The 72,089-nt window shown below is 35.6% G+C and overlaps 3 protein-coding genes across 7 annotated transcripts in view; 2 read left to right on the forward strand and 1 right to left on the reverse strand.

Annotated features, from left to right (window-relative positions):
- The first annotated feature begins 5,630 nt into the window (after positions 1-5,630).
- On the forward strand, positions 5,631-27,890 carry LOC127933290 (EMILIN-1). The gene is made up of 8 exons (XM_052530152.1): positions 5,631-6,210; positions 19,502-19,624; positions 22,049-22,260; positions 22,502-24,646; positions 25,054-25,170; positions 25,467-25,484; positions 25,825-25,959; positions 26,082-27,890. Exons 1-8 carry the CDS (start codon positions 6,059-6,061, stop codon positions 26,402-26,404), a joined length of 3,225 nt encoding a protein of 1,074 aa, XP_052386112.1. The 5' UTR covers positions 5,631-6,058; the 3' UTR covers positions 26,405-27,890.
- A 2,086-nt stretch (positions 27,891-29,976) lies between these two features.
- On the reverse strand, positions 29,977-34,699 carry LOC127933291 (ketohexokinase-like). 4 transcript variants are annotated; one of them, XM_052530153.1, is made up of 8 exons: positions 34,499-34,696; positions 34,216-34,344; positions 33,367-33,501; positions 31,687-31,759; positions 31,390-31,536; positions 30,682-30,770; positions 30,386-30,543; positions 29,977-30,290 (listed from the first exon to the last, which is right to left on the reverse strand). In XM_052530153.1, exons 1-8 carry the CDS (start codon positions 34,588-34,590, stop codon positions 30,202-30,204), a joined length of 912 nt encoding a protein of 303 aa, XP_052386113.1. In that variant the 5' UTR covers positions 34,591-34,696; the 3' UTR covers positions 29,977-30,201. The 4 variants fall into 4 exon arrangements, with proteins under 4 accessions (XP_052386113.1, XP_052386114.1, XP_052386115.1 ...); XM_052530154.1 differs by having other exon boundaries at positions 34,216-34,332; positions 34,499-34,692; XM_052530155.1 differs by lacking the exon at positions 33,367-33,501 and having other exon boundaries at positions 34,499-34,699.
- Positions 34,700-41,495: 6,796 nt separating this feature from the next.
- LOC128031348 (synaptosomal-associated protein 25-B) overlaps positions 41,496-72,089 on the forward strand; it is a 31,356-nt gene continuing 762 nt past the window's right edge. Inside the window, exons 1-8 of one of the 2 annotated variants that reach the window (XM_052619538.1) lie at positions 41,496-41,635; positions 58,113-58,235; positions 59,571-59,612; positions 61,090-61,138; positions 64,245-64,359; positions 68,710-68,826; positions 70,297-70,441; positions 71,687-72,089. The exon at positions 71,687-72,089 is cut by the window's right edge and continues 762 nt beyond it. In XM_052619538.1, the coding sequence (XP_052475498.1) occupies positions 58,164-58,235; positions 59,571-59,612; positions 61,090-61,138; positions 64,245-64,359; positions 68,710-68,826; positions 70,297-70,441; positions 71,687-71,755 (609 nt within the window). In that variant the 5' untranslated portion in view covers positions 41,496-41,635; positions 58,113-58,163 and the 3' untranslated portion in view covers positions 71,756-72,089. Of the gene's footprint in view, positions 41,636-58,112; positions 58,236-59,570; positions 59,613-61,089; positions 61,139-64,244; positions 64,360-64,557; positions 64,676-68,709; positions 68,827-70,296; positions 70,442-71,686 lie in introns of both variants that reach the window. The other variant, XM_052619537.1, reaches the window with a different exon arrangement.

A 72,089-nucleotide genomic window follows, 5' to 3' on the forward strand; every position in this document is an offset into this window, starting at 1 on the left:
TAAAATCGTACTTTTTACTTGACTACATTTCATAAAACATATCGTTACTCCCTATAATATCACGTGCTCCGACACTCAGAAGCGGTGTCTGATTCATCATGAACGAACTGAGTCTTTTCAAAATAAACTTTTAAATCGGATCGCGAATCATACCAAACGATTCGTTTACGATTTAGAATGATCCGATTGCAGCTGTTCTGGAGTCGACCACTCACTGATTCAAATGAACCATTTAGTGCGAGTCTCCAGAAGTAAGAACCGGGAGATCTTGTGAGCGCGCGTGCGTCTGACGTTGCTAAAAGTAAGTTATTAATGTCGAAATTTTGGATTAATTATTGTAACTGAAAATCATATTTAGGTCAAAACTGTCAGTTGTTTGGAAACTAAATCCGTTGTAAAGAGTGATCTATTTAAGCCCACTCAAATGCTCGAGTGCAGACGATGCAGACACATCAATTCTAGGTAAAAAAAACAACAACAACAAAAAACCCATAAAATAACACAGATTAAATACAATAACTCGTGCACGTTCAAATTCCCCGCTGCCGTAATGTTAACAGTTTTATTAAAATGTCCTATGTTACGTCTGTTTTTATATTGTTTATCGACAGTAACGTTATACATATGTATATTGTTTGGATTAACTAGACGAGTAGACAGACATGAATGTTCATCGTACTGAAAATAAGTAAATATTGTTAGCTGATGCTAACTGTCTAGCTAACAAGCTTGTTGGTGCTAAATTGATGTAATTTTTATAAATAATGTCCAAATATTTTTATTCAGCCACCTATATATATATATATATATATATATATATATATATATAGTTTACACCTGGTTAGAAAAGAAAGGATGTGATGTTCAGAACATGGTAACTACAGTAATTATCAGTGGGAAGAGATGCACCCCGTTTGGCCAGGGGTGTTTTTAAACCACAGACAAGATTTGAGAAGGAAAAAAATCATTATCTTTATTTACATTTTTTTTTTTTTTTTTTTTTCCGTAAAATGTTCTTCCTAACTTCAGGCCTTATTATCATGTCATATATACAGTACAGACCAAAAGTTTGGACACACCTTCTCATTTAAAGAGTTTTCTTTATTTTCATGACTATGAAAATTGTAGATTCACACTGAAGGCATCAAAACTATGATTTAACAAATTTGGAATTATATATGGAATTATATACATTTCAAAAAAGTGTGAAACAACTGAAAATATGTCATATTGCAGGTTCTTCAAAAACTTTTTGCTTTGATTACTGCTTTGCACACTCTTGGCATTCTCTTGATGAGCTTCAAGAGGTAGTCACCTGAAATGGTCTTCCAACAGTCTTGAAGGAGTTCCCCCGAGAGATGCGTAGCACTTGTTGGTTCTTTTGCCTTCAGTCTGCGGTCCAGCTCACCCCTAAACCATCTGGATTGGGTTCAGGTTCGGTGACTGTGGAGGCCAGGTCATCTGGTGCAGCACCCCATCACTCTCCTTCTTGGTCAAATAGCCCTTGATGCCTTGAGTGAGACTCTACAATTTTCATAGTCATGAAAATAAAGAAAACTCTTTGTATGAGAAGATGTGTCCAAACTTTTGGTCTTTACTGTAACTTTGATATTCTGTAAAACAACAAACTTTAAAATACTTTTTTCTTACTGGTGAAAATCAGATGGTCATCTCTGTTTTCTCTCGGGTACATCACAGTGTAAGCTTCACAGTGAACATTACTCTCATCAGCGTAGTCCATATCAACAACAAAAATATCTTGACTCCATATAGTGGTTATTTTGAAAAAATCCAAGGTATTTTGAGCAGTAGGATTATAAAAAGAATATGTGCTAATATAAAATTAAATTAAGTAGCCTATATAAAATTGCAAACATCTGTCTTGCAGTACTTTTTTACTTAAGTACATAAAAACTCGAGTACTTTTGTACTTTCACTTGAGTAAAATTGAAAAAGGAGTACTTTTACTTTTACTGGAGTAATATTTTACCATATGTATCTGTACTTTTACTCAAGTACTTGATTTGTGTACTTCGTCCACCACTGGGAACCAGAGGGGAATGTTAGGGTGCTGGGGATGATGGTGGAGGGGAGGGAGACCCCCTAATTACACTGTAAACACAGCTGTAGGGCAGCGATGGTTTTCCACATGTGCCAGATTGTGTAGCACAGCTGGCAGCAGAACTCAAAAATGTTTTGGTCAAGTGTTTAGATGTGATGAAATTTGGTTGTTGCACAGCCAACTAGAAGTTGAATGAATTCTTGGTAGTTACAGGCATACTTCAGGTTGTTTGTAGCTCAATAGGTTTTGAGGCCATATTGTCAAATGCACTGTATAAAGCTAATTGATTACCTGTAATTAATACACAACTTTCAGTCCTGTTTTATGAGGTTTTTGTCTATTTTTTTTTTTACCTTGTGAGAAATACTAGCTGATGCCTTCCACGTTTCTGCTGCATGAGTTGCGATCAGAGGGATGATAGATGCATATAAGCAGAGCTTGATGTTGAGTGAGATCGATGTAGATGACCAGATTTTGCACATTTGTTGAAAGACTGTTGATGCCTTACCAATCAAGCATTTGACGTCTATCTCTGCATCTCCATCTCATCCAATAGTGCTGCCGAGGTACGTAAACCAATCAACCTCTTCGATGCTGCATCCATCAACCTTAATCCTTGGAATGTCACCTTGAGCATCAGTATGCATGACTTCCTCAGTTGGTGCATAAACCTGAATAACCATTGTCTGTGTATGGCCTGATGGAAAGTGTTGGTACATTCCAAGTTCCCATTCGGCTGATCTTCTTTGCAGTAAACACTGTATCCATCTTCAGATGCTTGAATCCACAATGGGTTTGTTCAAACACTTTCATATTAGGATCTTATAGAAATGATATTTTGTAAAATAATAAAATTATATAATATTATGATATATTATACTATATTATATAAAAATGTGTTTTTATATTAATAAATATTAATAATAATTTTTAATAATAATTTTTTATATTTTATTATTTATTTTTATATGTATATTTATTTACATTATATTTGTATATGAATACTTTAAACATCCCAATAAACTTGCAGGAGGTGGTGACTTTTTTCTTTTCTTTTCTTTTTTTTCTTATGTAAGGTATTTGTTTTTAATTGATCAGCCATGCAACTGTATACTTTTATTGGGAAAAGAAAAGAGCTCAGCAAGTGTAATTTACCCTTTAAGAAATGTGCTTCTGTTTAATGATTACAGTCTTTAACTGCGAGCTATCACCACACACCATCTCTTGCCCACCAGAGCTCCCTAACAGAGGTTAACCGGCTATATCATCAACTGAGCCTGTCCTCCCTGACACTTCAAAGCTCCTCTGCTACGCTGCAGCTCCCCGGCCTCAGGCACAACAGGGCTTTTTTATTGGTGAGAAGCCTGTCAAATTGTTCTGACAGAGGAGGACAAAAGACTGACTGTGGATTTGTGCTGAAACGGATGTAACGCTGGCACAAAGATGGTCAGGACATCCAAAATGCATTTTGAACAATTTATGAATAAGACTCGATCCACTAGCTCTGCATGCCATATTCATAACCCTGTGAATATCTGTTACAGCTGATACCTTGCATATAAACCTCCCGGTGTCGAGTTCTTGTCTGAACATGCATGACTGAGCTGGGAGGTGGTAAATTAGGTGAGTTGGGGGTCTGTTTGGTGCCTGGGGTCAACTCAGGGCACCGTTACAGGTGGTTGTGGTTGAACGGAGAACATTACTGAAATGCTTCACATCTCTGCCTTATCCTGTCTCCACAATCTGTGAGTGACAGCAGAAAGGCTCTACTTACGACTGGCTGCGCTGCCCCTTTTCCTCTATCTGTCTGTCTTATTCTTTCACACATACAGATACAGGCATTGCAGTTCACTCCTCTATGTGGGTGTATTCAGTTTCCTGATTTTGATGCAGTTTTTCACTGTCTTCAAAACCACAGATGTTTGGTTTACATTCCTCTGTCGAAGAACAGCATACTGCATACTGCGTTGCTATTTTCTCTCACTTTTTTTTTTTTTTTTGCCAAAAGCCGTCCCACATTAGGAAAGTGTAACAAATAGTTTTTCACAGCTGTAGGGCTTCAAAGGAGTGGAAAAGATAGATCTTCCAGAGATAAACCATTGAGAAACATTCTTTAAACGTTCATCTGAGATCTGTTTTAAAATAGAGGCCATTTACATTTTTTTTTAAATAGCACAGTTGGCTGCCATTTACGGCAAATGAGAACTATTTTTGAATTGTCTACGCAAATCCTCTAATCAGCATAAACATTACAGATAAGTAAAAAAAAAAAATTGGCAAGAAAGGTGAAACCATACAAATGTCACCTTTCCACATAGTTTGTCTTAAAACTGAGAGGCTTAAAGTTTAGTGAATCTCATCTCCTGTTAATATTTCACCATGAAAAAGTTTTAATTAGCTTATTTCTTTCATTATAACAATTTTATGACAATTAAGCAGATTTTTGCACAAACATATTACATTACGTGTTTATACATTGTGCACACTGTGTAATAAATACATATGTAAACTAAAAGCTAAATAATAATAAAAATAATAAAAAATATTTTAGGAAGTTGTTGTGATTTGTTTTTGTAATACCCATAATTCTCAGTGGCATTAGCATGGAAGCCTGTTCCGCCACAGGATTAAAAAATGAAAAAAGTATTTGCAAAAATTTAGAATTTTGAGGAAAAAGTACTTTTTTTTCTAAAATTTACATTTTAATTTACATTTATATATATATATATATATATATATATATATATATGTAAACGTTTGTATCTCGCAATTCTGAGTTTTATATTTTTATATCTAGCAGTTCTGACTTTTTTCTCTGAATTCAGTTTCCATCTCAATTCTGTATTTTTGTTTCCATGATGAAATAAAAAATGTAAAACGACAATTTTAATCTCACAATTAAAATTTTTCTGAGATTAAATTCTGGCTTTATATCGCAATATCAGCTTTTTCTTATCGCAAGAAAAAAAAAGTATTATGACATGAAAAGTCAGTTACCTCTTTAAAATATTTATTTATTTATTTATTTATTGTCTTGTGGCAGAAATTACATACACATTTCGACATTCTGCAATATTTTACTTATTCAAATTTTTACTCATCTGCATAAATTACAGTACAGAAATTACATATTAATATTGTGCAATTGTATGTATTAATTTAGTTAGTTATTTAGTGACCTGAGATTTGTTTAGATTTACTGAAATAATTTCCGTCTGAGATTTTGTGTAAATGTTTAGATTTCCTGTTTAATCTAACTGAACCTTAACAAAACTAAGAATTATAAAAAAACAAAAAATGCACAAAGAACTCAAACTGGGCTCTCCAAAGCACAAAAGCTGCTCTCTTCGTCTCTATCCTCGGATGTGGGACATCAGCCATTCTACCAAGCGGCCATATGTTTTTAATCACTGCTGCTCACCATTGTATGTCACTAAGATTTCATAATCACCCCTAGTATTCACGCACGTGGTCCTGTTGGTTTTTTAAAAATATAATATGGCTGTGATTCTGTCATCAGTGCACTGGAGGGAGGGTTTCTAGAGGGGAGGGAGCTGAGGAGAGAGAGAGAGAGAGATGTGTGTGTTGGGGACGTTGGAGTGCGTCAGAGCGCACTGGCTCCCCTCGCTCCAAACTCACTGCATCTCCTTTCCAAGAAAACTCCTCCAGATTTTAGGAAGCCTCTGGATTGCTTTGTTTGGATGTACCGACAAATATTACAAACCATTCAAAAGAAGGATAGCGGGAGTTTAGATAGTTTTATCAGCGCAAAAGGAAGGAAAGCGCCGTTACGCGTCGATTTGAGAGATTTATCCGACAATTTTGGAAGCAGCGCTCAGGACGCGCATAATGGATCGATAGTACGAACTGCTGGGAGTGTAAAGAAGCTCCTCTAGACACCGCGTAAGCGCATTTTTTTGGTGGAATAAAGGCTCGTTACAGAGAATTCATTAGTTATATAGTGTTAGACACCGTTTCAGAACGACGTGCGCTGTGATGGATGGAGCAGTCCTCTTGATATCGATGCTGGTGATGGTTTCCTCTGGAGATGTTTGGAGCGCGTCGTATCCTCAGCGGTATAACCTGTACGCAGACTCCCAGACTCAGACTCAGTCTTTAAACGGGGCGAGAGCAGCGAGCAGACACAGGTAATGACACTTTCAGTTCAGCTAATCAGTCTGTGCTCTCATATTCTTCATTTGACGAGAGAAAGAAAGAGGGAGAAAGTCTGTATTGGGAAAGAAGATAGACTTTCCATGTTGCTAATAAATTACCATAACATTGTTTATTACATTGGTTCCACTAATAGATATCTAGTAGATCAGACAAATCAAACTTTGTTCTGCATCTACATTGCACAGAGGGCATGACAGATTACAGACAGACAGATAAATAGATGGAATATTTTATAAGTCCGGGAAGTTACAGACGTTATGCATTTTTCTGTTTTTCCATTTATTGAGGGAACATTACCTGGAGGGCTTTAAAAAGCAAATGTGCTTTTAAATGTGTGGCACAGATGACTACATGAAAGCAAAAACCTCCCTTCATCTGACAGTGAAACGACAGGAGGTGCATTTTCTGTCCATCAGAACAGCTAATTATGGCTTACTGAATGCAAGGTGGTAGTTTTTCTGGGACCCCTGTGATTTCCAAAGCCTTACAGGTCATGGTTATATGTGTCACCACCTTGGTAGTAATTAAACTAAAATCACCTTCCTTTATCTGTCAGTCTGTTGGTTCTTCAGTTCAATGCTCTCTCTCTCTCTCTCTCTCTCTCTCTCTCTCTCTCTCTCTCTCTCTCTCTCTCTCTCTCTCTCTCTCTCTCTCTCTCTCTCAGCCACACACACCCTCTCTGACATTGTTGTTTTGATTATGATTATTGGGGTGTGAATGGGAGAGGTTGTCCCGGTTCTGACGTGCAGACCGGGGCTTCCCCCTTTTTCTGACGCAATGCTTTCTGAAGGGTGGACAGACACGCAGGCCACATGCTAATGGCCACGAATTATGTCCTGGAATCCATCTAAACAATGTGTAAATAAAGATTAGTCATAGAAATTGTTCATATACAGCCAACTGAGTCCGTCTAAACAATTTTGTACTTACAAATAGTTCCCAAAAATAGTCTGTCAGATTTGTGAGGGGGTGAAGGGTGATGTCTATGATGTGAGATCCCTCTGTGCCAGCGGTATGAAGTATGTACTGCCTGCTTGAGAAATCTGAGTCGAGTTACTGGGGATTAGCAGCCTGTTTGAACTTTGAGTTACAGCAGATGTAAAAAGTATTCTGCGTTTTGTGTATTTATTTTATGGAAAGCGAAAGAGCAGGAGGGAGGGAGGGTGAAGAAGTGTGAGATTGAAGTCAAGGGAAGAAGTTGTTCTTTTTCTTTTAATGTGGAGAACACATCTTCTCTCTTGTGGCTTTTTCTCTTCTGGTCTTCTAAAATGAACGGATTGATAAATGTTGACCCGTGTTGCTTGTATCAAATGTGCATTTCCAGGGAAAACCGCAACATTAATCAAATCTATAAAGGAATGTATGCCACAAATTTAGCAGACATTTTATGATAAAGATTCTGAAAGATGAACTGCGAGAACTGGAGCTGCAGCTGCCAAATGTGTAAGCACCTAAATCACCTCTTTCCTCTAAACTGTAGGCATCCGCTGCCAGGTTTTTGTGTGTTGGAATACATCTCCTAATATGATTGTTTTGCGGTGTGTTTATCTACAAAATCCAGCACTTTAAGAGGATACAGCATCTTTGAAAATCTAGCAGAATATGTGGCATTAGTGACTGCCGTATGAAAATGAAATGGAAATGCTGGTTCATATTCATTCATATATATTTATATGCTCCAGTATAAATTAGTACATCTAATTTGATGGAACCTATGGATTAGCTCAGCTCTTCAGATTGAGTTTTGGTCTGGATCTGAGCCTTAAGGGGTCTAGTTTTGGTCTAACATTCTGACGGCACCCATTCACTGCAGAAGATCCCATGGTGAGAAAGTGATAGAATGCTAAATTTCTCCAAATCTGTTGTGAAGAAAAATCTAACTCATCTACATCCTGGATGGAAAATGTTCATTTTTGGGTGAACTTTTTCTTTAAGTAAACTATTATTGAATAAAACATCTTTTTAAGATGCCCACAATATGTCATGTGCAATAAATAATGTCTGTGTGTGTTACGACCATAGACAGAGACATTAAAATGGTTTGGGTTGTGCTGTAGCGTCACAGCATCTTAGAAATGAACCCTTTTTCTGCCAGACCAGAAGTCAAAAGTACACGCCTGAATGTTGTGTGCACTGCTATTCAGGAAATCATGCTGGACAAGCTTTGATGAATGCCCTGAAGACTGGATACCCATGTTAATTTTTGCATCTTTCATACATTTCTTGAAAATATTTATGCTGACAGACAAACAGAGAGTGCTGGAATGCTGACTATTAATCTGGATGGTGTCACAGTAATAAAAATGGTATAGTCTGGGACTGGTTCCATTATGTGACTAACTAGGAATAGTTTGCCTCTATGAAGGTAAGGTCAAGTAAATGGTAACTCCTCAATAGCAGGCCCACACACAATCTGTGCCCACAGAACTTAGCAGAAAACTCCTCAGACTTATGCAAATATGGACCAGCCATCATTGTGTACAAAACGTACTTTCTTAACCTTTTCTCATGAGATTCACCAAAACACGTTGGCACTCTGACATAGAAGTAGCAAGAAGCCGGCCAATTAGATTGTGATTAGTACTGCTGATATTTGACCATGCATTCAACATCAGACAGTCTGCGGGTGTCCAATTTAAAGAAGACAGTCAGTCAGTCAATCAGGTTGTTTCCCAAGCCTAACACCTCTGTAGAGGGGCAGTGTTCAAAGTTCTGTTGGTATCACTATACCCAAAGACCTGATTAGATACTGACAGAGGTAAGAGTTCCTTAATGGGATAACAGCAAAGTGGTTTTCATTTGATCTATTTTTGCATTAAAGCAGACTAAGGGGGCTGTAAATGAGATTGTTTATGAGTCTTTTTCCGAGTTTAAATTAACATTTGGGTTTATTTTTTATATTTTTATCAGCAATCTACTTTTCAAAAGTGTTTCTCCTGTAACCCAACTACCTTAGAATGGGTTGATTGTTTTTAGTCAAAATTCAAACCCATTCAATGCATCTTTGTAGTATGTAAATCTCTTACATGCATCCTTATTAAAGTGTTTCTTTTTGCCTCTTGTGCCGGTATTTAAAGAGGGTTTACGCAAAGCTTAGCCTCTGTGGATGGAAGGTTCCTGGTCCTCGACCTGGGCTTTTTGAAGATGTGGCAGTGGTTGTGAAGCCAAAAGCTGCTTGTGGTGGTGCCTGTTAGTCTCCATCACATGCAGACAGGAAGCCTTTGCTTTAACAGCGGCCTCTTCACACCAATAGGAACTTCCTGTAGAGGATGATCAGGACTCTGGCCTCGTTCTGTAAAAAAAAAAACACCTCTGATATGCAAAGTGCTTCCGGTGAACAAGTTTGTGTTTGACAAGGTAAGCAGTTAGTGAATGTTAATGGTTATTAAAGACATCCCAAAATGTCTGTCATGAATGATTGCTTCTGGATGACAAGCTTGAATGGGATTGTGTCATAGTGGTTAGGTTTAAAGCAGTGATTCCAGTTCAGTTATTTTTGTTAATGTCTTTTTTGAACTATTACGTCATCCCAACAAACTTTCAACCAAAGTTCTTTTAATGTTACTGTAGGACTATTTGTTATAGCTTTGAGAGAACGTTGCCAGAACATTAGCCAATGTTAGCTGGCATGATGAAGCGATACTTGTACAAATGAATATCTAAATATTATTTTAAGATGAATTATAGCTCGATTTGTGATTACAGCAGCTTAACGGAAGCGATACCAAACATGCAGTCTTTTGTAATTAAGATAGGATAGCAGTATTTATCAGATAATCTAGATTTTACATTTCTGAAAAAAAAAAAGTTGGCTCCATGATAGTAGAGTGTTATGGAAATGTATCAGGGTAAATAAATACATAAAAAAATTCAGCTAGGATGCAATAAAATCGGTCAGAAGTGACAGTAAACATATTTATGATTTGTTACAGTATTTCAAATACATTTGATTTAAAATAATAAAAAAGCATACTTTTCTACAAAAATATATGATTTCTAGAGGATCATGTGATGCTGAAGACTGGAGTAAAGGCTGCAGAAAATTCAGCTTTACCATGACATGTATAAATTAAATTTTAAATTATATTAAAATAGAAAACTGTTATTTTTAAGCTTAATAATATTTCTCAATATTAATGTAATAATAAATGAAGCCTTGGCGAGCATAATGCACTTATTTCAAAAACATTGTAAAAATGTTTACTTTGTTTTAAGGACTGTTTTAGAACAAGTTAAAAACAGACTAATTAAAAACTCAAAAATTAATGTATGTGTTCATCAAAAAACCAACCAATACAGCAACGTTAATTTCACTGAGGAGTAAATTCCAGCAGATTTTGAATCGTCTGATATCACCATTTCTGAGAAACCTCGCAAATAATTGTTTTTATGGGAATGGTGTGCAGATGGATGTTAAATGGATGTTTTCCAAAAGTGTCTCATCCACACAGAAACATCAGAAAACATTAAATTTGCTTTCTGTTCATGTGTAAAGCCTCAAAAAAAGCTCATTGGAGATGTATTTATGAAAAGAACTCACCATTCACTGATGCATCCAGGTCACACACACTCACAATTGTATGTCTGATCTACTGTATCTCTCATGTTTTGCCGCAAATTGCAATTGCAAGTAAATTTGCTTTCATCTTTGCAGGACTGTGATATGAAGAGTGTAAAAAGTAATACATCTATTGCAGTGGTGTGGTGCATAGCACAGCGTGCAAAATACCAGGCATGGCCTAAATGCAAAAAGGGCATGAAGCCACATCTGTGGTACTTCTGCTCAAAAGGCATGTTCCTTCTCCTTTTGCTTTAGTGGAGTTCCAAGTTGAGATGCCACAGATGTGCAGCTGCGGTCAAACCCCTGCAGAAACCGCTTTCCTGTAACAGGAGCGAGTTACAGTATAACCACAGGGAAACATTTTTCCCACGAGCTTACCCTTCCAGCATTAAATATGTGGCTTGTTTGGTAAAAGAGCGACCTGACATTTACTGGTGCATTACTTATAAGGGTAATCACAACAGTGTGGCTTATCTGGAAATCAGAATGAGAAATAAAATTGGATGTGAACACCAATAATATCTAAATATTGACTTGAGCTGATAAGAGTGGGGTTAATAGGAGGACATCTGTTAGTGGTGGTCTTGTTGCTTATTCTGGCCCAGTGTGTGACTTTTCCTACCTCTGCTTTATTTAAGGAGGTCATGAAGAAAAGCATTTAGGTTCAGATATTTAATGCATTCCTGAAGGTTTGAGTCACAATGGGAACTTGTAGAAATCAATCTTCATTGTGTACTCAAAAAATAAAACTTGACTTTATCTTTCCGTAGCAAATTATGGCTGTTATAGCTGTTTCTTAAAGCTGAAGAATGCAGAGACAGCTAAGCCATTTCAAAGTTGTTTTCCCCAAAAAGTGGCATTGTCATGCGACCTACAAGCTGCATCAGTGTTTTCAGAAAGAGCTTTATTGCCAAGTATGTTTGCGCATACACACAAGACGTGGTTGGTATCAAATAAATATAAGTGGTATTGCACATATTTTTTTTTTTACGCATTTAACTGTTTATGAGGCTATTTGTGAAGATTATTAAACGTGTCCTTACATTACAGTATATTTAACACACATCTAAATACATAACTTTTATTTGATTTTTACTTTATTATTTTGATGAGAACACTATTGTTCTATCTGCAATTTTATATACATACATATACATACATATATTACTTTAACAGTGGCAATTTTTTTAAATAATAATAATAATTATCAGTATTATTATTTTTGTTAATATATATATATATATATATATATATATATATATATATATATATATATATATATGTATATATTAAGCTCTTAATGAAAACTGTCCAGTTATTTGGTTTCAGTGTTGAATGGCAACACTTGATTGCAAAATCAGTATTGTGCCTGTGGGTGAGTTTTGATGTTTCATCTCTGTATCAGTGTTTTAGTGTGAAGACACAGTTGGAGTGGACAAGTGTTCCAGCCCGGTGCCTTTTCGGAGAGTCAGACGAGCATGTGTCCCCTCCTGGGGAGAGACAAATAAGCAAGGCTGTAAAAACAGGCTGCTCGTTCAGCCACAGCTGCTCTGACCACTTCCTGTTGCAGAGGTCCCAGGCAGCATGCAGGGTCACTCGGAGGATATGTGGGGAGAGACAGGAAAGAAGGAAGAACTGAAGAAAAAGAAAACTGTATGATGATTGAACCTTTGTGTTCAGCACTGGAGTAAAGGAAGTGAAAATCGTCAGGCTATTAAGTAAAACGAGGGAGTTTTATGTCATTGTGTGTTTTTATGGAGTTCGATATCAAAAGAATCCCTTCACTGAGAATAGTATTATCTCTTGATCTCTCTCACTTTCTGTCATCTCTCTGTCACACATTCAATCTTTCTTTATTTGCGTAACTTGATAGTGTGTTTCATAATGCATTCAATCTCAAGTATGCAGAGGCACGATATTGATGGATGTGTAATTGGGTTGTATAATCTCCTGTGCATTCTTAAAGGAGCATTTAACCCACAAATGAAAATTGCCACAATTTACTCACCCTCATGTTGTTCCAAACTCAAATGATAGTTCATAGTGTCTGTTGAGCTCCAAAAAGAACAAAAACAAAATACTATTAAAGTGGATTATATTGTTTGTGTGCTATATTAAGTCTTCTGAAGTCATAGCTTTGTGTGAAAAACAGACAGACTGAAATATAAATCGTTTTTACCAAAACATCTTCCCATCTGTTTTTTATTCGGAATACAGATATATTAGAGCTACAGTGGAAGGGAAGAATGTCAGTGAAAAACTTTTTGGAAAAACGTGACTGGGGCAACATTTCTGCAAAATGGTTTTGAATTGTTTCTTGTAAATTTTCCAAGACTTTCAAAATCCAGTGAAAGTGCATTCAGTCTTATTTGAAACGAGTGAACAGCAATCTTGCAACGTTTTATTACATAAGTTGTTGTAATTATGCCAGCAGTTCAAAAATGAAATGTCCAGGGAGTGCAAATAAAAGTTCTACATTCTATCACATTTGAAATTCAGAAACAGAAATAACATGCTGCCTACACTAAATCTAACCAATAGTGTTAACAACAGTAAATATTGGATGTAAAACACATTTGCTTTAGCAAATATGTCATTTTAGTTTGCTTCTATATGTATTTCATCTACTTTCATCAAACTGTACCAGGTGCGCTAATGAGCAAGTTTACTATGTCAGAAAAGCAACACATGTGGAGCTGATTATGTGATGCAAATGACAAAATGTATTAGTTTAAAAATTGTGCACTGCAGTAAAAAGTTTATTAATTGATAATTGACCCCTAGTAATCATAACTTGTGTGAAAATGTATAAAAGTGTTTTCCTGCCTGTTCACAGCAGTGAAATGTATGTATAGGTATGTTTTTAGAGGTTTGCAAAAATGTAGGTACAGTAGAGGAATATTTTTCCAATCAGCCTGGGTTGGAAACTGTTTCTGTGAGGTCAGATCCTCACACAAAGCCTCTATGCGCTGAAGAAGACATGAAATACGTATGTCATTAGGACTACTTAAAGTTCTCTGTTTTTTGCCGTTTAGAGCCTAACATAAGTGGTCACTGAACTGTTCTAAAAGAAATGTTGCTAAGAGTTGTGTAAAGCTGTGTGTTCTTCAACATTCTTTGCACTTGTGTATTTTCTGTTTTGGGCAAACTGTTCCTTTAAATTTCCAAAATGGTGTCTCTGTCCCATTGTAGACTGTTACTAGAGGCTATAGCTGTTGTGACTTCTCCATGAAGCCAGAAGGTGGTTTGGTGGGCAGATTCCAAGCATGTGAGGACAATCAGAAGCTGAAGTCTGAGGCAGCTAGTTTTGCATGATGTCACTTACTACACCTCACACACCAAAAGAAGAAGAACTGTCCAGCCTCTGTTAGTAGCCTCTACATGTGTTAATCATTGGGACTTTGCTCTATGACTCTGTGTAAACATATCCACATTAATCAGTACAGTACCAGATGGGAGAAGAGGCCTCGTGTGTTTTAAAAGGGTGGGGGACATCGTCTTGGCACTAGCTGCCGGATTACAGTTCATATAAGAAGCGTTAAGACCCTGAATTGAGGAATATCTGAGGTGACACGAGTATATAAGAGTTTCCACAAAACAGGCCAAAACTGAAGGTGATCATATATGGCAGCACTCATAGAGAGTTTGGAAAGTTATTGCATACAACCATTCAAGAGTTTGGGGTCAATGAGATGATTTTATTATTTTTTCACAAGACTGGAGTAATGGCTGCTATAAATTCCGCTTTGCATTACAGGAATAAAATGCATTTCAAAATACATTAAAAACTGAAAAATGTGTATGAATATTTCACAATATTACTGTTTTTACTGTATTTTTGATCAAATAAATGCTTATATCAGTTTATCACAGGCATAAAGTGTCAGTTTTATGAAATGAATACTATGATTTATGATAAGCTTCAACGACAAAGACATGAACAAGATATCCATCAGTGTGAATGATGTAAGATCCGTATGCTAAACATATGGGGATACTGTAGTTAGGTTCTTGTATAGTTAAATTCATTTTAAATGAGTTAAATTAGTTTCTTCCTCATTAAATGGCTCCCTAGATAATAGACCATTTCTGCAGTCCATTCTGCTCTGTTGTTTTAGGTTTGCTGGAGAAGGTCTAGGAAGTGATATCACTGGATTCTGGAGCATGTTACACATGTGTATATTTATGTACTCAATCATTTCAGACACATTAATCAACACGTGAGTGCCATCATGTCCATACTGTGAATCACTTGGGAGGTTCAATGAGTGTGAGTGTAGGAAGGCTGATATTTTTTGACTGAATGTTTCTTCAAAATGCTACATTCTTCTAATGTAATTTCTGTCCTGGGAGCAGCAATTACAGCTTTTATTGAGGGAATGATTGGAAAAAACAGTTTTCAGCAGTGCTGAGGAACAAAGAGATGACTGTATCTTTACACCACATACTCTACATTGGATTAGGTCACTTTTCTGACAGATAATTAGAGAATAGTGTGTGTGTGTGTGTGTGTGTGTGTGTGTGCTCTTGTTTTTGTGAAATATCAGGACACAACTCTGTATAATGACATGGGTATGACACAGGTATTACAAGGAGAGGGTGACTTATGAGGACATAACCCATGTCCCCATTTTTCAAAACGCAAAACAAGTTTTTTTTGAGAAAGTAAAACTGCACCAAGTTTCCTGTGAGGGTTAGGGTTAGGTGTAGGGTTGGTGTATGGCCATAGAATATACAGTTTGTACAGTATAAAAACCATTACTCATATGGGATGTCCCCACTTTCACAAAAAAAACTTATGTGTGCGTGTGTGTGTGTGTGTGTGTGTGTGTGTGTGTGTGTGTGAACAGCGAGACAGTGACTTCCAAATGTAATTTATACACCCTTTAACAGCTCTGCAAGAAGAGAGTGGTTTTTGTAAGGTATTTTACATTGACTTTTATGCATTTGGCAGACACTTTTATTCCAAGTGATTTAAATTGGAATCAAGCTATACATTTCACCAGTTCATGTATTCCTGTGAACTAAACCCATGACCTTGATATTGCTAGCTGCATGCAGTACTGTTTGATCTTCAGCATTATGTTACAGAAAACAGTTTAAAGGTGTCTTTTGCCTTTGGTAATCATGTGATGTGAATTTATTTGAAACCTCATATGGTCCCTACTTATGCTTTTTAAACAAAAATCACACAAAGAGAAAGTAACTCGTTTGAATTAAACAGCAGATATCATCAACTGCAACTTAAACACATGCTAACATCTTTTTTTTTTTATCATTTAGCATTATGTTCTATTTCAACTATTTAGAGTCTTTCACTGCTGCAGTTAGTTTTTAGATCCAAGCAGGTGAAACAATCATAACATCAGGGTAAAATTACGTTATTACTCTGAGATGTGCTTCTGTTTTAGCATATTTCATTTATTTTGCCATGTTTTTAATCTCAGGCGATTATGCAGATGATTTTTAATGCCATGACATTTCTACTTTACTTCACTTTAGCAAACCCATTTATTGGAGTCACTTATGACTATAAAGTCGTTTATTTTTGGATAACAGAAATTATGTAATGGAAAAATATGAAAACATTTTGCATAGCAGGGATTAATATCATTTTTTGTATATTGGAATCAGGTCTCATTGGTTCAAATAGAGGCTGCACAAGTGTAAAGCTGCCAAATGCACTTTATTTTGTCCCCTTTTCCTGTCTTCTCTCATATTTTCCATTCTTTTTGGCGCTGAAAGATGTTGAGAGTCTTAGTAAAGTTATGAGGTGCATGAGTGTTTGATAAAAGCGAGCCCAAAATGAAAATTCTGCATGACAAATCCAGTAAGAATGTGGATCATTCATGGCATGGAAATACTGTGGTCTGGTTCACTCCAATCAACAGCTGAAAAACAAATAGTGATGGACTGAAGCAGCATGACAACTTAGTAAAATCTATAAATCTAGAAAGCTCCTTGCATGAACTGCTAGCATTACACGCGGTATTGTTATGAAGGCTACGTATTGAGTAAGGGATTGTCCACTACTTTACACCATAAGTGAGATCAAAACCTTGTTGTGTTATGATTATGCATGGAAGCAGATTTTACTGGACACAACTGTGGAACGTATTAGTAGTAATAGAGATATAAAAGACAATGGAAAATCATTTGGAAAGCCTTTTAATGCATTACCTGTGGAAACAATAATTTTGTCTGGGAAAAATTGAAAGGATTGTCCCCTTTTATTAAAAAGATCCTATAGGCTTTTAGAATTACTTCCTAGTCGTTTGCAGTTGCTATTTTAGGGGGAGCGACTTTCTCATTTTACAGAGCATTTGATTGGACAAACATCTGTGTTGTTTGACATGAGCGATGAATATGTGTAATCTGTTTTTCCTGCGTATATCCACTAAAAGTAATTTTGTTCAATGTTTAGTAACGCACTAGCATATAGATGAATTCAAAGCTAACAGATATGGACTAAAAGCTACAAAATTCTCTTTTAGTTCTCTGAAATTCAGTTTTTTTTTTACTTGTTGGTCAAAACACTGCATTTTCTTTTGTAATTCGTTATAAACATCCTTTCATTTAGCCAGAATGGATTATGCCATGATGTCATTACTCTGATCTAGCACCATCTGTGTTTAATATTGAAGGCCAAAACATGAAATTGTGCTGACAATACGTGTGAGCATCCCAAGCAGCTGTGGAAGCAGGAAATCCACCGTAGGTTACTGATGAACCGTGAGCAATCAAAGCAGGAGTCAGGTGGTAATGGTCTAGAGAGTGTCCACATGGAAGATGTCTTGGGAAAATTACGTGTTTTTTCCATGACGAGCCATTTGTTGGCTAACTTCCCTCTATTACATAATGCATTTGCAAAAGGAATGGGTCTTCTGTTGGTTACTTCTTAGCAGTGACCTTTTCAGAGGTCACTTTTTATTGCAAATAAATAACTAAGTAAAATTACGATAATATCGATAAAGACCGAATGGGAAAGTCATTATAATGCTCTGGAAATTATCAAGAAGTATGTTATCAGTGAATGAGACCTCTTTAGTCTTAATATTTCTCATTTTGAATTTATACGATAAGATTTGATGTTGAACATATTTTAATGCATTATTATTTTTTATTTATTTAAAGAATAATTTAACGAACTTTTATTAATGTTTCTTTTTTCTATTTATTTTAATCTATTTTTCCTTTTATTTTTTTTCATATATTACACTGTTATTTTAAAAACTAAAACTAAAAACTAAATTTAGTAATTAGTTTACATATAACCTTTTTGTCATTATTATTATTTATAAATTATAAAGAATAATATTATTTATAATATTGTATTTTGTATATTTTATATGTGTGTGTGTGTGAATTAGTTTATTATATAAATATATAAAAATACACACACACACACACACAGTATATACATATATATATATATATATATATATATATATATATATGAATTACCACTCTTTATGAAATGTGCTATATAAACTAAGAGTCATGAGAGGTGGTTTTTGACTAATGAAATTTCACTGTGGGCAGTGCCAGTAGAAAAGAAAAGATGGGGGAAAAAATGTCCCATTGCTTGTTACTTGTTGCAGTCGTGGCTGATTTGGACCAAAAACAATAATGGAGGGTAATACTGTCTATTAAAATGGTTGATGTCATCTCAACACTGATTTATCATCATTTCTGATAAGCTGTCTTCTAGAGAAACCAAAACTTTTGCATGGGGCCACATTTGGTGAATAAAGAGTTTATATTCCCCTAATGGGAATCAATGGTATTCATTGTATTTTTAGCAGCTGCACACGTGGTTGTCTGGTTTAGCATCGTTAGCATGGAAATCACATGTTTAGATGACCTCATAAAAATAATCTATGTGGGTTTATTCTAAAGAGACACAGCATGAGTCAAATGTGCACTGATGGCAATCTTTATTGCAGCGGTCTGAGGTGTAACTTAAGCTTAATTCGTGAGCGAACAACTGCAGAAGACAAATCGCATCTGCGTTACACACAGCAGACAATCATGTAGTTTGTTGCTCTTACTAGTGGACTAAAACAAAACTAGGGCTAAACTTAAAATGAGATACTGCAAGTGATGCATCCAACTTGCTCTAACTGTAGTCAGCATGAACCTCAGCAGATGTTTGAATTCCCAGTGCATGCAGTGAAGAGATTGTAACGGCCTGATCCCAGGGCTTGTTGATGTTGGTGTGAGAGGCAGGGCTTACTAAAAGAATCGAGAGATGTATTTATCTGCAGATTTCTGCTAATTTATGAGGCCAGGGGACATAAGGACTTCTCAGACTGATAGAGAATCACTTTAAATCTAACACAGACACTAGTTTGAGAACACTTACGGGGGATATGTTCTTTAAACTTGTTACTATCTTTGGAGGGCTTTATTTATTCATGTTTTTAAAGCTGTGAATCTCAGTGATGGAATTTCTCATATATAATGTTTAAAAGTTCATTCAAGGTCAAATGAGTGTTAATTTCCTATGAAAGCCATTGTGTATTGTAATAGACAAGTCTTGATATAGCACAAGTTGTAAATTGGAAAAATAATTCTATTAACGTTGGACTTGGCAGACATGTTTACAGTCTTTTGTTATAAAATCTACTATGTTACATTCAATTAGTCCAGCTAATTCCACAAGTATGCTAACTTCTGTACATGCGCATTTCTTTTTACAGAAACTGGTGTGCATATGTGGTGACCAAGACTGTGAGCTGTGTGGTTGAAGATGGAGTGGACACTTACGTGAAGCCTGACTATCAACCGTGTTCCTGGGGTGTTCAGTGTGCCCGTGTTGTAGTGTAAGTGCTTCTTTTTTTATCCGTATTGGACTTTTGTTTTCTCTCTCTGACATGTTTTATCTCTGTTTTATTTGTCATACCTTCCATATATTATACAATGATTATCGGTGTATTCATTATACAGCAGATACAGTAAAATGCTATAATAACGGCATTTTGGGCCAGCAACAAACAAGCTACCTTAAGCAGTATTTCTCTGTAACAGGTGGCTAAAACCATTTACTAACCAGCCTAGACTACTTAGAAGCCTGCTAACATAGTCAAAGCATAATAGGAGTGAAATTGTTGTCTGTATGGGCCGGAGGCATCAGCTGTGTTGCAAAGTTGCAAGTTAAAGGGACACTAAGTTACAACATATGTGTCATTATTTCATGATTAAGTATCATATTTCAGGGGAACCCAGAAGTTACAGAAGGCAAAATTAACCTTATCAGGAGAAACCGAAATTTAGAGCACATCTGCTTACAAATTTGAATGCTGCTATTGGATCACTGTAAGTAAACGTCATATAATGTGACTATTCATTACTTTACAGAGCCTACAAGCTAAAATTTCCCTAAAGAACAAATAGTGCAACCAAATAAAGAACAGAGTTTAAAAAACCATCTAAGAAGTTGCTAAGTGTCTCGTGTTGATTTTTGTTCCAGTCTAAGAACATACAGTATGAACAGCTGGTGCAACCCACCCTAATTTTTACACAAACAATATGTATGATGTAACTTGTTAACATAGGAAGCACAATAAACAGTCTGTTTTTGTGTGTGGCATGAAACAGTCCCAAAGTTGGGTACCATTTGCTGTATGTTATTTAGCTTAATGCTAGTTGTATGCTACTTTACCATGACACTTTAGCTTATCCATTTTATGCATCTGTTTGTTGATATAAACACGCACCTATCAGACTTTAGATCAGTCAGAGCATTTGAGGTAAAAGCAAGTCTGTTTTCCTGACCTTTATTTTAGTGCACTCTAAATAAGTGGAACCACTACCTATTACATCAACTAATTTCAGCCAGGAAACAGATGTTGAAAGCTAACATCATCATAACATTCATAGACGCTAGAATATATACCACATCACATTTTACTGGAAATATGAGTCATTAAAGTCTAAGAAATACTAAAAACATTGTGTTTACATAGTAAAGCTAATGTCAACAAATGGAGATAAATAGAATGTAGTTTGAGGATGCCAAGATTAGTAAGTGTGTGCAATTGCAAGGTGGTTTCCAGTTGCTGTAAATGTACTAAACTCCAGCTGGAAAAGCTTAATCCAACTCCTTTAGACACACACACACACACACACACACTGCTACAGTATGTGTGGAATGAGGTGGCTTGCCATTCCAAACTCTACAACCAACGCGCCACAGGAATTAGGCTTAAAACCTACTAAAATACCACCACTTATTTTTGCACTCATCCAGTAGAGTCGGGTGACCCCTTTTCCCCCTATTTTTCTTCTCACGGGGGTTATGGAACAGAGTGTGTAGACAAAAATGCAGTGTCTTAAGAACTGTAACCAAAAGAAAAATAACAGAAATGTTAAAATTGTTTCCTATTGCATCTAAATATGGTGCTGATGTATGGGTTCAAGGCTAACCGTGATGTTTCACTATTATATTTGTTCATTTAAATGACACAGTGAACTTGAGACCTAGACTACTAGTCAGAATTACAACATAAATATAATGTCTCTGATGAGATGGTCTTTTTTAGAAACCCCTTACCATGAGTATTAAACTTCTATAGACTTATAGTTTCTTAATTACAAAACATACAAAAGGTCCCATAGATTCAAGGAGGCATCCATGCTACAGCTACAGTATATCTAAAGATATGCGCAGTTTCCACCATAACCCAGTCCTTCATTGAATAAGAGGTTTATACAGCTGGCCGGCAAATGTCTATGTAGTAACTAGTGAAGGTGTTATGACTGTGCTGAGAATTCATTTGGATACATACAGTATATGCTATAAATGTCTTCCTCCATTCTTGGAACAAAAACAGTATGCAATTCAGCCTGTGTTTTTCAAGTGTTTGTCGGTATAAATTAATAAATTAATTTGTTGAGAAGTGAGTGTTGCAGTACAACACTGTTCCCAGAAGGGATTTGTTTGTTTAAACTGAGAAAATGTTTAATATTGAATATATTATACAATATACAGAATTGTGAATCGTAAGGTTATGCATGTACTAGGCCTGGATATTTTTTGTTCTTTTAGATTGTATTGATTGTATTCTTTGTAGTTTTTATCATCATATAATTTGTGTTGTTTTGATTGTTTCTCAGTCCCATGTATTTCACAATTCAAACTAAACATTGCAAGTCAGGAAATACTTAGGCATGGCTGGATTTATCACAGCAGTGTCCAAACTAGGACATTTCAAGCTTTCATTCAAATGGATTTCATGTGTTTATAGGTACCGGACCTACATGAGGCCCAGATACAAGGTGGCTTACAAAATGTTAACAGAAATGGAGTGGAAGTGTTGCCATGGATACAGTGGAGTAGACTGTAATGATGGACCAAACAGGGGATCTGATACTCAGGTCTCAACAACCAGACCTTGGCCTAGACCACAACCAGGACAAACTGGAACTAATAATGGTCATGGACAGACCGGAGGGAATGGTAAGTTAATGTTTTCTGGCCTTGTTGATGTTCTCGATTTTTCCATACCTGCATCTTCTGCATCTTTCAAGCAGATCCAGTCTTTACAGAAATACTCTAAAATGTTAAAACTGGCCACTGGAGCATTGTTTTGATTGTCAGAGTTGACAAGACTGTGAATTATGCGTCTGCCAAACCATTGCTAATCTTTAAATATCTAAAGACTATCTTTGAATTACCATTGTGTTTGATCTTTGCCTAGGGAGAGGTGATAATGACAAGATTAAGCAACTGGAGGACAAAATCCAGAAGTTGAACAAAGACCTAACTGACATGCAGTCAACTATGCGTGGCATGAATGAAAGATTCCAAGAGGAAATTCGTAAGCCAGGTTTTAATAGTGGCAAAACACCGGCTGATGCAGCCCAGCCTGAAATGAAAGAGACCATCCATAACATTCAGACCAAGCTTGATCAGTTGGACAACCGTACTCAAGCTCATGACAAGACTCTAGTCAGCATCAATAACCACCTCGTGAATGGAAAGGGAGGAGGCAATGACTTAGACAATGGGGGAGTGGGAGGAAACAGGTTAAACACCTTGAAGGAGGAAATCCTCAGAGAGCTTGAACGTCGAGTGACTCTTTCATGTTCTGCCTGTCAGTCTGGAGTGGAAGACTTGAGAAGGCAACAGCAACAAGATCGGGAGAGGATCTTTGCTCTGGAAAAGCAGATTAATACCATGGACCAGCGTCACCGCCAGACTCTTGATGGTTTGCGCCGAGACCTCAGCCGGTCTCAAGGCTGCTGTGATACTGTAACAAACCTCAGTAGACGACTTAATGACATGGACAGGAAGATAAGCTCAACGTCAGAGGCCTATGACAAGCTTCAGGATCGTCTGAATAGGGAACAAGGGGGAACTGAAGGTGGTGGAAATTCTGAAGGAATAGGTGGACAAGGACAAGTTCCTATAATGCCAGATCTTTTCAATGATAGTCTAAAAGACCTGGAGAGACGGCTCAACAACACTGTACAGAAGGCAGAGGAAAGCTGTGCTTATATGGAGACTAACATACGGGACTCATTCCAGCAGGAACTCAGAAATCTTCGCATTGAATTCAATAATCGTATTCTTGACCAGGAAAATAGGATTACTGACATAGACCTTGACATAGGAATGGTTAAAGAAACTGTATTTGATCTTGATAAGCGCCTATCTCGGCTTGAGAATACTACATCCTTTATAGACAAGAGGTTAAGCGAATGCTCTGGCTGCTCAGGCTCAAGTTCTGGGTCAAGTCCAACCGGTGGTAGTCCGAGCCCTAGTGAGACAGTGAAGTTTTTGGAGTGGAGAGTCATTGCAAATGAAGATGAGATCAAGCGGTTTGACACACGACTCAAGGATCTCTCGGTGTCCGGTGATTCTCTTGAAGACAGGGTCATTAACCTCAGCCATGATGTTCGCAAGATCAAAGCACTAACTGGAGACAATGGAGAACACTTCAACAGGATTGTCATGGAGATTGAGAACTGTGATGTGTGCAGCACAGTGGAAGATGACCTAAAGAAACTCAAGAACATCACAAACCATGCCATGGACAGATGGCAGAAAGAAATGAACTACATTAAAGTTAAAACTGACTCTGGTCAGACGGGCTGTGTGGATGTTTGCTCCAGTTTGCAGAATGAGATGGATCAGTTGAGAGAGGAGGTACAGAAATGCAGTGGTCAATGCAAGATCGACCTGACTACTCCTACAGGAACAGAATCAGGAACAGGTCACCTGGATGACCTACAGAAACCACTGGATGGACACAGTGTCATCAGCAGTAATACTGGTGACCTCCGGTCAATTCAGAGAGAACTGTCTGAGGTCATCTTAACCTTCAGCTCCATCAACGACACACTAAAAGGTCTGGAGCATGTGGTCCAAAAACATGACAGTGTTATTCATGACCTTGGAAACACCAAAGACAAAATTATTTCTGAAATTGACAAGATCCAACAGGAAATGACAGAGCACATAGAGGACAGCAGGGTACGTTTTGACAATATGGATCGAGATGTACGTCGCTTTGGGAATAACTTTGTGGTTAAGATGGGTGACTGCAAGAGGACTGGAGATGGTCTGGATAAGAGGCTCTCAAAACTCGAAGTGGTTTGTGGTCGGTTTGACTCTGTCTCAGATAATCTCCAAAAAATCAAAGAAGGCCTGAACAAACATGTGTCTAGCCTGTGGAACTGTGTCAGTGGGCTAAACAACACAGTGATCTCTCACAGTGAGTTCATTGAGATCTTCCAGAACACACATCTGGATGATATCCACGGCAAGATCAAGAGACTCAATTCCTCAATGGTCCACATCCTCAAGGAGTTCCAGAGCTTAACTGAGAATGACTTGACAGGTCTGACTTAAGTGCTTAAAGTAGAAAGCCAGAATTAGAGTTTTACTAACAATTTGACAGCCTGTAAGATCATATTCTAAATTTCCAGCACCATTAACTAACATATCTCTTATATTTTAATGGATATCAGCGTTGTACACCATTCTAAATTTAACTGAGAATGGATTCCATTTAATGTAATCCATAATGCAATTGCCAGAGTGCATTAATTGTTAAATGTCTTTGAATTACAATTTAGTAAACTTCTCTTGCTGCCATTCCTATTCAAATTCCAATTCAAATTCCTGTGGGGTGTGACTGTTCAATTCAAATTTACACACATTCAAAGGGAGACGATTCTGAAATTTGCACAACAGTGATGGATATGAAAAGACAAAATCTTTTAATTACATCCTTTTTAATTATAGGTTTACCTGGACCACCAGGCCCTCAGGGAGAAGGAGGGCTCCCAGGTCCACAGGGACCTCCAGGTAATGATGGACCACCAGGTATTCAGGGCTTACCTGGGCCAAAAGGACCTCCTGGTGAGAAACCTTATTTTTGTCCAAGGATTAGTGAAAATGTTCTCCCAAAATGAATATTTTGTCATTATTTACTTATTCGTGGTGCTTTTGGGAGCTTGGCTGTATACTGTACTTATCTTACATGGAAAGCAGAAGCTCAGTATATTACTCAATAAAACATAAAAGATTGGAATGACATGAGGATGAGTAAATTTCAGACTGACAATTGTGATTTTTGGGTGAACTAGACACTTCATATTATATGACACTTGCACAATATTTTAACATGACTAAAATTTAGCTTTCTCCTATTTTAGGTCTCAGAGGAGAGAGAGGTATGTATTGAATTTGCTTTTAGTTCTTTTAGCAGCCTTATCCTAGTCAATCACGGAGGTTATTTTAATGTGTGGCAATGTTTGGAAAGAAGACAAGAATTCAGTGAGATGTGTAAAGTGTCTGATTGCATGAAAGTCAGCGATTCTTCTGTTTTAAGTGTAGCGCCATGTGCTACATTGTTATTGGCAGTACTGGGTCAATAGTTGAGCCAAAGGTCAGCAGCTGACAACTAAAACTGGTTGTGTAAACCATGGCTATATAGGGATGAATTTAGGGTTAAGAACTGATTATGTCAACAATTTGAAATCTTTTAAAAATGTACTGTTGTGATCATTTCAGGTATGGCCGGCGCAGATGCCAACATACCACGTCTATCCTTTTCAGCAGCTCTCACAAATCCCATGGTTACATCTGGAACAATCATTTTTGATACGATATTGGTAAATGAAGGAAGCTATTATAATCCACAAACAGGTAATCTTGGCACTGCTGACAGAAAGTCTATCTGCATTTCTACTTGGCATGAAGCAAAAATAATGTGGAAGGATGGAGCCATGGAAAACTGTATACATATTTGTTTTTTCTTAAATATACAGGTATCTTTACTGCACCACTTGATGGACGCTACTTCTTCAGCGCTATCCTGACAGGTCACAAAAATGAGAAGATTGAAGCTGTGCTCTCCAAGTCTAACTATGGCATGGCTCGGGTGGACTCAGCAGGTTACCAACCAGAAGGGTTGGAAAACAAACCCATGGCTGAAGCAAAACCAACACCAGGGTCTCTGGCTGTCTTCAACATCATCCTGCCCCTTCAGGTGGGCGACACAGTCTGCATAGACCTGGTCATGGGCAAACTGGCCCATTCAGTGGAGCCTTTAACTATCTTCAGTGGTATGCTTCTATATGAAAATGTGTAGTGGTCTTTTCAATGATTAGCACTGAGACTAATCAGAAGACCAGCAAAACGACGGGGCTATAAAGAGACACTCTAAATGACGTTTATCCATCTGGGATGGCGATGCACATGCTGTGCATTGATTTTCCTTCGGTATCTTATCCAAATCTACAGATGTTGTTAGACCTCCTATGAACTCCTTGAACAGAGAATATAGTTTTATGTGGAGGAACTGTTGCCCTTGATATGTAATCCTAACCCGCATTTTGGAGAAGTGTTGTAACAAATACTACTGCAGGTTTGTGTTGACATTGTTCTTATTGAGATATTTCCATGTTATATGAATCACAGACATGAGTTAAGAGTAATCTCTCATGCACCAAAAATGACTGTGAGGTCTGTCCGACTTCCCTTGTATGCCACTGCACGTTAAAGTACTCTTGTGCCAAAGAGCTTGACTCACAGTCAGGGTTATATAGGTTAGGCTGATGGGTGTGGAAAATTGGGAGATCTAATGAAAGGAATTCATATTTTTGCTGTGAATGTTCAAATCCTGTGCTCCTTTATCTGCTTTGGGTCAAGGCATGATCTTTAAAACTATACCATATATGCCTTAGTTTGAATTCTTTCTATTTTATTTTTATATTGGAAGTGCCAAGTTTTCCAGGAGTAGCATCCTGCTCTTGCCAAAGATGTTTAACTTAATTAAATATGTGGTTGGTAGTATGATTTCAGGAAGCATTCAACATGTTATCCAACCTGTTAATCAGTGATGTACATCATTGCTTTCCATGCAAACTCTGCCTCTGGAAAAGAGACGAATGCAATGAAATCTTCGTTCCTCAGGCTTATCTAACCAACGAGAAAGGGCTTTTTGTACATGCATCTTCTTGCATTTTGAGATCCCGTTGACATGTTTACAAAGACATCAGTTCTACTGGAGTGGAGAACCATTGCATTTTGCTCCATATTCATATTCCCAGCCTGAGTGTTCAATGGAGATTATTATCAAACAGAGCCTATTCTTAATGTGGTTCAACAAAGTGCCTTTGAAGAATAACAAAGCTGAGGATTCAGAGGGTGTCCTTCAACTCCTTCTGTCTGTGTGGTCTCGCTTGAATGTTTACTGTACGACAGCCCAAAGAATTTGGAACTACGCAGCTTTTTCTTTTTCTTGTTTAAAACGTACTTGTGCAATTTCACAGCACGTTGAGAGAAAAGATCTCAGTGTAATGCTATGAATTTTCAGACTTCATGTGGTCTAGAATGTTGAAAATTAAGGCTGCTATCTTTTATGTGCTGTGTTTCATTTATTATTTTTAGTTATAAAGAGATTTCCCAGCTCATAAAATGGAAGCTACAGCAGCAATGGAAGCATTAAAACCTATTTACATGTAAAAGAGACCAAATCTAAGATTTTATAGTTCCCTCTCATGGTTTAACCTGTTACCTTGAATGTGTACATTGGCAACACGTGTGTTTCAAATAAAGATATTTAATTTTACACATTTTACTCTCTGCTGAACTGAGTGTTATGGGGTTTTGTATTGGATTACTTTAAGACATACAATTTAATTTAGCATCAGCATTGTTCAAAACACCAAGCAGACTACTGTTCATTGTCTCAAACACAATGAAGATAATTTTGTAGTCAAGGACCGTAATTCTGTTGAATAGAATTCCAGTCAGTGATTGATGGTGCAATTTTTGCCACTGTCTGTGACTTCTCTATTCAACATGGGAAAAGTCCATACTGGAGTTACTGGATCATTTGTCAAAGTTGTTTCATTGTGATTGAAAACATTGTTTTCAAATAGAAAAGACCCACTGTTTCTCTTTTGAAAAATTATTTTTAGAGGCATGTACATAGAAATGCTGTTATAAAGGAGAGGACTGCAGAATGCATTTTCCACATCGCAAGCAAAAGCAGTCATTAGGAGATTGGCTTGTAATTTAATAAAAAAAAAAAAAAAAATCTGTGTGTCCATCCATAGTCATACTGGGATGTAGTTTTGGTGAATAATGCCTTCTGTTTGACAAGTCACTGGTGTCTAGACAAAGAGTTGGCTTGTGAACCTCCTGACCTCATTCAGATATGTAATTTTTTTTTTTCTTCATACTGTATTTCTGTATTGCTTTTTATACTTCAGCAACCCTTAATCCAGTCTGTGGAGAAGTTCAATCAGTTTTTTCCTTTCTTTCATGAGGTCAACATGAAACAGCACAATATGATTCTATTTTTGTAATGAATCATATTTCCAAATTAAACAGAATATTCAAAGTAAATGTAAGATAGAAAATTATTTTATCCACCATGAATGGATTGGATCATCCAAAGTACGAGCTAAATGTGAATTTTCCATGTATTGACGAGGAAACAACAGTGTCTAGGATTTGGAGTTGATGCCTAACTTCATCCAAATGGAAAAGTTTTTTGTAAAGCCACTGTATATTACTGCAAAAACTAAGTCAAGATTTTAGAAAAGATGTATAAATACAACATAGCTACTGGCTATTATTTGGCTTTTGGTTTTCCATGTCTTCTCAGCTCACATTCATGTTTGTGGCTGAAAAGGAAAGTTGGTTCTGAGGTACAGTAAGTTATTTCATTTTTATGAAATATTATGAAGTCATCTTTTTTCTTTGTGATAATGTGCACTGATTAATTTTTGCTTATGGAGTCAATTTCATGCTAAGCATCTTTAAAGTTGGAAAAGTAAGAACTACTCTACCTATCAGCAAAATTATTTGCATTTGACTGTTAGTGATTGCTACAGATATCCAGCCATGTGATATACACTAAGAATTTCCACAAATTTGAAAAAAGAGTGCATTTTACAATATATGCAATAAATAAATAAATGTTTATACATAGGCTTAAAGAAATTCCATTTCTTTTCCCCTAAGTAAATGTCAAACAGATATTGTCAGACAAACGGTGTCATTATTGTACAATGGGTGTGGTAAAAGAATCCATGTAGTGCTAGCCGGCTGTGTCTAAATGGGATTGGGTGGGAAAATGTAACATATCCTGTTTGTCTTTCATCTTGTCCACTTATATTCAGCTGTCTTCCCCTCTTTTTCTCTGTATAGAGTGTAAACACACAGGCCTGTGCTCCCTACTGCTGCAGAGATGCGAGCCAGCTCTTCAGTATCAATCAGAGAACAATATCCTTGAACTCCTCTTCATAACTCATGAGTATTATCAAAGCACTGTTGGATAGTATGCTAACTATTTTTTTCTTCAATACAGGTTTAGGTTAAACGTTAAGAATAATGTGTTTGTAAAAAATAAAAATAAAAAGGGTCTTATGCTCAACAAAGCGAAATTTATTTGGTCAAAGGCACAGTAAAAAAAGAAAAAAATAATACTTTTTTTAAAAATATTATTTGACTTATATATTGATTTGGTGCTGAACTATTAATAAAGGTTATTAATGTTTTCATTGTATTTTTGATAAAATTAATGCAGTATATTATTCTGACCAGTATATATATATATATATATATATATATATATATATATATATATATATATATATATATACACACATACACACATTTTTAATGCTTAAGTGTAAGTTGTAAAACAAGTCTTCTTCAATTAATTTATTAATTCTATTACAGAAGAACACCAGCAGAATATACCATCATTATTTTGAATTATTAGGCCTTTGCATGTGCATTAGTCTTTTCTGTGCAAAGAAACATTATTCAGCACCTCATCATGCCTTGACAATGTTGCTTACAGTACTAGTTAAGTTTATCAGCATGCTTCATGTCTGTACTACATTCCTGCTGTGCACCTTCCCGCCAAGTTCAGAGTAAAATTCCATCATATCCATGGACACCGCATTTTTTGCCTGCAATCTGGCAGCCAAATGTGAGAGCATCCTGTAGGCTGCCCCCTGCAGAAAAGAGAAAAGAACCAGCTTGGTTTATAAGCACAACTTACATCAACCCCTAACTTCTTTGTGTTTCAGAATCAGACCTTCATCCTTACCATTTGAAAGGGTATAGATCACAGAAGCAATGAACGTATCTCCTGCTCCAAGTGTGTCTAAAAGCTTCTCAGGCGGGAATGCATCTGAATGGATGATTACACCATCGGGACCCATGGCATCCGCTCCCTTTTCCGCCCAGGCACAAATAAGGGTAGCTCTAGACACACAACCAAAGTCATCCTAACACATGGAACAGCTAATATTTCAAAAGAACATCCTCTTAAACAGCTATTAGGAATTATAGTTTTTTGGAACATTAATGACATCTAGTGGTCATTTTAATCCACTGACTCACCCTTTTCTAAGGCGACCGCAGAACCCCTTCAATGCTGCAGCAGCTGAGGTAAACCCAAATTGCTGGGCCACATCCTTACTAACAAAGACCTGATTGAAAGCAGTGATAAATAAACAGGCTGTGTATTGTACAAGCATGCCTTAAAGCTAATCAGCTGACACTCAGATTTCTTGCTTGGTCATTTATTCAATATTTTGTTTAATATATTTATTAAATACTTTGACTTCCGCTCTGAACAGTTCAGAATTCTTAGCTCTATTTATTTGAAGATTTTTCAAAATCAAAGCCAAAATATGTGGCTGCACAATAGAAATAACTGCAGAATGCACAAAGATGAATTTTTAAGCTTCAAAAAGGTTGGTTAATATTTTTGTGGAAACCGCGATTCTTTGATAAATACGAAGTTTACATTTATTTATATTTGCAATGGGGTTTATTTGAAATTGAAAGCTTAGTAAAATTCTAAATTTCTTTACTAGACCACTTTTGATAAATGTAACAATAACACTAACCCCAAACTTTTGAACAGTATAACTTATAATATATTCATTTAAATTAAATGTATATTTATATTAATTTAGCAGATCAAAATGTAATTATTTTGTGTGATATGCCAGTCCAAAATCAATTTACAAAGACTATGCAGTTTATACATATTGACATAATGTGTTTTATTCATGTACAGTTTGAAACGTAGTGAAACCATACCAAATCACCAAGAGGGAAAAGCTGGTAGAGGGGTTCCCTGGTTTTCTCGATTTCCACAGAGATGGTGATTCTGTTCTTCTCTTGCTGTTTGCTGTTATGCTCTCTCACCCTCTCAATCATCTTCACTTGTTCATCAGCATTACGGCCCTGACAATGCATTCATAAAACAATCAGCTCTATGTCTCTACTCATGGAATAAAGCTATTAAACACAGATCAGAAGAAATTAAATAGTGTTTCAGTGTGACTTGGAGTGTTACTATGAAGCAAGTGAATCCTATTTGGTGGACACTCTCACCTCCCAGTGGATCCACTTGTAATGGCTCAGGTCCACCTTTGAAAAATCTTCTACAGAAACATCTGGCAAGTTTCTGATGAAAGTTCAACAATCAGTAAATAATAATTGCACTTTGTGTACTTGATAGATCACTATCCATTATTTTGACATGATCTGCTGTAATCATATAATACAAACTGAATCAGTGAAAGGTCTGTATAGTGGAAAAACCCTAGATTATTGCCTTCGACTGGATGCCTGTCAGTTTGTATAGAGTAAAGCGTTTGATAACAGTCATCAGTACAGGCAGATAGTCAGCTTTGGGCTGTGATTACAAGATAATTGTGATTATAAACCAAAGAGACTGTTTCTCAGCAAAGAGGGAAAATGTTTTGGAAGTTTTTAAACCAGGTTTTAGAGACTAGAAATATTATTCAAGGCTGAGATGTAAATGAGTGTTGTTTTATATATTAGTTTGCTACAAACAAAGCAAATGGAAGTAAATGATAATGTACATTCAGCCAGTCTTAACCACAAAAACAAACCTTAAACGGGTGATTAGGACTTTATCCGTTTCTGCCACGGGATAAAAGAATAAAAAATGTAAATGCGACTTTTTATCTTTAAAATTCTGATTTTTATCTTCACAATTTTGAGAAGAAAAAATTGAGATATAAACTCACAGTTATGAGAAAAAATCCAGAACTGCAAAATATAAATGTTTAGTTTTCTTCAGACTTTTCCTGAGTTTACATTTCACAATTGTGATTTTTTTTCTTCTGGGAATTGTGAATTCTTACATCACAGTTCTGTTTTTGAATAAAAAATAAACAAGTTAATTGCAACTTTTTTCACACAATTGCTAGTTTATATCTCACGATTCCAAATCTATCTATCTATATGTCTCTCTCTCTCTCTCTCTCTCTCTCTCTCTCTCTCTCTCTCTATATATATATATATATATATATATATATATATAGTCAGAAATGCAAGATGTTAACTTTATATTTCACAATTCTGATGAAAAGTCAGAACTGTGAGATAAAAATTCACAATTACCTTTTTTATTTTTTAGAAACAAGCTGACTGAATGGCTGACTGTACATTATGCCACTTATTACACAGCTGCTTACTATATCAATTTCTATAAAGATGCATCATAATGATGTAAAATTCATAATTCATTTATATAGTTTAGTGGTTATTATATATATATATATATATATATATATATATATATATATATATATATACATATATATATATATATATATATATATAAAATTTAACACATACAATATTTGGCCATAGAATGCAGAGATTGATCTGTCAGAATCAAGTATTTCAGACAGCCGTGGAATAAGTTAGTAGGCTAGTTAATAAGCTTTGACATTGTGTGCTGTTGTGTGCTGTTAAAAACAATTAAATAAAATAATCATGTATAAAACAGACATCTAATCGAAAATAAATGAACTGAAAATAACAAATCACCCCCACTCCCAAATTTCAAGCATTCAAATTAATGCATGCAAAGTCAAACTGTCATGATTTGTTAATGGCAGCTACATTAAGACTACATTATTGTCAATTACAGAAGTGCCACTCTCAGATTATGTTTGACAATTAGAGTTGGTAATTTACACCCAATCCATCCAACTTTGGCTGTGTTATGATTATTGTGACTTTGGGTGCTACTCTTACGTGTCTGAGAGCACGACAGTGCGAGAGCCCTTGGTGGGAGACACCACACAACAGGCACACGGGGTCTCACCCCACTGCTGCCAAGCCACACCAGATATGTCCACCCCACACCGTGTAAAATCCCCCACGATGAAACTAGTGCAACAAACAAGAGAGGAATTCCAGTGACCCATATGCACTACTGAGTGATTTGGGCAGGAAACATATAACAGGCTCCGAAAGTGTGCCACACTGAACTTTGAACCATACACCTTTAATGCAACCTTTAAAGAGAAAAGCCATTACCACTTTAAGCAGTTGGTATATATATATATATATATATATATATATATATATATATATATATATATATATATATATATATATATATTTTTTTTTTTTTTTTTTTTTTTTTCTGCTGCGACAGCCGTCCTGTGAGCAAAGAGCTTCATAGTACTTACACACAAACCTGTTCATATGCAGAATTGTACGGCTTCCTGTTGTCACACTGTTGATTACTACAGAAGCTGGAAAGGAGCATTCAGCATGCTCCAGAAGAAGAGAGATATCAATCTTGTACATTTGAAAGTCATTCAAGAGGAACTTAGAAGCACAAATTAGCAAGGAAAAGTATGCACCATATGTAAACTAAAGTTGTGTGAGGGATAGGGAAGTGTATTTCTGCTGATATAAGTTGTAGTAGTAAGAAAAGATGAAAATGCACGTTCCTTTTTTGATTTGATGCTCAGGACACTCCTTATTATTATTAATGTTGAAAGCAGTTAAGCTACGTCATAATTATTTATATGTAAAAAATGCACATATGACCCTGAAAATGTTGTTGCATAGTAGTAGGTAGAAAACACTTACTCAGCTACTGGTCCAGGAGCCAAAGAGCCCATAAATGCACACGGGGCCCCAAGCAGAGACAAAACTGTGCACGTGTTTGATGCATTTCCTCCCCTCTGCCATCTCTGAGACAAACACCTACCAAACAAGCTGCACGTTATTTTGTAACACCTGTGATGCAACATTAACTACAGTGCTATAGCAAGATGCTCTGTATGATCAGAGGTTATGCGTTTGGAACGCTAACGCAAAAAGTGCATCAAGAAATGAACAGTAATTATACAAGTTAATCAGAATTTCTCACCTTGTGTCAGTATCTTCTTCTGGGTATTTATCCACAACATTTATGATATCCAGACACACCAACCCAATGCTGAGTATCTTTTTGTCTCCCATGTTCTCTCTGAAGAAAGAAACACTGAACTATGGACTTCCGACGAAAGGTCATTACGTTACACTGTTCAGCACAGGAGCAGGAGAGTGTTTATCTTTCAGCGAATGGGAGAGAGTAAACAAAGGCGCGACGTCTGACGGCTTTTACCGAGTGTGAACGAAAGTGTCAGCACGACAATTCCCGATTTTTATCGAGTGCAGCCGAAAGTGTGCATTCCGTTACGTGTTTGTAGTAAGTTCTCAAATAAAAAAAAATTGGATTAAAATAATTCCTAAATATTTGAATGTAGCTACACACAATCTGATAGGCTTTCAGTTGGAAGTTCTCAAATAAAAAAAAATTGGATTAAAATAATTCCTAAATATTTGAATGTACACACAATCTGATAGGCTTTCAGTTGGCCCACTGCCAGTTTTTTTTTTTTTTTTTTTATTTTTTTATGTGATTCGTTAGTTCTGAAGACTAGGTAAACACGCTGAAAACTTCTAAAAGTGTAGTGAGGAGGGTGGCGGAAGGCAACCCTGAGGTCCTCCAGATCTATAAACTACTGTAATATGTACGGGAAAAGAACAAACCACAGATAAATAACACAGTTAGGCTACTACAATATTGTGTATCTTTTGATCACAAAGCATGCAAATGCGAATCTCAAAGATGAAGAGAGAAAATGTAACATCTTTTTATATACTCTATTTCTAATGGGTTTTATTCTACAATTTATTTATAAATATGGCTATGTTTTCATTATTCTTTTTTATAATATTTCATTTTATTTACAGCTGAAGAACATGCCCTTTGCCTGCAGATGGCGCTCTGCTGCAATGCAAATGTCAACATTGTTAACTCTGAGAGATCACTGTTCGTGTTCTTCTCTCCTGTGAGAATGCAAAGGACTGTGAACACTTCTGCAATAGCATTTTGGAGAAAGGAGCTGATCCAAACGCAGTAGATCAGGTTTGAGATCAGTCCTCAAATTATAGTTAAGATCAATGTTCTGTTATATTTTTGACCCAACAAGTATCAAAATTGTAATAATAGATGATTCAAAGATCTCTTTTACAAATATATAATATTACAATAACTTTTATAGCTCGTATAGTATATTATAGTGATATTATGAAGCCCATATTAGGAAAAAAACAAACAAACAACAACAAAAAAAAAACCCACCAAAATTTATTTTGTGCAGTTGCTAATGCTAATATTTATATGGCCAAAAGTATGATGAAATTTTGATTGCTTGTAATGTAAATCATTGAGATATTTATAACAGTGTCATAGGCTACTTAAGCAAAGCTGTCCTGAAGGAGCTCTTTAAAAAAAGAAAAAGAAAAAAAGAAAAGAAAAGATCTATACCAACATCAATTACTGTGTGAAGACTGTACATCTAGAATTTCTCAGCCTGGTGTTTACCCAACAAGTGCCTGTTGATGTCAGAGATCAATTCTTTAAGATGCCACTCATGACAGTGTGTAGGTATAGAAACTACCAAGTAGCTAAATTCCTTATTTCACTAAGGTAATGCTACTAAGAAAAATGAAGATTTACACTTTTAATGTATTTGGAGGACTGTTAGGCTGTTTCTTTGACTATATCAGGCTGATGTCAATACAGCTGACCAGTTTAACTGGATGCCCCTACTGGATGCTAATACTATTTTGATTTTCAGTAAGATTTAAATAAAAATATTAAGATTTAAGAATTTTTTAAAGAAGCCTATTATGCTCACCAAGGATGAATTTATTTGATTAAAAATTCAGTAATAAGTGTAAAATAACTGTTTTTTATTCTAATATGTTTTTTAAAATGTAATTTATTCCTGTGATGCAAAGCTGAATTTCCAGTATCATTACTCCGGCCTTAAGTGTAACATGACCCTTCAGAAATCACACTAATATGCTGAATTTTTGAAAACAATTGTGCCACTTAATTTTTTCGAAACCATTATACATTTTCAGGATTCAGGAATAGCTTTTATTTGAAGTATTTGAAACAGTTGTGAATGTCTACATCTACTTGTATAATTGTTTTAGTTTTTTTCACAGAACCAAATTGCTTGGACATCGCTATAAATTATGGCAGTGCGAGAATCTTTGGCTTGCTCATGGCCAAATTCAACAGAAAGGGCAAAGAAAGAAAACTAGAACCAGAAAACCAGAACACAAGGGTGTTAAAAACACCCTTGTCAACAGAAGGAAAGGTGAATGGGAAAAATTATTTTCTTTCGATCATGTAGGAACTCAACAGATAGATAGATAGATAGATAGATAGATAGATAGATAGATAGATAGATAGATAGATAGATAGATAGATAGATAGATAGATACTCTCAAGGACTTCATACACTTTAACAAGAGCATCCCAGAGCTGAATGGGATTGAACGACTGGGGAGGAATACATTAAATTTCTTTGTGAAATAGCTGCTTTGCATTCAGAGCTGCTGTCTGTCTTTCATTTCTGACAAATTAGTCATTCCCAGACTTGTTCATTTTGTCATTTGAGGAAAAAAAATGATAGATGGGTAAAGAAGGACCACAATATAAATCCCTTTTCCTGATAGTGGATAAAAAGAACCTTTCATTGTCAGTCAATGAGATGCACAGTGGTCACCTTAGTGTGCTGCCATTTGGGATACTGCTATACAAACCCCTGACTGAGAGCACCACCTGGTCTATAAGCCTTTTCCCTTAATGCCTCTCCTGTGACTTTGGCTCTAATCACCAACCCCCACTGAACACAGGAAAAGGAGATGACAGTCACATATTTCAAGTTAACAGATTAATCATTGTAGTTGATTGTGTCATTCTGATCGATATATCATGCATGTACTGTACTCATGTATGCATGTTGATATATACATGATATATTGATATATGCATGTACTTTACACTATCATTTTCTAATTGAATATTATTGAGTCATATTTTAGAAGCAAGGGTTTGGAGTTAAAAAATGTCTTGATGGATTTGCTTCTTACAAACATGCAGCTTTTAACTTCTCAAGATGTTAACTGAGGGACTGGTGTCCCATTCTGGGTAAGGTGAGTACATTTTCATCAAATCTAAATCTTTTCTTTAATAAGTTCCTAGAAATTAAACAGGACACTCTGTGTTAAATATGGAATGTGTTAAAACACATAAAACGCCCCATGCAACTACATAGCAAGTTGGAAAATGTAGTTGTTGTTCATCTCCATTGAATGTAAATTTTACAAAGTTCAATGGAAATTCACAACACCTGCACATTGTTGTTCCCGAGCTCTGAGCCAGCACATTCACATGAAAGGAGACACAGTGGACTCAGCAAGAATTCTATCTGTCATTCCATACTGTGCAACCGGATTTGATAATAGTTCAAGTGGCCCTTGCAGAAAGGATAAGATATTGAAGATGTCAATTCCTCTGCGCTAGAGAGAGAAACAGGGCAATCAATGGAAAGGTTGAATTCAATATTAGATACATTCAGTCTGTTAATTCTAGACTGTTTAATAAGCACAAGACAATAAAAGGATGAGGAAATGATAATCTGCTCCAGTGCAGGAGGTAATTAATTGCCTTGATGATGTGGCACTCACAGACACACTGACCTCAGCTCCTAATCTTTAGCTCCAAAGGAAAAAGGAAGAGGGGGGAGGGGGGGGAGAGGTGTACCACAAATGAGGAGGGAGGAATATTTAGAAAAGCAGATGACCAAATGTTAATGATCAAGTCCAAATATTATTGTATCACGTTTTGTTTTTTAGGAACAAATTTAAATGTATTTATAATTGCAGTCTTGATTGCTGATTGCTCAAAAAAACAGCATTCTAGTGACTAGGCCATTTTCATAACCTTATCATACAGTGTGATTTCATAAGTCGCAACTGTGATTTTATTTCACATATTTCGAAAGTTATATCTCGCGATTAAGACCTAATTTTTTACAGTTTGACTTTATATTTCACATTTTGAATTTCTTTTACTATATTTAACATTTGCCTTTTTAATTTTTAATCCGAGGTGCTTATAAGTAAAAGTTCTTTATTGGCATCTGTGGTTCCATGAAGTATCTTTAACATCCATGGAACCACTGAAGGTTCTTTATAGTGGAAAAGATTCTTTAGTTTGCTAAAATGTTCTTAAATAGGGAAAAATTATTCTTCTAAGAACTGTTCTCTAAGTTCTTTGGAGAACCAAAACAGGTTCAACAACCTTTAATTTTAAGAGTGTAGATCATTTCCATAGGACTAAATGTGTTTGTTTTTTGTTTGTTTGTTTGTTTTCTTTTTTTTTTTTTTTGTGGTTGAAATATATGGAACTTTTTTTAAAAGTGTGGAAACAGGCATTCACAGTATACAGTATTGTGCAGTATTTTCTAGTATTGACCATTCTTTGCCCTTAATAAAGCACAGCCTCTCATATATTTTTGGTTAGTCCATTTAAGTTATATAAATACCAAATTGTAAGAGAGTATCAAAATGAATGCTTAATTTGGATATTAAAGTTAGTTGATCCTGTCTAACCTCTCTGGTTAATTGAGAGTTAGTCATTAAGTCTCTGTGCTGCTTTAACATGCTGTATGTCAAGCACATGTGAATTATTAAGATGCCTATAATTTATATAAAGGTGGCTCTCTGTAAATGTGCCTCTTTTTATTGTTTCACATGAATTTTCTCCTCTATAATTATCTACTGCAGCAGTATGATTAAGCCTACACAAATATGGGATATTGTTTCTGCTGCTTAATCACAGTTCAGCATGAAATGTAAAATGGCTAAATTAAATCATCGATGGTAGGCAAATGATGAAGTTAATGACAGATCTTGCACTTTTTTTTACCATGAGCAACATAGGATAAGGGCTCTTTCTGACGTGTTGTGGGGGTGGGTTCTGGCAGTGCTAACTGACAAGAAAGACTGAAGGGAATCTGGCTCAAATAAATGAGCATTAATTGGTAACAGTGTGGGTCCTGTAAATGTGCACTTGTGTCAAAGAATTCAGGATTAATCAGCACTCGCACTGCTAGTGTGAACAAAAAGGAGCTGCAATGGTATGTAAATCACATCTCATAATAAAAACTAAATTCACAACTTAATCTGAACTTAAATGTCATCAAGACATCAATATATGCCAGACAAATAAGCAAATAACTTCATCCTGGATGATAGCGGCAAATGAGACTTGGGTGCTAAACACATGGATTTTTTTTAGGCGTAATAGTCTAGTAAGTGTAAATCAATACTGTATATTTTGCAGGGTTTCCTGTTTGTTGATTGATGCACTAACTAGCATTACTGTCTCATATGTATTTGCTGAGTCAATATCGGTGCCCTCCAGCAGTTCTTTTCTCCTCTGCTGTCTAGCACCGTGTGTGTGATTTGTTGTACAGTGCATGTTTAAGCAGTCGAACTGCTCTTTGTCTCTTCGCTGGACAGTATTTTATCTCAGAAGATTCTTGACCTTCATCTATCCTGCTGTATCCAGATTTTGTCTTGATTTGTTTTAATGTGGTGAAGCACTTTGCCAGATTATTTTGTACTATGAGCCTACTGTATATTCTTTCAGGTCCTCCTTTGCTAACGTCAAACACAAGAATCTTGCCTAACACATCTTCTTCCAGAGAAAAACACACTAGATACAAATACAGACCGAAAGAACAGTAAGCAACAACCTTTATGTCCAAAAGCCATTAAATAATCAAATAAGTGCTATTGATTCGTGCCCCTTATCTGAATCTGTAAGTCTTTATAGCTAAAGCACTTTTATCTAATCATGATGCCATTAGAAAATCTGGGAGATTTGGGGCAAGTAACAAACAAGTATTTTTTTTTTTTTTTAGCATCTTTTAAAAATATTGGAAATACAAAAAACACACTGTAGATAAAGCTTACATTTACACTGGTCTCAACCAGGGGAACATCTAAGGACTTCTATTCCACTTCATATTTTAGAAGTGGAGAGTATTTTGAATAGATTAAAATAGTTCACCCAAAGATTCTACCTGTTTGTAACAAATGAACAATGAACAAATCCATAATTAAGACATTTTTAACTTCAAACCATTGCTTCCAGCTAAAATACATAATATTGCTCTGTCCGGTCAAGAAGTTGTCTTGTCTGAAGCAGCAACATATGCATGCACTGTTTGTGGAAACAGTCCAAAACAGTTCTAAACAATTATGTTGGAGAATTTTGATGTGAGAGGACAACAGGGGATAGATTTTTCAATGGAGGAAGAGTTGTTGAATTATGTACTGGTATTTTTGCCAGAAGTGATGGTTTAAAGTTAAAATACCTTGATGCATTTGTTTATCATAAACACACAGTTTTTACTTCACAAGATATTAATTGGTGGAGAACTTATGGATTAGTGTGATGTTTTTATTAGTTGTTAAAACTCTCATTTTGACGGCACCCATTCACTGCAGGGGATTGCCTTGGGAACTGACGACATGGTCAAATTCAAACAAAATGGTCAACTTTGTCATTTGGCTTCTCAACAACTCAACAACATTTTTTTTTTTTTTTTTTTTTTTTAGTTTAATGATGCTTCTAGTTTCAAAAGGTTGCCTTTGAACATTGTCCTGAAGTATGAGCAGCTTTGGAGTCAAAAAGGGCTCAGAACCTGTGAGGTCACAGTATATTGGGTGATTCCCAAGGTCATTTACTAGCATTTTAAAGGAGAACTGCCTAATTTCACATTTACAAAAAATCAGATGGAGCCAAACAATACACTCCACTATAACATTAAGCAGGGATCAATGAGCACTAAATCTCTATAGCAGCCTGCCTAAGTGCTGAAGGTCATTATGACGTTAGAGCAGCTCGTCATCCTGGATGAAGGCGGGGACATTTACCCCCACACAGCGGCTGTACGGGCACGCCCTAGTGTTGAGGGTCATTATGACGTCAGAGGGGCACGCCATCTTTGACGAGGGATGAGTTTTTTTTTTTTTTTTTTTCACTCACTCACTCCAGAGCTGTGTGCACGCGCATTAGGTGACCCAAATCAGTGCTGAAGCAGACAAGGCGATAGTAACATTCCCAACGTGGTTCATCGAGTTCGAGGTAGGTGTTTTGATTTCTTTTCCACAGCTTTTTGCACGAGCTGTAGACGTTTAACTCCCACAGGTTTACTTAGTTTTTTTTTTTTTTTTTTTTTATATTGTAATTTGCGTTTTTATGTTCGATGAAGTTTCGGAGAGGAATCAGAGCTGTAACTGAGCGATTCAAAGCGTCGTGTCGAGCTCATGCCTGTTTCAGTACCGCGGACAGCGCTCATCAAGAGACGCGCCTGCCAAAACATTAAAAATAGACCGAACAAGCTCTGAATTAACGCTTTTGTGGAAGTCAAACGTCAATAGAATAAATCAACAGTCTTTTTTTTAATTTTTTTTATTTATTATTATTAATCAGATGTGTCCTAGTTTTCGAGCAGATTGAAATAATGAAAACGTGTCCAGTTTTTTAGACTTGCAAGACATGCATTATCAAATGAATGTTTACTCAAACAACAAGTTTGGTTATTCTTTGCAATCATATACTGTAGGGGAAAATATTTTTCCATAAAATGGTTTAGTGCACTGTGAAATTGTTTGTGATTTTAATGGAGAAACCTTGCTATAGCATGTGTGAAGAATCACATTTGATGACTTATTTAAAATTTAAATTTGATCCTTTATAAAAGTTTTGTGTTGCATTTATGATATTTAATATTTATAGCATCATTTATCTTGTGATTTTAATTCATTACATTTATTGTTTGCATTGATTGTTGTGTGGGTAAAATTGTGCTATGTCTTCATGTCATCATTGACCACAATTGATGAAGAGACCAGTTTTGATGAGCTTTAAGTAAATGTGTTGCGTCTTACAGTAAAAAAAAAGATTTAAATGGCTTATAAAGTTGATATACACTGACATACACTGTCACCAAAATGTCATACCATAATGCCTGAAACACTGTCATTATAATTTTGCAACTATACTCTGTCAGGGTTGTTATTTTTTTAATTAACCCTATCCTCCACGCTGTTAACTTCCTAATACAATACTATATCATATGACACTGGTGGAATATAAGCTAAGTTTGTTGATAGATGATAAATGTGACTGAAGTCACATTGAACTTTTAACTGAATTTAAAGGTTCAGCTGTTCTCTATATCAGTCAACTCTGCCAAACGTTTGTCACACGTCTCCGTGTGCAGTTAGCCAACATGCATCAATTGTTCAAGCAGAGCCTTGGGACTTCTGATGTTGGCATTGCTCTTCTGTTTTGGGGGGAAGTGGCCAGTACGGATTGCATAACTGTTTATCTAGGCCAGGGTGTGTTTTCTTCGTCATCATGTCTGTTTACAGCTTTATACTGTATTTTCCAACAGGGTGTTGGCACAAAATTTTTCCCTTTGAGTGGCTAGTGACATTGAGCAGAAAGACACTTTGTTCAGAGTTCATGTGAGGACGCTGGAGGAAATGTGTTGTTTTGTTGCTTTATTTTTAGTTTAATGTCAATATGATCCAGTTTTGAGGCACTTGAAGCAGGTGGAAGTGAATATTTTGAGCACACCCTCTACTTGTATGTGTTTTGTTCCAGGGGACAGCACAGTGTGAAGTCTAGCATTGCTTTTCATAACACATGGTGTTTACAAAGGAATCAAAACAGTGATAAATTTGTCGAAAAAGGATTTGGAGCATTATTTACATAATGAAGGCAATATTAACTAAGCTTTAAATCAAAGCTTTAAAGCTTTGTAAATAAAAATGATTGGAGTATTTTTTACAAGAAAATACTATTTCATTTTTATTTTTTATTTCACATTTAATTAAATGTGTTACTTGCTGTTTCTTTGTAATTGTGAAATTTACTAGCAATTTCTGAGTCAATTTTTGAGTAAATTTCAAATTTACCCATGAAATGTAATATATGACAAATATTGCCATATATCAGGATGATGTTGTCATAAATGCTACCTAAGGCAATATACTATTTTTTTACCTATGCATTCACTTGGTAGATAAAGATAAAGATATATAAAGTCCATAACATGTTAAATTCCCATAGTAAAATCTGTATATGCACTGAAAAAAAAAAAAAAAAAAAAAATTAATTTTTTTATGGTGTACATATGTTAATAATATGTATATACATTTTTTTATAAATATCTGTATATTTTTTATGTTAATCAATATAAAATCAACATGTATTGACAATGGTTTTAGGATATATTTGAGCATGACATACTGTATATAAAAATCTTTTTTTATGAGCTAGATATATATGTTAATATCTATTCCAATAGGCTTCATATATGTTTTTACTGCATATGACAACATATTTCATATATGAAAATGTAAATATGCCCAAATATGACATTTATTTATGGGACAACACTATTTTCCTGATGTTTCAAGACATTTTCCATTTAAAAATACTGACATTTCTCTAAATCACTTCATGTTGTGTGATTAAGCACTAATTTTACATCGAGACATGTACAGAAAAATCACATCAGTCAGAGATTATGATATAACGCTCTCCTTAGGCTGCATATGACATTATTGGCTGTGTGGATGCGCCGTATGTCAAACAGTCGAATGCAAATTGTCTGTTTGTTGTAATCTTCTCTTCTCTCGATGACTCTGGCGATGACTAATGCCGTCCATGCTGTGCATACGGGCTGTGCAGATGACAGGCTCTAAGCGTGCAATGCTAACATGTTCGGACTGCTCTGTAGGGTCAGAGAGAAAGTTAGCAGTCCACAGAAATGACTACGGTTGGTGGCTTTAATGGATGGCTTCGTACAAGCTCCCTCTGCTCCATCAGATTAGTACACAGGGCTTTATCCCTTCCTGAATGGGACACTCACTTTGGTTTTAAAGCTGTAATCCCCTCTGGAAAAGATGATTGCTTTGAACCTCCCGAACACTGCTGCACTACACAGCCAAAGCTCTGACACAAATATGACAATTATATAATCGTGAAGTTTTCGCATAATCATTCCAAACTTGATAGGTTTTTTTTACAATAGTGGTATTCAGCAGGTTTTGTGGTGTCCTAGGGTTGCGTCACTTGTCTGTGTGCAATCTATGGCATTTACGCAGAATGGCGACATTTTCTAAGGGCAGACTTTCATCTTTTTTTTTCTGTTTTCAGAAAAGGACACGTGGTCTTTGATAACACAGCACATTTCATGGCTTGTTCTTCATAAACGTATCATGTCTGCTGTGCCTCTTCTGCTTTTTCACAGGGCAAAGCATGGGTTACAATCTTGAAAAGTATGTGCAGTATGCTTTTATGAATGTTTTTGCTGCTGCTTCATGTCATGTTGTATTGTCATTGCATGCTGGCTTAAAGTTGAGAACAGTCTTAGAAGGTTCTCTTATAGAAAGAAAAAGGCTGTTTACTGGCATCGATGCTTCCATGAAGAACATGTTTGGAACCTTTCAATTGCACAAAAGGTTCTTTATAGAAGAATGAGGTTTTTTAGATCATTAAAATGTTCTTCAGACTAAGAAAAATGGTATTGATGTAAGAAAAAAAAAACAGTTTTGGAATCTTAATTTTTAAGAATATTGGATATATTTTAATGGTGGACCAAAGACTAATTTTCTCAGTTTCTACCAGTTTCTATTACAGGGTGTCTTTTTATGGTTTGACTGTCAATCACAACCTGTTTTATTTCAGCATACTGTGGTATTTCTATATGAAATATGACTTCTCATTTCTATGAGAAGACATGTGTATCCTTTAGGAATTGCTTGGCTTGTGTAAAATATACCATTTGGATCCAAGCAGTCAGAGAAATGGGTTTAAAAAGTAAAGATTCTTGATAACAGGCGAAAAGGAATGAAGTTGCAGAGGTAGAACAGGATATTACCTTCTGATTAAAGATACAAAGACAAGCGTTTTTTTTTTTTTTTTTTTCAAATAATGTGGACTGATGCATTGTGCACCACAAGACCAAGAATGTGCATTGAGAAAGTAAATATATATATTTATTTATATGGACCAATTTAACAGACTGTGATGTATTTAAACATTGTAAATTTAGTGTTTTTTAATGTTTTTATTTAATGTACACTGTAAAAAAAAAAAAAAAAAAAAAAAAAACGATCAGTGAAATCTACTGTAATAATGGCAGCTGTGGTTGCCAGAACTTTATCATCACAAATACCAACATAATCAGTCTCTCAATGTTTCCTCTTTTGGAAAGTCATCAAAACAATATCATGTTGTTCTTTTTAATTAAAATTTATAATTTGTTGTACAGTAGTTTCTGTTCACCGCCATATTTGTTTACCCAACTATGATGACTTCGGCTTCTGTGAACCACAGAAATGGGAAAAGGGTCCAGTACATGCTGACTTTAAGATGCATTTTAATAGTGGTCTACTTGCAGTAAGTTGCTTATAATGCCATATAGCCCATGGCACATGCAAGGCTTCTTATGGTAAAGTGTATTTTGGCCTAGTTTTTGCTGCTGTTCTCTTGGCTTCAGGATTTATTCACCCCTTTTTCAGCTTTAAGATGCCTGCCATGGATTTGTATATGGTCTGACAGATGTATTGCACTTTTGCATGTGTATTGCTGTAGAGTTATAAATATTGAGCTCCAGTCACACTCTGAATATTGTAAAGTATGTTTTGCTTTTCCTCCTAGAGTCTTGAAAGGTGAGATGTTCAAAGATGTTCACACAGTTTATTTAAATGATGTGTGTTTACTGTACATTCAGAAACAGATCAATTGTAGTATTCATGACTTCCATGCACAAAGTCTTAAGAAAATGAACTGTCCTTCTCCTCTCCTCTCACACACTGTTTATAGTGTATTATTGTTTATTAACTCTTTTTTAATACCTTTGACCCAGTATAATTTTACAAACCTGTTTCTGCACACTTTCCAGCCTTTTAACTTAATCTGTAGTCAACAAACTGTGCCAAACAGGAACTGCGTTCTCTGTACAAGGCACACATACCATTTATAGATGATTCTTGAACATCAAAGCTTTCTGTTGGCTGAGGACAACATGTGATCCACTTGAACATCTCATTTCAAATCACTCTGGATGGTAACCCCTGAAACCTTAACACAGTCACACATTTTCAAAGTGTCCTGATCTGTAGAAAATGATGGCCAAGCTGGTCTCTGTTTCATGCGGTTGACATGTAAAACCGTGCTTTTTTTGAGTTGAGTTGCATCTTATGTTTCCCTACCCAAATGCCAAGATCATTCGACGTCTGTTGGAGAGTGCAGGGCAGATGAGGAGTCACCTTTGGGCCATAGTCATGTCGTCCACTGAAATTGTTCTCTGCTCTTAGTGAAGCTATTTGATACACAATAATAAAATAAATCGTAATGAATAATAAAATAAGCACAGATACCTGTGCCTGTGTCAGAAATGAATTCCACCTTTCTGCCTCACCTTTGCTTCCCATGCATGCCTTCGGCAAGGAGAGAGAAAATAGACTCACAGCACAAAAATAGCCTTGGGTTAAACTCTCCTTTTTCTCACTGATTTAGGACCAGTTCCCCTCCCACAGATTCTGTCTGCAAACATAATGAGAAAAATGCAAAAACGAAGTCAGGTTTTGTTTACAGACACACTATCTCCAAAGAAACACATAGGAACATGCTGGTTTTGGAGCTCTCTGATGAAGATAGTTTCTCAGCAGAAGGCCAGCCGCTGCTCCAGGGACTCGCCTTGATCCCAGGATCAGGGTTTTAATAGAGATAAGCCTGTGGTGTGTTGGAGGCATGTCCCTGGGGTTTAAGGGTCACATGTGACCAGATGGTCCCTTGTGAACTGAGTAAAAATGAAGCCATAACTCTGAGTATGGGGAATTATGGGATGGCATTGGATGGCGGGACCTTTGGAAGCACAAGGTAGGGTTAAATATGTTGACAAGGACATTTTGGTCACGGAGGTTAACACAGGCCTTTTGAGTTGCATTCTATGTGTGTGTGTGTGTGTGTGTCTATATATATATATATATATATATATATATATATATATATATACATAGTAAATAGTTCATTATATTCTCTGGGATGTTTTTCTTGAACAGTGCTGATTTTCTTGAAGGGCTCTTGAAAGCATTAAATGGGCTTGTATTTGTCCCTGTCTGCCATAGCTCAGGATAGACATTACTGAAGGGTTTGAGATGGATGGACTAATGGATAGATCCTTGGTTCAAACAAACTAATAAAAGGAGAAAAACAAGCCTCTCAACAATCTTCTTCATAATGGTCACATCAGCATCTTTAAAAGGTAAATACATAAGACATAGTATACGAGATTAAGTCTTATAAAAAGTAAGATGTCTAGTGATAATCCATGAGAGGCTGTGTGTTACACTGATTTTACCACAGGCAAAGGGTGGCATTTATATTTAAAAAAAGATATGAAAAAAAAAATGTAATAAATAATTTTATGTATGATTAATATATATATATATATATATATATATATATATATATATATATATATATATATATATATATATATATATATATATATATATATTCACAGTAAAGGTGACATTGAAATATTTCAGCTATTTCAATATTTCAGATAAATTGATTTTTTTAAAATAAAATTCTGTTGTTTACTCAGTCTTTATGTCATCAGGTTTGTTTGTTTATTTATTTTATTAAAGTTTTTTATTTATATGATGATGATAGTTATTGTAATTTGCAGTTTTTGTTTTATTTATTTGTATTTTTTTAATTAAGATTTTGTATTTATTTTCATTTAAAAAGTAAATCTTAGCCACTCTCTTCAATGTTTTGAATAAAAACTGATGCTGTCAAACTCCCAAAACTCTTTTAAAGCCAAATGATAGCTTTTGTTTGAGAAACTGACTCAAAATTAAGCCATTACTATGAAAATTCCCGCTTATTCAAGCTTGAAAACTCCAGCTGCCATTCATTTTAATTGCATGAAATGATTTTTTTTGCCTCATAAAAGACAAAAGTAATATTACAATAGCATTTAATTCATAAACAGGCTGTATATTCAAAACTATCAATTTTATGATAAATCTTTACATTTTTATTCATCTTTAGATTTAATTAATATTTAGATATTAATTAAATAATTATTAATATTTAGATTTAAAATTGCTTTTAAAAAACATGGTTGTATTTATTCCCTGTGCATTGTAGGTTTTATAAGATCCAGCCAGTGTCTTTTCACAAAAACAGTGCATTAATAATCTTGACCTCATAGTTCTCGGTGAATAATGTATGTCTGCACTATGAAGGCAGAGACAGATGTGCCAGCGTGCAGAACTGACATTTCCACTGTCCTTGACATAGAAACAGCTGCATCTGAAACCAATAATGCACTTTTGAAGGTTTCTCCATCTTAAAGTACATGCTCCAAGCAATGTGTCTTTGCATTTTAAAAGAATATGAATTAAAAGTCTCACTTTAAATGCAAGGGGATCCAAAGAAGAGCATGGGAAGTACAGTATCATATGAGAAAAAGTATCAGAGTATTGGCTTCACTGAAACAAAGAGGAGCAGCTATACATGACATCCTCTCCATCACAGGGCTGAGATCACGATCATGTGTCCTACATTCAGAGTCGAGTATGCCTTTCAAGTGCAACGCCACGCATGATTAATGTGCTTCAGCGTGTTTTCCAAATGGAGGTATTATATCAGCCTCAACTGAAATTCTGTTGACATTAGGAAATTAACACCGCCAGTTCACTTCCTGCTAATATACCTCCTCTGGAGTTACAGGATTCAATTCTCCGAACATTTTTGTAATTGTATAGAAGCATGTGGTTGGAGATCAGATGTAGCTTACCTGCGTGTTCGACCTTGTTGAGCATCTAAACATCGGTCCGAGGAATGGAACCTGACGTTTTCATGACAGTTGCATAAAAATATTTAACTACACACTTTGCAGACGTCCGACTCATGCTAACTATGGAGAAGTTTTGTCTTTTAAAATGGTTTCAGAATGGTTGATTTAATAGTTCAGATTTAATAGTTGATTAATAGTTGACAGTTGGTGTCCTCTGTCCATTATATTGCTTTCTCCAGTGTAAAAGTAATCTTGTCTGAATCAGGAGAGAAATCTGCACAGACCAAGCACCGTTTGCAAGTGAAAAACAATCCAAAACTGTTCTAAGCACATAAGTTGTTGGATTTTGATATGAGAGGACAACAGGGCATTGGCTTTTTACACTGGAGGAAGCGTTATTATGGATTATGGACTGGTATCTTGGCCAGAAGCAATGGTTTAAAATTAAAACTATTTTTAATGATGAATTTGCTTCTTACAAACATGCAGTATTTCACTTCAGAAAATGTTAATAGATGGACTGGAGTCATATCGATTAATTGTGAATTATTATAATGTTTTTATCTGCTATTTGGACTCTCATTCTGACGGCACCCATTCGCTGCAGAGCAGCCATTGCTGAGCAAGTGATGTAATCCTTTGATATAAGTGGGCAAAATGGAGGATCCCTGTATTTGATAGGATGGAGGGAAATTTGGATGGAGGAATTTGTTTTCATGATAGAAGAACACAAAATTTGTGTCCTTTATTGTGCTTTACTGTTATCTGAGTTGTCTTGTAAACATCTTGCTAGTGATATGCCTTGTTTAAAACCTTGTTTGTAAAAGTTTCATTTCTCCTCTCGTTCTCTCCATCTTTCCTGGTTGTCTTGGTTATCAAGCTTTAAACTTAATGGGATTTGCTGTCTAATGGCTGTCTAAAGAAGGTGAGATCAAGTAATGGTAGAAAAGAGGAAAGACCTTTGCTTTTACTAAAATACAAGGAAATATCAGCTTCAAGACGCTATTCACAGCTGGAATATCCAGTGACATGGTTTTGTGCCGAATAAAATCTGATTATGCTGCATATTAAGAGAACATTTGGTGTGGCATGAGACTAAATCATGCATGAAGGCTCTTCTGCAAGAGTAAACATCACATATGACTATAATTAGACTTGTGCTTATGTCAGATAACACTGTGCTGGAAGTGTATCTATCTAAATATCTATCTAGATATCTAATCTTTGAGATTACAAAAAATATTTTGAATTCGTTTCTGTTTTAATATTTTGTTAAAGTTTTAGTAAGTTTTACACTGCTGCTTCACAAATAAATAATATAGAGATTGAGACTGGTGTAGATATTATGAATCCTTTAAATGCGTTAAATTGGTTACTTTTATATTTTGTTGTATTTGTATATCTGTTTTCATTTAAAATTAAGTGCATTTTCAAGTTTTAATAATTTTCTTTGTGTCATTTTAGTAGTTAATTTTGTACATCAAGGACATTTTTAATTTCTGTTTATTTGTTAAGATTAATTGTTTAAAAATGAATAATAAAAATATTAAATAATGAATTGTGCTAAATTAATTTGTTAAATCTGCTAGATTTCTTTCAGTGAAACTCATAATTTGTAAATGAATTTCGCGGAAGAGACGGGACAATGCAGTAAGCTTGGTGTAAAGAAAGCCAGTAGGCCATAAATCCTCTTTGAGTGGTGAGTTTAATCTGTAGCCCCGTGTCACCCTGTGTCACCCGACATGGTCAACGTGACGCAGCCTGACAGGTTTAATAGACATCAGGCCGCAGGTCTCTAGGGGAGTTCGATCTTCTTTGGAGGATACACTGAACGGTTGCGTGACGGCTCTGTTATCTCACTGACCTCTATCCAAAACATCCTTTTCTTTTGATGGACTCTGTTTTGTATAAAAGACACTCATTCAATGTTCTCTTCATGAAATTTGGAGGTGAACGTGGTTACATCTGTCTCAACACATAGATGACTAGGGTCACATTCATCTCCTTCCTCACATTGTGTTGAATGCACTTTTTGTATTTCATCAGGCAGATTGTATGTTTCATCATTCCCTGCTATTCTTAACTGTGCAGGGTGACACATCCTGCCGAGCAGTGTGCTTTTGGGATTTGTACTGTGGCATCTGGCCTTTTCTTTGTCAGCGCTTATTTGATATTGCTAGCAACATGAAGATTTGCTCAAATAAAATGTGCTTGCTGAAGGTTAATCTGTCATTACAAAAAACTCCAAAAATGACACGAGTCTTGCATTATTTTATTAGAACTTCGATTCTATTATGTACTGGGGCTGCCAATTTAAAGTGTTTATTAGGTGCGAATAATTATGGAAAACATAACATGTTAAAACAATATTTGAGCCGTTGTATATTGCACTCAGTTGCAGTAGGAGTTTTTACTTGCTTAGAAGCCCTATTATATTCTTATGCAACAGCATAAATATTTTCCTATAAAAATATATATTTTTTTTAAATAGCAATGGTTTAGACAAGGTTAATGTCATTTGTCAAATGCAGTTTTTTAGTGTGATTTATTTATATATTTGCTTAGATATCTCAAAGGCGTAACTCCTCCAGATGCTGATTATCACATATTGTAAATGTTCTGTGAAAATGTACTCAGAGTTAATTATTCTGCTTATTTTATATTCACAATAGCAGCTGAGTCATTAATGTGGTTTCGGTCTGTCGTTAACATTAAGCATCACATTTTGAGCGTCGTTTTTGCATTAGCTAGTTCTTATCTAGGATGTTTAGATGGAAATGGTTGAACTAAAATGTTGAACTAGGGGTTATTTGATGGAGAAATGGAATTATGTGTCCTTTTCAGTCCAGATGGATTTGATTATGTGCATCAAAATATTTCAGAACCAAGCCTTTTTGAACCATGTTTTTGTTCAGTGCGAGTTCAGGACTTTATATATAATAATAATCACGATCCATCACCATCGCAATGAATACAAATGCAGATGGCAAATATTGTTTAGAGTCAACAGCAAAAAAGTAATAATAACCAAATTCAGAGAAGGGTTTTCTTTTTCTTTATTAAATGGACATACTGCATAAATGGATGTATATTTGCTGTCATTTGTGCAACATAATGGCATGTTTTCACTCAGCAATTTGGCAATTTCTCCCAAATGAGTAATTACAAGAAGACACATAGTATATAATAGAGCTGTGTTCTTGTTTTCTGTGTGGCTAGAGTTCAACAAACCTGTTTCTCAATGTCAAGGTTGCAGTATATATCAACTTGTACTTTCCACAACACAACACTTGCCAAAGGGCTAAACGAAATAACCTTTTGAATGCTAAAGAGAGCCATGCAATGCGCAGGCCCTTAAATTGTTATTTATTGCCATCGTTTGGTGTTACAAATGCGTTTTTAACTTTTTATTAAACTCCCATTCTTGTAGATTGACTAATATTCCCTTAATAATTGAAAATGTTTAATATTTCTGCCAATAATGGTTCGTAAAGTCCTTGAGAGGAGAGTATCTCTATGATTGACATTTCAATTGCTATTGCGAGTAAATATTGTAAATAAAAATGCTTAATCTTATTTAGACTCATTTATTTATTTTAATGTATTTGGAATTATTTAAGCATCTTTTACAAGAAAATATTTTTGTCTATTTCGACTTAAAAATTTCACATATAATTTAATGTGTTATCCCATTTCTTTGTACAATTTCTGAGGGAAACCTGTAAACATTACACCACATTTTTTGTTTCATTTGTATCTTTTTTCAGCTTTTTTTTTCTTCATAAATTTACAGAGAAATTGTATTAAAATGCACTGAAAAAAATTGGTTTAGAAACAATTTATCACTCAGAAATTGCTGGTAAATTTAAAACAACAACAACAACATTTTACCCCCTTCCTGTAATTGAAACATATGCCATTGGCAAGGTCATAGGTTCAATTCCCAGGTAAACCAAAAACCTTCTTCTATGTACCTTGCATGTGGTGTTGTTTAGGATTAAAGCATTTGCCAAATAAATGTGAAGAGTTTGTGATGCCACTTGCCAAAATTGGCCCTGATACATCAATCCAGGCCTGTCTTCCTGACAGGAACAGAGTACACCCACAGATGGCATGTCTGGGTGGCAATGTAGTTTTTCTCTCAGGGTGTGGATTAAATCTGGTTCAGGGGGATAAGCCACCACCTTGAAGAACAATCGTTTACAAGATGGCCTATGCATCCATGCCATTGTAGAGACAAGGCTGGAAGAAAAGGCTTGCCAGGGAGAAAGCCATTGCTCTTGTTTCGTATCTGACACATCGTCCATTATTAATGGAATACTGAATTAGGATGGGTCAGGAGAGATAATAATGGAGTGAGAGATGAAGAGAAAGAATGCTGATGAGACTGACGTTATGTACAGTGTAACTAGATCTCTAATTTCTTGTTTATCACCTGGAGTAGATGCAGTTTCCATTGCATCGTTTGAGATAAATCATACCAGTGTCCTTCTTAAAGGCCATGCAAGCTCTCTTCTGTTGGTTTAAGAATGATTATTGCATTTGCAAAATAGATTTCATCCTTGTTTTGTGCATGCTGTGTATTTAAATGTATTATTTAATTATTTTCTGATCCTTTTTTAAATATTTAAAGAACAGTTTAAATACAGATAAATAAATAAAAAAGAAATACTTACAATAGATACACAGTACCATTAAAAAAGTTTGGGGTTGGTAAGATTTTTTTTAATATTTGAAAAAATTATCTTATGTCCACAAATGCTTCATTTGTTTAATCAAACAAGAGATAGTGTGATATATTATTACAATTTAATAAATAAATGTTTTCTATTTAAATATGTCTTAAATGTAATTTATTCCTGTGATGGCAAATCTGAATTTACTGTTGTGTTGCTCCATATTTTTGTGGAAACTATGATTTGTTTGTTTTTTTCTGGATTATTTGATGAATAGAAATTTCCAATAGAATGTGACATAAAGTCAAGAATGGTGACCTATACTCAGAGTTCATGCTCTGCGTTTAACCCATCCAAAGTGCACACACACAGAGCAGTGAACACACACACGCAGCAGTCGGCACTTATTTATGCTGTGGCACCCGAAGAACAGTTGGGGGTCAGTGCCTTGCTCAAGGGCACCTAAGTCATGGTATTGCCTGCCCGAGACTCGAACCCACAACCTTAGGAGTCATACTCTCTAACCACTAGGCCACAACTTCCCTGTATACTATCCTGAATACAGCCCATTTTATTGACGTGTTTGGACAAGGTCATTTGTAACATTGACTTGTTACTATTAGTAAATGTCAAGTTCAACAAGAGTGCTTTAAATAACCAGCAAGTACTGTTGTTCTCTCCAGGGTGCAGAGAGATAGACAGCAACCCTTCACATACAGGTCACAGATGAACATAAAGTGGTTTATTCAAACTGAGCAGAGGTGTTCAAACAGCACACCCCATGGTGCCACACTATCTAGGGAATGTGCTCATAATTATTTTCAGCTGGCATTCTGCACTCACAAAAGAACAAAATAAAGTGCAATTCATTTTTCATGCACTGCACTCCACGCTGTGTTTTACAGACATGAAACATTAAATAACTGGCGAGTCATGAAGTAAATATGGTTCTGAATTCACTGCTTATACCCTACACTGACATCAGTCTGCGAAGCACATCATTAGTTTGACCTCAGCGTCCTCACACTTTATGAAATGACAATGACAAACTTTGCTGTAGGCTTCTGGGTTGCTTTTACATTTAGATTTATTTCTGAAGCATCATTTTCACAGACTAAATGTCATGAATATGTGACCTTAAGCTTTCACTCTGTGTACTTCTGTAAGCTTTTAGTTACTAAGATTTTCATAGAAATGTTCTTTTTCTCTGAAGGTATGTGGCTCTTTCTGAACATAACTGGGACTTGAGGGGTCTCTATGACTTCTTTTGAGGCACTGCATTTCCAGTGGAATAGTGAGAGTGTGAGACATGGCAGTTTGAGGTTTCCTCACAAAAGATTCTTTTATAACAGCGTCTAAAGAAAGAACTGGAATAAAAAAGAGCTATGAAGGATGAAGCAGGGAGAGAAATCTTAATACCGTATGTGCTGCATATAGGCTGACCTATTTCCACTCTCTTTTCTCGCCATGTAGCATTAATGCTGATTTTAACATGCTTTTGAGTTCTTTCAGATTCAGATTAATATAAATTCTGATCGTAAAAGATATTAATTCCCCAATGTTGTGTCTTGCACTTGAAACTTGAATACTTAAAACTTGCCTTTCCCAAAAGCAACTATGGTCATAAGTTCTATCGTTACCATTTCAGTTCAATGGAAATAACGACCAAAGTTAGCTATAATCTGTGTACAGGAGAATGATTATCAGTACATGCTGTAATCATTTTTAGGTTCGATTAACATTATTTACATGTCAGCCTACCTGAATATTCCTTCATGGTCTGTCCTTTGTTTGTTTGATTGTTTTGACTTTATCAATTTCAACTCGATTTTATTTATTGATTTGAATTTAACAGCCCTGCATTTTAAATACATTATAAAGATGTTGATAGTTGAGTTGTATTCATTTGAAAATCAAAAGTAGAACAGAAGCAGAATAATAAAAGCAAGAAGCCGCAAGAGTCATGCCACAGATCCGCAGGCTTTCAGGCTTGACGATCTATTAAAATGTGGTTCTTTGATTAATCTAATTGTCTTATAATAGAAAAGAGAGTAAGTTAATTACTCATGTTTTCTTTGGACCTCTCACCACTGGAGCGGAGAGATAGATAGATAGAGCAGCCAGGGAGAAGATGGATTATCACATGTCTGCTGCCTTTTTCCAGTTGGCATAAGACGAAATGTCTAATGACAGAAAACACCAGCAGCAGTTCCAGCAGAATTCTGGCAATATATTAACATGATCTGTTGCCAAATTATAGTTGATTAAAGTAACATTGAATGGACTGGTGTTCATGTATTCATGGCGCCTTCCTACCAGGAAAAAAGTGTTGACTCTTGTTGTCTGTAGCTGAACTGGCACAATGTAAGCAATGCTTAGGTCATGGCTTGGGTTTGCAGATAACAGATAAAATGACTATTTTGAAAGCATTGTAAGTGATTTTGGACAGAAATGTGTTAAATGCATAAAATAAATGCAATCTTTTTGTCTGTTTAAAGACATTCAGTAGTGCTAAAGTGGTACTGTAGATTTTGACAAAATCTCTGACTGGTCCTTATGTTAATGAACAGTAGGCAGATCAAGCGTTTTCCATGCCAAGAGATGATGAATATAAGGGAAACATGCCAGTGCCAGGGTGCCAAGATGATGTTTCAGCCAACATGACACACTTGTGTCCAATGCCTTCTACATTTAAACTGGACTATAAAAGCATTTTATATGTTTGTGCTTGAGTTTCAGTGAAAAGAATAAATCATCTCAAGGTACATGAGACACACTGGCATTTATGACAGCATCCAAGACCCTTGATGCAGATGGATGTGACATATTAGTATAATTTCAGTGAACACTCTTGAAAATGATCCTGTGGTCAGTAAAGATAGAGCATTTGTATTTCAACAATAAACAATAAAAGGTGCTCATGACCCATTTTGTTTCTGTGATCAGATGTTTTTTTTTAAAGATATGTATAGGATGGTGCTTTATTTGATCCTTTATAAATAGTAAAAAGTGTAATAAGAGGGAAATAAAATAAGAGGAATTGGTAACATCTAGTGAAAAGGAAATCTGTCTCATAGGTGGAGCAAGTTACAGTTTAAGTAAAGTAATGTTACAAAGGCAAAATAATCCTTTACTATAACTTTCAGCTGATGCATTGTGCACAATAAGAATAAGGTCAGTTTTGATTTTATATTGCCTTTGAATGAATTATTCACCCAAAAATACAAATAAATTGAGTCAATTGAGTCCTCCTCTATCCATAATATTGCTTTCTCCAGTAAAAAAATTCATCTCGTCTGAATCAGGACAGAAATATGCGCAGATCAAGCACTGTTTACAAACAAAAGAAAGTGTTATTATGGACATTTCCAGCTGGAAGCAATAGTTTGAGGTTTAAATGTCTTAATGAAGGAGCGTTTTGCTTCACAAGACTTTAATTGATGGACCTGAGTCATATGGATTACTTGTGGATTATTGTGATGTTTTTATCAGATGTTTGGTCTCTTATTCTGACGGCACCCATTCACTGCAGAGAATCCATTGGTGAACAAGTAATGTAATCCTAAATTTCACCAAATCTGTTCTGATGAAGAAACAAACTCATCTACATCTTGGATGACCTAAAAGAGTACATTTTCAGCAAATTTGCTTTACATTTCCTGCATTATTTTTTAGAAGTAGTAATGAATTAATATTCTAATTCTCAGTACACATCTTCTATGATATATCTTTCATTTTTCTCTTTCTATTTTGTGAGCTTTGAGTCCTTGAATCGATGAGTCAATTTCTGAGAATGTGTCTAGATATATTGACGGCCACACAATACTTGCTCGATTATTGTCTTCAAATAGAATGAAATGCAGAGATGTACATGTGATGCACGGCACTGTGTGAGTCACTTATAAATTCTGTTTGTTCATATATTGTTGAACTTTTTTGTGCATTGCTGGACCAGATCTGTCTGGAATATTCGCTTCAGTGTATCTTTGTTGGCATAGTCTAAAAAGCATTCTTCTCTTTTTTCTTTCTCTTCTCTTTTCTGGCCTTCAAGTAAGAGTTACATTTCCCATTTAGAGGTGAGCCCCTCATTACTCCAGCAGCCATGGCAGACGAGGCCGACATGCGCAACGAGCTGACAGACATGCAGGCCAGAGCGGATCAGCTAGGTGATGAGGTAAGTACACCTTCAACATGCATAGCAGACACAGGTCTAAAAATAAACCCTAAATACAACAGCATCTGTTTATAAATAGACCCGTCCCAGCGTGAAGGAGAATGAACACACCATGACTTCCAGCCATGCAGCAGGAGACAGAATCACTCTAAAGAGTATCTCTGAATGAAACTGTTTTGTGCAAAATGAAGCGGCTCTATATTAAGACTGCTCATCTATTTATCATGGAGACTAGAGTCTGCTTGGTGGAGACTTGGTGGAGACTGCTTGGTTACCAGACAGAAGCAATGAGAGGTTCTCCACTCGTTTCAGAAAGAAACTGCCCAGTGGGGATTCTGCACTGACTTTGATAGACCTGTAATCACACTGGTCTCCTGCTGAACAATCAGAACTTTGACACAAATTCATGTGGTAGGGTGATTGACCGTGTCATCAGAAGTCTAGTGCATTATTAACATGGCCACTGTGCATATGTCCTTGATTGTTTTACTAGGTTATAAACTGAAAAAAGGGATAGTTCTCCCAGAATCATGTCATGTCAAACTTGTATGCAACAAAAGAAGATATTTTCAAGAATCTCACCCATTTAGTACAAACCAATGAAGCCCAAAACATAACTGGAACTCAGATTCATTGAATGGAGATATATACTGTAATATATGTGTGTGTGTGTGTGTGTGTATACATGGGCTTGGAACAAACTTGAGGGTGATTGAATTTGTTTTTGAGTGAACTATCCCTTTAAGAAAAACACATTACTGTCATTTTTATCTTAATCCATTAGATGAAAATGGACTTGCCAGCTGTTTTTCTTGACAACTTGTCAATGTCTAGTTGTTTCCACACATTTAAGTGCCACATGAGACAGTATTAACACAGAAAACATGACATTCTTCACCTTCAGTGGCACACATTGACAAGGTGATGCATGATCTATGGCATGACCCTTGATGAGAGCTCTCTTACAGAAATCAAGATCCCAGTAATGATCTTTAATCCCAGCCTGCTATTGAGCATCCTCTGGCACTGCACAGTCATATTTCTTCAGCTCAGTTATATATATGGACTGGAACGGGAGAGCTTTAAATATTCATGAGTGGATAATGTTATCTTGAGCTTGGAACAGGAAGGAAAGGTGGGGGAACAGAAATGGCTATACATTCAGCTCAGTCTGAACTTGGAAGCCATTAGTAACATGCTGTCGGAACTGACATTATGGCCTTGTGCCAACTGTGGTGCTCAACACATAGAATTCAAATAACAACACGAAGAACCAAACAAGCAGCTGTTGTGTGCATTTTGGCTAATAACAAGTGTGTATTTTTCTTTCTACAGTCTTTGGAAAGCACTCGTCGCATGCTGCAGCTGGTTGAAGAGGTAGGATAGTGACTTTTTGACCTACACACACATATATATATATATATATAAAATAAAATAAATTGCACATAGTGATCACTAGGAGAAGTTCATTCTTATCAATTTGGCAGTATATGAAAAGCTGTTTTTACCAAGAGTTTGGTGCACTGCTTGTGTTCATGGCCACTGAAGTCAGAAATTGAGATGGTGAAATAGCACCGAATTTCCGCTCTATGATAAAAATCAATAATGATTTCAGAGAAACTCAATCTATGTGTTATTGAAGGGCAGCGATGAGACACAGGAGCAAAAGCGAGTCTTTCTTGGGTCTAATAAGGATCAAACACCTGTGTTCAGAAAAGATGGTTGCTTCGGCATTATAAGAACCAGAAACCTAAATATTAGTTTTAATGTGATATCGAGTATAATTCATATAATTGTTTTGGTTTATTATTTAATGTTTTCTTCATCAAAGCTGCATTTCCCTTAACAGAAATAAAATAATAAATAATAAATAAAATATTAAGACTGCTCATCTATTTATCTTGGAGCAGTGGAGACTACTTGGCTACCAGGCATTTCTCAAAAAATAAATATATAAATAAATACAGACATTTGAATAGTGGTGGTTGAATGGCTGCTCCAAGAAGAAACTGCTCTATCTATATTAATGATTCAGGCCCAGTACCAGGTGTTGTGAATTACATCTTGAAATTGGTCATCCAAAGTTGTAAACGAATCATTCTCTCGCTTTTGCCATTGTTGGAAGAAAATGTCATACTTGAGCTGCTAATGAACTTCAAAGTTCAGCAGTGCTGAACAAATATAATGTTCCCATCTGGTTCTTGCATCTGTTTTCATAATAAACACTTCCAGTTACCATTATGCCATATGTCACTGATTAAATCCAGAGTAAATGCACATACCTGTTATTATTAGTAGTATAAAATGAGTTGACAAAACTGGTAATATATATTTTTAAATATTTTTTATTGTAAATAAAGATTGCTATAGGTACCTGGTGCTGTGATAACAAACCTCAGCAGTGCTCAATCAACTAGTTAAAATATTGAGGTGATGTAGGATTCACAATAAGATAATCAGCTATTTTATTTAGGTCAATAGATCCTTCATTTGCCTCAGAGAACGACTCGCCATATTGCACGCGCAAACATGCTTCTCATACCTTCAGAGTTCAAACCAGTGCTCTGTTTACAATTCAGAACTAATTTTAGCTTCATACTGTCTGCCACCTCATTGCCACCTTATTATTACCTGCCAAATGAAGAGAGCGCTCTTGAAGAATTTCAATAGTCGTGATAACGCTATGCGCTAGTCTGTCCTCTGCTGAAAAGCTCTTTTATTGCCTGCTGTTCTTTTCTCATCATCTTATATCTGACCTAAATATGTGTGAATCTCCTTTCTGTTCACCTGTAGGCTTCTCTCATTCGTTTGTTATTTCCTCTTTTTCCTTGCTTTGCCATTCTTGATGGATTAGAGTAAAGATGCTGGTATCAGAACTTTGGTTATGCTGGATGAACAGGGAGGTAAGTTACGGCGAAAAACACATTATGGAATCATTTAATGAGGTTTTGCAGTAAGTCATTTTCATTTGCTTGTTTTAACTCATAATGCTTTGCCAGATGAGCTGTTTTGCAGATTAAAGAAATGATTTAAACATCATGTATGATTATAAACATCAGGCCGTCATGTCAAAAGCAAAGTTTTGAGAGTCTTGTAAAGAGGTAATTTGAACGATCGATGTTGCTGGTAATGACAAACAGCTCTCCTCTTCACCAGATGAAATATATCTGTGTACAATCCCTGGGGCGAAAGACTTTCTAGTTAACACTCATTGCTGTTTTAAGATAATTAGACAAACATACTCCATTTTACAAACAGTATAGGCTTTTCATGAAAAATAAAACAATAAATTATTCATCAATGATGTAATTCTTTTTAATAGAAACACTATAGACAAATTAAGCCCTTATAATGCTAGAGGCTTTATTCGGTTTTATGTGGATTAGAAAAAGTGTTGGACACATGGAAGAGAAATTTTAATTAGTATGTCAAAACAACATACAGTCTTTCTTCTCATTGTGTTAAATTATGGATGTTGTGCTCCTCAGGCTGCCTCAGGACAATCCATTTCCTACCTTAAATGATCCCGCCACCTTTCTTGCCTCCAGCACATCTCATAAAGCTGTGCTCTGATTGCTTGATGTAATAGTCTCCTAGAGCTCAGGCGGCTTCCAGTTAGAAGTCCACTTCATATAAAGGGAGTAATAAGACTGTCACTTTAACAACATAAAGCCAGTTGTCTAACTCAAGGGCACCGCAATGTAGCTCATTAATCACATTTTCAGCATTTTGAACCTACAACATCTGGGTACCAGCCTACAGTGTTAACCGTCCAAAGGGTATGGTACTCCGTCTGTTTTATTTAAAGATAGAAAACGTCATGACATCAACCAGCACAAATTTGAATTTCTTTTAATGTTTGAAATCAGTGTCATTACCACGAGTGGGGTTTGAACCCACAAACACATTTATCCATTGGATTTTTATTTCAAAGGCTTAATTAACCACTCAGCCATCCCAGTCACTTTTTTAGGTTATTTGTAGATATTGCTTCTCCAGTATGCTTTCTATCATCTCTATAAGGAGGAGGGTTTATACCCATAAAGACATATGTATATTGGATTAAAAGTCTGAAACCTTAACCACTCAGCTATCCTGGTTGTTTTGTCAGGTAACTTCCTCTAGTCTTTAAGAGCACAGCTTTTCCACCCTCATTTATGATAGAATAGACATTTGCTACCAGGAGCGGGGTTTGAGCCTCCAGAGACACTTGTCTATTGGAGCTTAAATCCAACACCTTAACCACTCAGCCATCCTGGTCACTTCATTTTGTTCAAACCCCCATTATTCCTTTTAGAGGTACTTCAGAACCAATTTTGAGAAACCAATTTGTAGGTAACACCACCACATAGAGCTGTATTACTACATTCTTCTTAGTATTCACATTGATCTGGAGTGGGGTTTGAAAGTAAGTCAGTATGTCTGGTTAACCAGGATGGCTGAGTGGTTATGTCTATTTGTCCATTGGATTTTAAGTCCGACAACTTAACCACTCAGCCATCCTGGTTCACCATTTTTGTTTGGAAAGACACTAAAGTAGCTCAATGTAAGCCGTCACAGTCTCAGTCAGTGAAGATGTGCTTTACATCACTGTCAACCAATGACAGCACGAGTCTCCCAGTGTCTTTCTCGCCTCCTTCCACCTCTTTCTTTCATCACGCTGCATTTGCTCATGGGATTAGCAGCAAAACCCAATTAGTCGTTTGGCTTGTTGACGGTATAAGGTGGAAACCTCATATTAGACCCTGTCAGTTGTATTTAAACTAACATTTTTAGCTCAATTAAGGGCAGATGAACAGACACTTAAAAGTGAATCTTAATTATATATTTGTTTATTTTTATAAAACGGCAACATCCATTTTTACTCCCCCAGGGATTTTACAGTTTTCTAAAGCCCTAAAGGAATGTGTGTCCCTTCAGTCTGTTGTTCATTTTAATTTATGAATGATCATCCATTACATTCTTCAGTTTACTTCCAATTACCACACTATAACTAATATTTAAGCTCCATATTTCATTCTCATTTGCTCTTTATTTCTGTTTTGTTTCTGATCATCTTTCTTTCTCAGCATTTGCTCACTTTATTCACACGTTCGTAATCATCCTGATGGTTTCTTTTGATCAGTTTAGCTCAGACTGTGGTGGCTCAGTTACAATGAGCCAGTGCCCAGTGATGCCAAGCATTCGTGCCAGCAACTGCTGGATTCCCTAAAGGCTCAGAAGAGCGTCCCTATTAAAAAAATATAAGCAAAAGCTTATTGAAATAGTTCACCCAAAAATGAAGACTTGTGTTGTTCTGAACCTGAACCTTCTTCCAAGGAATGATTGAGACTTTTGCAGTGCTGATTTTGGAGCTTGACAGCCCCAGTCATTCCCCTTTTGATTTCATTATCACTCTTAAAATATAGGTTCTAAAAAAGGGGTTTCACAGCAATGCCACAGAAGAATCATGTTTGGTTCTTCAAAAACAATTTCAGTGAGCAGTTCTTGAAAGAGACATTTCATTTTGTTTATTAGTGTGAAGAACATTTTAAAAATCCAATGGACATTATTAAATGGAAAGGTTCCATTGATGGTAAAAGTTCTTCATGAAACCATAGATGCCAAGAAGCATGGTCGGGGAAAAAGTGACTTGCCAAAAAAAAAGTCATATGGGTTTGGAACAATATGAGGCATGTAAATGATAACAGAATCAACATTTTGGGTGAACTATTTCTTTTATTATTGCCCTAATTTAATCAAGGCAAATTGTCAAGTTGAGCACAAATTAAACAGTTAAATGCATGTGGGTGGAAACGTCACTTTTTTATTTGCCTATGTGCTCTACGCCTTATATGCCATGTTCTCGGCACAACTTAACCTACGTAACCATTCACCACATCACTCAAATATCTCATGTTTTGAGTTTGAAATGTGCTTCTGGACAGCTTAGATGTCATTTGTCATCATCGTTTGTCTGCAAGGATGCAAAGTCTCATTTCATTACTGTCACCCCTTTGTCCTGACCAGAACAACTCGAGCGTGTTGAAGATGGCATGAACCATATCAACAAAGACATGATGGAAGCTGAGAAAAGTTTAAAAGATGTAGGCAAATGCTGTGGACTTGTATGTCCCTGCGACAAGTAGGTACTGGTGAAGCGTCCAAGGCTCTCACCTGTCTGCTGCTGTCTGACTGTCTCTTGTCACTGTGAATGTTTAAGCCTCTCTCTTTCTTTTTGTCCCTCTTTTCCTCCTTGCCATCCCTTTCTCTTTCTCTCCATTTTCCTTTTACGCACTCTTTTATTTCTTTTGGGGGCGTAATTGACTAATGTTTAAATCAGAGCAACTGGAGCGCATCGAAGAGGGAATGGATCAGATCAATAAGGACATGAAAGAAGCAGAAAAGAATTTGACGGATCTAGGAAATCTCTGTGGTCTATGTCCATGTCCATGTAACAAGTAGGTGATGCTTGTCGCCTGCCTGCCTGCTTGCCTGCCTGAACCCGACAAATAGGATTAAAAAAGCACGTTGCCAGTTTGCACGCTCGCTCCATAGCTGCGACTTCCCCCCACTGCGCTCTGCCTGGACTACTTCTCTGTGCATGGGGATGGTGGTAGAACTAAGTCCGTCTGCAGCGCCATTGGTTAACCCATAGTTGTAGCTGTAGGCCCTGCTCTCTGCCGGCTGAATGCACAAATATGCTGGGCTCTATGCTTCACTGATCCGTTGGTCAAGGACTGTTGTTCGTAAATGTTAAGTGCTTGCTTAATATGCATGTGCTACTTTTTGAAATGCAAGCATTACACACTCCTTGAAAGAACTTTGTGTACCACAGATTAGAAATGAAAGCATTATTTACTTGAGGCTGGCAGAGCTGGCTTCTTACAAAAAGGTTCCCAAAAAAGGCAAGCATGTCACTGCATGTGGGTAAAATGGTGGAAAATGTTATATTGGCAATATATACGGCCTGTGTATTGGTTATATTACAGCTCATTACTAATTATGTGCTGTTCATACCTTAAAGGTGCAATGAGTCATTTTTTTGTTTGTTTGTTTTGTTTTGTTTAGAACAGTTCTAGTCCTCAAAATGTGATTGAGTGGCACTCCATCTGCTGGTCTTCATTTATTCTGCGATTTGTCAAAAACACTGATTTATTCAGGAACAAAATTTTTTTTTACTCTCTTTGAGTGAATCACCGAACACTTATTTAAAAAAATTCATTCAAAAGCAAAACATAATTTAGGAAGGAAACGAGGGTTTGTGAGTGAGTCACTGAATCATTTTCTCAATCGATTCATTCAAAACCTGAATTATGCAGGAACAAAACAAGCAATTTTCAATGAGTGAGTCACTGAATCATGTACAGAACCAATCTGTAATTGAATCGATGTTTTGTTTAAAAACAGTGATTCATCCAGGTACTAAACAAGTGACTGCCTTTGAGCAAGTCAATGAATCATTTAATAGATCCGTTCAAAAAACACTGATTTATTCAGAAAATAAATAAAAGAACATCATTATCAGAGGGTCATTGCTGATATAGAAAACAACAGTGTGATATTGCAGAATTGTACGGTTTCAAACATAGCTCATCCAATCAGAATTTAGAGTAGAAACTCTTAGGATTATTTGAACAAATTACTAAATATTTACACTGTTAAATACATTGTATGGGAAGATGAGACAATGAGGTAATTCATAGCCTAATGCTTTATAGGAATAGAAAGTCACCGTATAACATGTTCGCTTGTTTCTGTTTACATTGTTATAATGATTTCACTGATTGATAGATATTGTTTGAGGGTTGTGGGTAGTTTAATTATTCACTGGGAATTTGGTCATTAATGTTAAAATGACTTGGTAATTAAAGAAAAAAATGACTCGGTGCACCTTTAAACTTTGTAAATGCACAAACCCATTCAAACAAGTTTTCAGTACTGTAGTATCCAGGTGGACACAGACACTGGTTCTCATTATTCTCTGTTTCATGAGTTGCAAATATTATGTTAATAATATCCTGTGTGACCAACTCTTGCAAAATGGTGCAGGCACTGCATAAATACACATAAAAGTGCATAAATACACTGCATAAAAGTGAGCAACTGTCACTGGCTGAAAAGTGTTAAACGGTCATCAGTGGTAATGCAGGCCATCGCCAGACGCCAGTTGTTTGATGAAGTATTTATGAATGTTAACTATTGGGTAGTTTCTTATTCCTTTTATGTATTTGGGGTTGAAGTAATCCAAGTGTAAAAGAGCAAATCAGTAATTATTTTTTATTTATTTTTTACTTTTAAAGTCAGCATGAAAGGGAAGTTTGCATATTGAATATACAATGGGAAAATGTAGAGTGGGAGCTTGATTTTATGCATCACAAATTGATTGGATTGGGAAATTGGTATTTTTATGACAGTTGGTGTGATTAGAGGGCTTATAGGTTCAAAGGTGATGCAAGTTATTACATTTTGATGAAAGATAAAGAATCATGCTCAGTGAGACTAGAATGAGCATTAAGAAGGTAAACAAGGTCAATTCTGATTTCATGTTGACTTCAAAGCATGTGCAGATGAATGTAAAGGAGATTTTGGCTTACCTCAGAACTTTTATTCATGTTTCTTTTTAAAGACACGCACCTGTGTCTGTGTCAGTAAGGATTAAGGTCACGCTTGAGTCTCACTGCCTCTGGTCAGAGCTTTTCATATCAGCTCATGTAGTCACAATGGCAGTAAGGCTATGCTTACAATAACATATATAAACAGCCCTATCTTACATAAAAGGTTGAACTTAAAGGTAATAGCTTCTAGAAAAATCTGCATTGCTTAGAGAGTTGCTGTGAGCTTTGTTCAGACAACAAGCAGAAAAAAATCCCACTTATTCGGTGTGTATGCAGACCTCAAACCAGTGTAGTGGGTGATATCCAATATTTTACAAACCTGACTCAAATCACACTCATATATTGGTTGAAATCCAATTCAAATCAGAATTTTAAAAGCATGTAGAGGTTTATTTTTTTTCACCATTGGAGCTGAGACAAAGCTTTCCAAAATGATATTGGGTTATCACTATGGGTAAACTAGAAATGTTTCAGGCCCTGTAAGGGGGAATTACCAAGATCCTTTATGATACAGCCTTCTCAAAGGGTCTGTGGGAGGTTGGGCATATTAATAAATATATATATTTATTAATATTAATATAATTTATTTATTTATTTATTTATTTATTTATTTATTTATTTATTTATGTATTCTGGGCCTCTTGAATGTTAGCAAAATTTCACAGTTTTGTGGAAGAAATTCTCTTGGGATCATGTAACACTCAAAGGGATAGTTCACACCAGCAGGAATATTCTGTCATCATTTACTCACCCTTATCTCATTTCCAACCTGTATTCATCTGTGGAACACAAAACAAGATATTTTAAAGGATGCTTAGACTGTTTCTGTCTAGTGTAAAGTGTATTGTAGCATTTTTATATATATTGTACATTTTTCATTTGTTATGCTTTTGTCTTTTTTTAACAATTCGTATTAAGCTTTAATTTATTTTTATTTCAGTTTTAAAATTTAGTACTAAAACGTATTTATTTCAATTAGCTGTCAGGACGATATTTTAGATTTTCATGTAAATGTAAATATTTTTTCCATTTTTTTTGTATTTTCTATATTATTATCTATGTATATATATATACATATATATAAAATCTGTATTACTTTGTATAATCTCTGTATTCCGTTTATTTTTATTTATTTATTTATTTATTTTTCACCGACAGAAAGACAGAAAATCTCATTTGAAGTTTGAATCAGTAAATGGTGGCAGAATTATTATATATTTTCTTTCATTTCTTTAAGTTACTCTGGTGTCTGTTATAAACTGGATAATGACTGTCTGAACAAGCAGGTCTGATTTCATCACTTACCGAATCACTTGCTAAAGATCAGATTTGATAAATGGCTGCGGTGTGAACAAAGCCGTAGATCTTTACTGAGTGCATACTGTTACGAAACAGCCTAATTCCCTTCCCTGGCTGAATGCAATGCATGTTATTTATTCTGATAAATGTTTTTTTTATCTGTTTATTAGTTTCAAGTGATGAAGCAAACTGTATTTAAATGTTTAATGAACACACTTTATACGTTTGGAATAGGTCTAATCTGTACTTTTACTGTTACTTCTGAATGTTTCTCTTTGTCTCTTCACCTTGATAATTGTAATGAACCTCCTTCAATTAACTTGTCACATCTCCTTCATTTTCTATATAATAGTCTGTCACACCCCACTGTACACATCGTATGTTGGTTAGTTCCAGAAAAGCATTGTTCATTTATTCAGTAACACCTTTAGTGCATGCAATTTCATAACATGCAGATAATCCTGACCACCATTTCTATCTGCATGTAGTTCCTCTCAGTGTATGTATAGTGCTGTATGGTATTACTTAACACCGTTCAGCTTCTCACCCTGTCTCTCTCACTTCCTGCGGTTGTTCAGGCTGAAAGGTGGTGGCCAGTCATGGGGTAATAACCAGGATGGGGTGGTGTCCAGCCAGCCGGCGCGTGTGGTCGATGAACGTGAGCAGATGGCCATCAGCGGAGGATTCATCCGCAGGTCAGTTACTTAGGAGAGATTAGTGCAAATACATTTCAGTGGACTCTGGTTATGAGTAAACTTTTAAGAGAGAGTCCTAATCTTAATCTTATGTATACCTTAAATACAATGTAATTTGCTTAAAGTGTCTGCCAAATGAGTAAATGTAATAAAAAAAATTATATATTAAAATAACAACAATAATATATAATTATAATATTTAATTCTCATTCATTTAATGACAAATGCTCTGATCTTATTTAAATTGTAAAGTTAAATATCAGGTAATATTTGTCTTTGACTGTCTTATATATTCAAATTAATTTAGACTTTTATTGCATTGCGATTAAATTAAATTAATTTAAAATTTAAAATTTAAAATTTAAAATTTAAAATTTAAAATTTAAAATTTAAAATTTAAAATTTAAAATTTAAAATTTAATTAAATTAAATTAAATTAATGCATTTAGCAGACACTTTTATCCAAAGTGACTTAGAGTGCATTCAGGCTATAATTTCTTTTACCTATCATGTAAAATGACATGTAAAATTTACCTATCATATGAATATTAATGACAATTAAGTGAATGCCTAATTTCTAGTACTGTAATGCAAAATAATGTTGGTAAAATATTTTTCTAATTAATTGTAATGCAAAATAATTCTAATAAATAATTCTACAAAAAATGTAAAAAAAAATATTACTGTATTAAAGTGATATAATGTGGTGTGTAAAGTTAAGTGTACAGTGTAAAGTGTATTTTTCAAAGTTGTAAATAAAAAAAGATTATAAGAGAATGTTTTACAAGAAACTTTTCCAGTTATTCTAATTTTCTTTTTTTTTTTTAAGTCAATGTAGACTTGTAGTTATTTATTAAATTTACTAGCAGTTTCTGAGAATTTCTTATTTTATTTTAGTGTAGTGTTTAAAAATTAACTGGAGAGTTTTTGAGAAGATCGGAAAAATGTGGAATAAAAATAAAATTGGAATATAAAGTCTTGGTGCTTACTATTGCTATTTGTTGCTATGGTTATAAGCATCACCAGCCAATTAAAGCAGTGTATTGACTTCAGTTACCTGTTCATATAGAGTTTTTTTGATCATTAGCTCTCGTCTGCTGTTGTGTGGACAGATCAGTTTGAGAGACATGTTAGTAAATACACTTGTCAGTCCCAAACGCTGACTGTGTAAATGAAACCTAATTGTGCTGTGGTTGTTTTCATCTTTCTTCACTTGTTGTCAGTGAGTCACAAGGATCTCTATAATAGTCTGTTGAAGACAAATGTCCGCTTTGTGTCAGTCTGTAGCTGCAGGCAAGTCAGGAATGGTCATGAAACCACTGAGCTGTTGTCACCAGTCAGTCCACAAACAGAATGAAATGTTTAGCTAGAGTCCACATACAACTTAATTGTTTCAGACAGTTGTTCAAGTCATGCTAGGTACATTATGGAAAGCTCTACTAAACCCAGTGTGTTTTTCATTATCTTCAGGGTAACAAATGATGCGCGAGAGAACGAAATGGATGAGAATTTGGAACAGGTGGGAGGTATCATCGGTAACCTCCGCCACATGGCTCTCGACATGGGCAACGAGATCGACACCCAGAATCGTCAAATCGACAGGATTATGGATATGGTAAGATCATGATTACTCAATAAAAGAGCCTCGATACTGACTGCTTCCCCTCTCATGAGATAAGAGTTTCTAATTATACCACAAGATCCTTGTTTGTGCTTGCTTTGTCACATTCCATTGTAAAAATAAAATACCCCTTTGAGATCAATAATTGTTTGGAATAGTGCGTTTATGAATTCTGGAACATAAATGCATTTTGTAAGGGAATGCATCACTATTACTATTGCTCTTAATCTGAACCTCTCAGAACTGTGGTTTCCTGCATGAAATTCTTCACATTAATATATTATTCATTATTGTTATTTATTATTCTTAATGTCAATACTAATGTAACATAATGCTAAGAAAAATTAAGATTTATTTTTCTTCTCAACTTGAAACTTCAGGATGACTTTAAATTATTAAATGAAGTTCATATATTACTATAAATAAAAAAATAATTATATTATTCATATAAATATTTTAGATATATTAATATATATTAAAGTAGTCTAACTTAATTAAAATGCTAAAAAAGACACTAAAATCAAGAATCTTTTTTAATAACTATATATAATATTTTATTGAAGGGCAGTTGATGAAACTTCAGGAATCACAAAATAAATTGTGAATCTCAATCGGGGGTCAGCAAACGTCCAAGAAGCTATTTAAATAAATATGTAATCAGGAATTAAATTAATGGTAAAAAAAATTATAATTCATATATTTAAATATATTTAAATATTCTAACTTAATAAAATGCTTACAAATAATAAGTGTTCTGGAATCACAAAATTATTTTGATTAAATGATAAATTATGAATAAACATTAAGACAATTAAGCATCACCAATTTCCAGTACTATAAAGCTTAAATATTATGGCTTTCATCTATAATAATAATAATAATAATTTGCTGTTTTTTATTTAATGTGACAATAATCTTATATTTTAAAGTTTAAAAATATTATTGTAAAGTAATAAATCAGGTATTATATGTTAAAGCCATTAAAACCATTTTTGCATTGTGACATTATGTTCATGGAAATTAAGCACGATTTATTGCAGAAAAAATAATATATTGTTTAAATTGTAAAGTAATAAACTAGATAATATTTGTTGTAATTTATGCTGATTTAAACAAAAAAAATACTGTATTATATCATTCCCAGTTTCTTTTTGAAAACAAGCACGTTTGTCGTAATTACATCAACAATACTGAAGGAAATACCTATTGTATCTGTATCTATTATTTTTTGTCTTCCAGGCCGATTCCAATAAAACCAGGATCGACGAAGCCAACCAGCGCGCCACAAAGATGTTGGGAAGTGGCTAAACCCCTGCGAGAAATGCTTTGGATCCCCTTTCCCTCCCCGCTGTACCTGCAAGAGTGCACATGTGCTTTTACCGTGGTTTCACCTGACCGGTTTTCACACATGCACTTATCAGCCCCTCTACGCTCTATCTAGGAAGTGTCGTCGTGTGTCTGTCTTAACCGATAGTCTAGGAAATGGTCACATTTACTCTGTATCTTTCTCTCCAAAGGTTAAATGTACATAGTGCATATTTGATGGCTAGAGCTCATGTCAAGTTTCTTCTTCTTCTTCTTTTGATGGTTAATTGTTTTTTAAGTGAATATTTATTAAATATATATACACACATTTTTTTGA

This window comes from Carassius gibelio, chromosome A17 (assembly GCF_023724105.1).
Source record: "Carassius gibelio isolate Cgi1373 ecotype wild population from Czech Republic chromosome A17, carGib1.2-hapl.c, whole genome shotgun sequence".
In the NCBI taxonomy this organism is placed as follows: domain Eukaryota; kingdom Metazoa; phylum Chordata; class Actinopteri; order Cypriniformes; family Cyprinidae; genus Carassius; species Carassius gibelio.

What these genes read in the sequence shown, in the direction of transcription:
- LOC127933290 (XM_052530152.1), top strand. Translation starts at nt 6,059, where the DNA reads ATGGATGGAGCAGTCCTCTTGATATCGATGCTGGTGATGGTTTCCTCT. An exon ending in AGAGCAGCGAGCAGACACAG is followed by an intron (nt 6,211 to 19,501) that starts GTAATGACACTT and finishes TTCTTTTTACAG; the next exon opens with AAACTGGTGTGCATATGTGG. An exon ending in CTATTATAATCCACAAACAG is followed by an intron (nt 25,960 to 26,081) that starts GTAATCTTGGCA and finishes TTAAATATACAG; the next exon opens with GTATCTTTACTGCACCACTT.
- LOC127933291 (XM_052530153.1), bottom strand. Translation starts at nt 34,590, where the DNA reads ATGGGAGACAAAAAGATACTCAGCATTGGGTTGGTGTGTCTGGATATC. An exon ending in GCTCCTGGACCAGTAGCTGA is followed by an intron (nt 33,502 to 34,215) that starts GTAAGTGTTTTC and finishes TTGTTGCACTAG; the next exon opens with TTTCATCGTGGGGGATTTTA. An exon ending in ACAAGTGGATCCACTGGGAG is followed by an intron (nt 31,537 to 31,686) that starts GTGAGAGTGTCC and finishes ATGCATTGTCAG; the next exon opens with GGCCGTAATGCTGATGAACA.